General features: G+C 38.5%; 1 protein-coding gene across 3 annotated transcripts; it reads left to right on the top strand.

Annotated features, from left to right (window-relative positions):
- Positions 1 to 29,780: 29,780 nt before the first annotated feature.
- Rab11fip2 (RAB11 family interacting protein 2) lies at positions 29,781 to 69,705 on the top strand. Of its 3 annotated transcripts, XR_011365090.1 has the most exons (6): positions 29,781 to 30,637; positions 35,692 to 36,131; positions 36,827 to 37,295; positions 59,844 to 59,889; positions 62,479 to 62,651; positions 65,568 to 65,652. XR_011365090.1 is itself a non-coding variant. In XM_069988112.1 (5 exons), the coding sequence occupies exons 1-5, from the start codon at positions 30,288 to 30,290 to the stop codon at positions 65,793 to 65,795; spliced, it is 1,533 nt and encodes a 510-aa protein (XP_069844213.1). In that variant the 5' UTR covers positions 29,782 to 30,287; the 3' UTR covers positions 65,796 to 69,705. The 3 variants fall into 3 exon arrangements, 2 of the variants coding, with proteins under 2 accessions (XP_069844213.1, XP_069844214.1); XM_069988112.1 differs by lacking the exon at positions 62,479 to 62,651 and having other exon boundaries at positions 29,782 to 30,637; positions 65,568 to 69,705; XM_069988113.1 differs by lacking the exon at positions 62,479 to 62,651 and having other exon boundaries at positions 29,782 to 30,637; positions 65,593 to 65,690.
- Positions 69,706 to 72,089: the final 2,384 nt, after the last annotated feature.

The raw sequence follows: 72,089 nt of genomic DNA, 5'->3' as shown, positions 1-72,089 counted from the left end.
TGACAATAACAATAGCTAATCCACACAAAGTACTGATTCTGTGTCAGGCTAAGGACTTTATAGCACCTCAAGTAATTCTCACAAGCACAGAGAGAGATATACATATTCTGGTTGCATTTTGCAGATGAGGAACTTGGGAACAGAGATCAATGGTGTACCCATTAGGGGAGAGTCAAGAGTGGAATAAGAATGAAGGCTGTGTGTCCACACTTTTTACCAATCTAGTCTACCACTCTGATCCACTTTCTTACCACTCTAGTCACTGAGACTCACTGGAGAAATAGCTTTAGCTCATATCAGCCCAGTGTTCCCTAACTTACTTGACCATAACGTTCTAACCAATGTCTCCAGCATGTAATTAGTTATAAACAGAAGCACAATGTTGCTTTGATTTCTGATATGTCAAATACATAGCCTGTAAATAGGAAAATGGGCTGTAATTAAAATAATTTGAGGACAGTTAATGTGAGCTAAGCTTGAATTCTCAGCCTCTATGAGCCAGCCAAATGATCTACCACATGAAAGGAGGGGTGGTGGTAATCTTTACCCTCTCTCTCTCTTTGGTTTTTTGTTGTTGTTGTTGTTGGTCGTGGGGCTTGTACTCTGGGCCTGGGCGCTGTCCCTCAACTCTTCAGCTCAAGGCTATCTCAACCACTTGTGCCACAGCGCCACTTCCAGCTTTTTCTGCTTATGTGGTGCTGAAGAATCGAATCCAGGGCCTCATGTATGCAAGGCAAGCACTCTACCACTGAGCCACCTTCCCAGTCCCCCTTTGCCTTTTCTTTACAATGAAACTTTACTTCTTTGGTGGGTAGGTTGTAAGTTACTAACCAAATAATACAATTCCTAAAGTGTGTGCAAAACACTCTACACTATCAAGTTCAGGAGGAACACACAGAGGAATGTTCAGTTCTCTAAGGGATTGAGATGTAGCCCTTGTCATTTACACATGAGCCCCTCTAGCTGACAAAATCCTTCTCACGCCACCTGAAGGACTTAAATTGACCTCAGTAGAACGCTACCCTGTTGAACTTGATTACACATGACATCCAGTAGAAGAGGTAGGACTGCCTAGGTAAGCATGTTATTTTTGGGGGGACTGAAGGAGATAAATTTGTCCCTGAGAGGCACCCCATCCCAGGATACCCCCACAGAACAGGGAGCTTGCACTTGCGCTTACAACTGCACCTGCACCATGATCTTCTGCTTCTACTCACCAAGGCCTAGTTCAACTTCTGAAGAACAAGGCCAACAGGGATCCAAGATTTTCCAAGTCATTCCATTCTCATCTCTGTCTATGTGAACCTCGTCTTTGACAAAAGCAAAGATCTCTTGGAACACACTGCTGGCTTTGGGCTAGCTTTCCTACTAAGAAGGATCATATAGAAGTGGAGTATGGATTCAATCCACACTTGCAAGAAGAGAGATTGGTAATTTGAAGCTGCCTGAAATTTTCCTGGAGCTTTTTAAATTAAAATTCTGATTATTGTTAGGGTACAAATGAGATAGTGACAGAATCCAGAGTCTAGGGCCATGGTTTGTAATGCACAGCATGTGACTGTATTGCAAATCATGCCATTCCAGAGGAGTAAAGCTGGCTTTTAATGATTTCACTACTGTGCTCTGAAGTTTATTTTGCTAAATGTGACCTTTAATGTTATAAATTGACATCACTTTTGAACAAAGGAAATAGCCTGTGTCAATGACTGTAAAGAATCACACGCACATCTATTCTTGTAGTCTTCCTAATGCAGAGGTACTACATGAGATATATCATTCAAATCCATACTGGGATCCTTGAGTGGCTCAATGGATGGCTTGAATTAATAAAAACATAGGGAAATTATTCTTTAAAACCATGAATTCACAACTACAAAGTATATTTTTGCTTTGCTATTATTAATACAATAAGAGGTTTGACTTTGACCCTGGAATCATAAACGTGGAAAACATTAACAGTATTATATTGACATGTCTGAGCCTCTCTTTTTTCTGCATTAAACTGAGGCTTCTGATAAGTTTGGAAGAGTCCCTGTGGCACCAAATAAAGCTAAACAATTCCTATGGGTGAAGATCAAGGAGGTCTAGTGAACAAAAAGATTCCAGTTTCTTGATGAAACGAAGTCTGTTTGAAACCCCTGGCAGTTATTAATGTTTCAAAACTATAACTTAAATAATTCTTTTAAAAAACAAATATTAACCTTTTGTGGGAAATCTGTCTTTTATAATAAGCAACATATCAGGATTCTCAAAAACACTTCAGACTCTTGCTGTTAAAAATATCTATTTTCCTATGATGAGTTTAGCCTTTCTCCTCTAACCATGATATGTTTAAACTATCAAGAATGAGTTTGAAGGCTGATGCCCTCAATGTAATAGCATATCAATAATAATAATAATAATAATAATAATAATAATAATGAAAGATGGCTTTTAGAACATTAAAATTTTCTCTAGAAGTACTTAATATTTACAATTGGATTTGGGCAACACCAAATAAAATTATATATTTTGTTGCCAGTATCAGTTCACTTTCACTTGTAGTTGGTTACAACCTGTGAATTTTTTAGGCTACTGAAATTCAGTGACAAGACACTGAATGTGATGTCACAGATTCTAATGGAGATATGATGCTGGCCTTTTCTCACTTCTCAAAGCATAGCCACCAATTACATTTGGGAAACATCATGTTACAAACAGAGCTTGTAAGATAGAAGAGCAGCCAGGAGGCAATTGTCACTGGCCATTGTGTGGTTGTGGTAGCCTAAGCAAATATCCTCAATTAGATTTTTCTAGCATGGGATAACTGGATTGGTTTGAAACTATCACTCTCTGAAAATAGATGACATGAATTTGAGTGCTGTAAATACTGCCGCTATAAGCAAGCATCAGAATCCAAATTAAATATGGCAAAAAAAATTAGATTTACCAGCATGAGAGTTTAAAACAACTATGAGCTATACATGAAGGACTGTACTCTAGTGAAAGGAGTAGATGGCACACGAAAACAAATGGATAATGTAAGCAAAGAGGTGGGAATTCTAAAAAAGAATTAGAAAGATACTAAACATCAAAACACTGTAACAGAAATGAAATGCCTTTGATGATCATTAGTAGACTGGACACAGCTGAAAAAGAATCTGTCTGCTTGAGTGTGGTGTATATCTATAGGGACATCCAAAATAGAAAACCAAAGGAAAAGAAGACTGAAGAATAGAACAGACCCATGTTCTGAGTTCAAGTCTCATACACGCGCACGCGCATGCGAGCGCGCGCGCGCGCACACACGGAACAAAATATGCAAGGACTCTGGAATAATTTACAAGCGCTGTAAATACATGTAATGAGAATACCAGAGGGAGTAGAAAGAGAGAAATGAACCCTGCTATGAGTTGGGAAGGGATCTTTTGAGCTTTTCTGCCCAAGCTGGCCTCAAAAAGTGATTTTCCTGTTTTCAGCCTCTCAAGTAGCTTGAATTCTAGGCATGAGACACCAGCACCTGGCTCAAATTATACATTTTGATGGTCCTTCTAGCATGTTTTAGAACTATTTCCCCAGTTCCCAAGTCACAAAGTTATTTCAACTTGTTATTTATTCATTTGTTTTATCCATGAGAGGCCAAAATTTAATTTGCAATGTGATGGCTCCTATATTTTCCTAGTTGTTTTGTGTCTTGCTTTATTCAACTTCTTTTTACGTTGTTTAGGGATCTAACCCATTTTAATTTCTTTTGTATACTGAGGAATGATAAATGTATTTCCAATTTTAGGTTCCCTTCGCAATAAGTACGATGACTCCTTCTCTGTATCTCCCTTTGCTTCTGCACATGTGTGCTGTCAAGAGGAGTAATTGCATTTAGGAGTCAGATTCCAGTCAGTCATGGGACTCAACTGTTTTAACAGTTTGTTCAAGTTTTCATCTTCATCTTAATTCAGTTTTAATATTTCTGTACTCCTTTCTTTCTGGCTATGTGCAGTGGACTTATTGGCACATTTCAGTTAGATGTCAAGTTCATATGCATTAAATATTCAAAATAGTGAGCCTTTCTCAAATGCCTAAAATGCATGAAAAATGTTCAATTCTATTGCTTTGGATCGGTGGGCTAATTGGTGAATTAAGAGAAATGCAGAAGGCTGGCTTGAAAATCCGTGCTAACAAAACTTATTGTTGATATATCATATGACTATAGATACAATTACATTTATAATTTGAAATATACAAGATCTATTTTCTCCCCCAAGTCAGAGGATGGTAAAAACCTTAGTAGTCTGTTTTGATTAACCACTAACGCTGCAGAAAACCAAAGCTAAAGGGGGACTGAAATTAAAAAAAAAAAAAAAAGCCTATTCTGAGTTTTGCAGCCATTCAGTGCCTGTGATTACTGATGGTATTAAACAAAGTTAATGGAAACAATTTGAATTTCAGCAAACTGCTCATTCGACAAATTAGTTTTCCAGCAAGTTGCTTTTCTCCCTCTCTCATTTGACATATGCATGCCAAACTATGCACCCCACAGAGAAGTCCATATGAGAGAAGGCTCCTCCCTAGTCAGTAAGTGGTATATTTGCCATCTAAAGGGATGACTTTCAAGTTTGAAAAGGTTTTTTTTTTTTTTTTGTCAGTCATAGGGCTTGAACTCAGAGCTTGGGCGCTGTATTCAAGCTTTTTCTGCTCCAGGCTAGCATTCTACCTTTTTTTTTTTTTTTTCTCAGTTGTGGTGCTTGAATTCTGGGCCTGGGCATTGTCCCTCAGCTCTTCAGCTCAAGGCTAGCGCTCTACCACTTGAGCCACAGTGCCACTTCTGGTTTTCTGATGGTTCATTGAAGATAAGAGTCTCATGGAGACTTTCCTTCCTGGGCTGGCTTTGAACCATGATCCTTAGATCTCAGCCTCCTGAGTAGCTAGGATTATAGTAGTGAGTCTCTGGCACCCAGCTTAAAAATTTTTTAAGCTGGACTAAAGTAACTAGTGACAGAATCTCAATGGAAGCTTTTTTTTTCATTGTATGCTAACTAGTAAGATGGCTTTATTCAACTGGACATTTTAAAGCACTTAGTAAAACAGTCACTTGACATGTAACATTTTCTCCTCTTAAAACGAATTTATCTTTATCAGGATTTGAAGTGATAAATACACTGAATGTAAGCGAATACTTCACGGTGACTTCACACGGTTATCTTTCCTGCACCATTAATGTGTAATAAATAGATGCTTTAAATATTTGCTCTGAGAGGTCTCTTCTTGAACTTAAGCATAAGTTATCTAAACAGTTGAGAAAAGATTTATAGTTATGAAGAGGCCTATATGTCAAGGAAAGTTTTATGATAGGTTCTATAATAGATTAGCAATAAATGGATGCAGGTGACTGTGGAATTTATGGCCTGTAATGCTTTAATACCGCACTAAAGAAAAACTAATTATTAAGGTCCTAGAGGGTAATATAAGAATACCATCTACAAATTGTCAAATTAAGCCATTAGTGCTAGGTATTTGAGGTGTTTTTTTTTTTTTTAATAGAGTTAGCCAGAAAGGCAGATGCGAATAAATACAAGAAAACCTAATGCTATCAATTAGTAGAAAAGTAGTGGTCAGGTTTTTAGCTGAAACTGTTGAATCTATATTGAAATTCTTGGATGTTTTTCCTTTAAAAATAGTAATTCTTAGAAGGGTTATACAGTTAGCCAGAAAGGCAGATGCAAATAAATACAAGAAAACCTACCACCATCAATTAGTAGAAAAGTATTGGTCAGGTTTTTTTTTAGCTGAAACTGCTTGAACTGAAATTGAAATTCTAGGATTTTTTTCCTTGAAAAATAATAATTCTTGGAAGGGGTGACATTAGTCAAGGTAAATTGTATTCATAAATTGTGATGTTGGGTTCAACAACTACTTAAAGATAATAAAATATTTTAGTAAAATAGTAAAAATATAAAGATAAGTCTCCTATCACATTTATGAAATGTGATATATTTTAACGAATGGTTAATTTCATTAGGTTCTGACATATTTTTTGAACTCTCCCCACAAGTGTCCATGAAAATGTTTGACTACAAGAAGACCCTGAGAATTATCAGACTGAAAAATCAAATTTAAGCAACTTGAAGGTTTTAGAATGTTCTTGTCTGCAAGAAATTTCAATTAAAGTATTAGTTGTACTGAAGCATCCTCACTTTCATCTTTAGTTTGTCACAAGAAAAAAAGAGCTCACCCTTTTATTCCTCATTTGAACCCCACCAGGAGGTAGATGGGTTTATTTCCTGTAGGGATGAGTCTTTTGTGAAAGTCTGCCTCTTAAGTGGTCTTCCAGTTTTCTATTCTCTTCACCCTTTTAAAATCCATTTGCCACACTGACACCGGAATGTTCTTTATTTTTAGGGGAGAAATGTGGTTGATGGCACATCTTTGCTCAAATCCTTGGATGGTCTCCAACTGCTTAGCCCTATCTTGGAAGTCTATGCCTCAGCTATCTTTCCAACACTTTCCCTCCTAGAGTTCTGAGCTCGGGTGCAGAAGCCATGGCTATGCTAGCACGGCATGAGCGGGACTCTCAGCCTCCATCCACACTTCATCTTTCAGTCATCATCTCCAATCTCAAAAGTGTAGGAACCAACTTCTTTCTTGAAGCTTCTAGGCCATTGTATCCCTTGCAGGCTGTCTGTGCAAGGATCAGTCTTGTTACTCAGTTGGAAATTGTGGAAGGCAAAGATCTTTTCTCACACCTTTTCATTCCAGGTGCCTAAGTCTACAGTAGTATTATAGTGTCTGCTAAAGGTTTATTGAATAAAAGTCTTGAGGCTGGGCATTGAAGGAGAGTGGGGCTGGCAGGGAAGACTGGGTGGTAAAGCTTTCTGATCTGAGAGCCAAAGCTATGGAGGGGGTCATCCACTGGAAGCAGGCTGCTAGCCTGTTTGTGTGCATCCTCATTGCTAAGAAGCTTCTGAGTCATAGTGGCACAGAAAAGATTTATGATCTGAGACTGGGAGTTATTTGTTCATGGGAAAAATTAATTTAAGAATTTTAATTATCTAGCTTCTCATTGGACTCTATGACTGGAAAAAATATAATTCCATTAAGAAAAATAAAGCCCTGAGATGTCTAAATCTGGGAGACTCGTGTGTCCAGGGAAAAGACAGTAAAACTAGACTTAGAAGACTGAGGTGAATTCTTACCTTTCTCTGTGATCTGACAGAAAATGGTTCTTTTTATCTTCCCTGGTTCCCAGCTTTATAAGACTGAGGATGATGAGGGTTACTTCTGGAACCCTAACTGAGGTGATTGTGTAACCAGGAGTTACCTGTGGTTTCCACATGGCAGGCCCAGTCACTCACCTCTGTAGGCCAAATAAAGAGATGAGTGATGGTGAAAGTCAAGGAAGATTGATGACGTAGCCTGGGCACATCACAGGAAGAGGCAACATAAAGACTTTAGCTCATCTTTAAAGCACAGACATGAGCTTTAGGTTTAAATAGAGGAAGAATCAGGTCAGAGGGTGAGAGGGATGCCTCATCTTAAACAGGCCCAGTTACAAGTGTGGCCTGGCTGTTCATCACCTCCAGATGGTCAGGCAGAGCCTGGTCACCATGAGAAGACATTGTCTCCTCTTGTTGCTAGATGTTATCCATCAGTCTTGTCCTTCCTGAATTCCAGGGAAGGCTGCAAGGTGACGAGAGAGACTGACCCAGAGCAATGACAGATACAAAAATAGAGGCAGGGATTTCAAAGGAGCTCAGTGTGTTTCTTTGTGTTGGTGGAATATTTCTGTACAGGATGGTGAAGGTCGTTGCGTGAATGAATCATGTGATAAAATATATTGTTATACACAAAAAAGAATACATGTGAAAATCACATTGAAATCTGAATAGGACCCGTAGTATACTTGTTTCTAGTATACCAACCAATGTCAGTTTCATAAGTTACTAGGATTTTTGTAAGAGTGTCAGTGAAGAAAGCCAGGTGAAGGATGTGGGAGCTCTACTATTTTTGAAACTTCTTGTGTTTCTTACATTATTTCAGGATAGCAGATAAATACATATATGATAGTGAATCATTTCTAAACTCATCCAAGTTGTCTTTTACAAGTCTGAGGCTTAGCTGGCAATACTGACAGAAATCACCCTCAAGATACCCACTCAGTCCTCGAAAGCTGCTGGCCTCTTCTAAGAATTTAAGATGAGATCCCCAAGAATGGAGGAAATCTCGGGTTTCCACAGCACCTTGTTTTCATAGATGTTCCAAGGCAGCACAGAGAGTCATTTTCTCTTCTATCCATCTGCTTTTCCTTTTTCTTTCTTTTTTTTTTTTTGTGTGTGTGTGAAAATACCGTACAGAAGGGTTACAATTACATCGGCAAGGGTAATGAGTATATTTCTTATCAAGCATTGTTGCCTTCTCCTTTGTTTCCCCTTCCTATCCCTTCCCATCTCCCTCCAACCACCACACGCCCACCCTCCCTCCTCCTTACCCCCCCCACCAAAGTTGTAAAGTTCTTTTTCAACATAGCATCTTGTACATCTCATTGTTGCAATGGGTCCAACTGTATCCCTATTTAAACAATTTGTTTTTTCCCTTCCCCTCCACAAAGTATACCAACATCAAATACAGTGAAAACAGGGGTTATAGCATGGAGGAGGGACATACAAAGCAACAAAGAAATCATCTTATAAATATGTTAGAAACAATGGCATGAAAGGAAAACCATTTGAATCCTTATCTTGGGGTTCATTTCACCTAACATCAACTTATTTGACCTTTTCTGCTTGTCTCAGACATATACTAGTTATTGCAAATAAGGGAAACCATGGGACCTATGTTTCTTTGGGCCTGGCTTACTTCACTTAATATAATTTTTTTCCAAGTCTTTCCATTTCCTAACAAATGGGACAATGTCATTCTTCCTGATGGAGGCATAGAATTCCATTGTGTATATATACCACATTTTTTTGATACATTCATCTACTGAGGGGCATCTGGGTTGGTTCCATATCTTAGCTATGGTAAATAATTCTGCAATAAACATACATGTGCTGGTAGCTTTAGTATGGTCTTGTTTGTGATCATTTGGGTAAATGCCCAAAAGTGGGATTGCTGGGTCATAGGGGAGCTCTATGTGGAGTCTTTTGAGGAACCTCCATACTACTTTCCAAAGTGGTTGAACAAGTTTACACTCCCACCAACAATGCAGTAGGGTTCCCTTCTATCCACTGCAGCATCTGTTATTAGAGTTCTTGATTATAGGCATTCTAACTGGGGTGAGGTGGTATCTCAATGTTGTTTTGATTTACATTTCTTTTATGGCTTAGGAGGTTGAGCATTTCTTCACGTGTCTATTGGCCATCCTTCTTTCCTCTTCAGAGAAGTTTCTCTTTAAGTCTTTCGCCCACTTATTTATTGGGCTATTGTTTCTTTGAGGATTTGTTGTTGGGGGATTTAATTTTTTGAGTTCCAGGTATTTTTTAGATATGAGACCCTTGTCCATTGTATGGTAGTGAAGATCTTCTCCCAATCCATGGGCTTTCTAATGATCTTGCTAGCAAGATCAGTGCAATCTCATTTGTCCAACCTTTCTTTGATTTGTTGTGTTTCTGGGTCTCTATTAAGAAAATTTTGGCCTGTGCCAAGGAGACCTAGGGTTTCTTCTATTCCATCCTGTAATGTTTTCAGAGTGTCTGCTTTGTTCCATTTGGAGTTGATTCTGGTGCAGGGTGATATATAAGGATCTAGCTTAATTTTTTACAAGTGATTAACTAATTTTGCCAGCACCATTTACTGAAGAGGCTGTCTTTTTCCATTCTGTTTTTTTAGCTCTCTTATCGAAGATTAGATGGCTATAGGTCTGTGGGTTCATCTATCTGTACTTTTCTGAATGCAAAGAAAGCAGAAGGTAGACTTTGGGGGAAAATCTATTGCTTTTCTCTTTCCTGCCTTCTTACTAAGCATATTGCATGACTCAGGAAGCTCTTTGAGGACTGGATATACAGCAAGCAGACCTTGTCTAAGGTGGTTGAAAGACAACACTTTTATGGAGTGAAAGGTCATACCAGCTCAGTGATTTCCAAAACACAAAGCTGTGTTAGTTAGTGTAAAATCTGCTGCTAACTGAGACAAGCAAAGAGTAAAACTCATGAGTCACATCAATACCCATCAATCCATTTGGGGAAGGGAGCAATTTTTTATGTTGATATTTATCTTTTGAGTTTTGTTATAAATGTTAAACCTCACTTATAAACCCTATTGTGCCTTTATATGTGTTTTATTATGGTACTTGTAGTGATATATACATAATATAGGCATAATACATGATGATATATATGTGTGTGTGGATGATAAATTGTTTAAACATTTTTTTCATATGTATACTAGTCCTGAGGCTTGAACTCAGGGTCTGGGTGCTGTCCCTGAGCCTATTTGTTCAAGGGTAGCATTCTATCACTTGAGCCACAGCTCCACTTCTGGCCTTTTGGTAGTTAATTGAAGGGAACTATCTCACAGACTTTTCTCCCAAGCTGACTTTAAATAGCAATACCTCTATCTCAGCCTCTTGAGTAGCTAGAATTACAGTCATGAACCACTGGCATCTAGCTAAACAGCAACAAAAAAATGTAAATAGAAATTTAGAATTCACCCTCTGTAGCTTATCCTTCTATTCCATCCCTCTGTGAAATCCCCAATCCACAAACCAACCAGATCAAATGTCTTTAAAGCAATTAAATTCTAACAACTGTTCAGTCACCGAGTCATTTATTCAGGGTCTACTGTTTTCCAAACACAGACCTAGGCATTGAAGATGTTCTCCCTCTAGACATAGATGATAAGACAGGTACAGAAATAAAAATGCGAGGGAAAAGGTGAAAAGTGCTCTGTGAAGGTTGGAAAATGAGCTGGAAATGTATTCTGACACCTATAAACACAGGCAAGGCGGGGGCAGGTGAGAATCGAGCTGTCAAGTGGCATGAGCATTGCTGGCTAGACAGACCTTCCCATAGAAAAGGCGCTGAATGCCAAGACTGACAAGAGGGAAGGTTGGAGAAAGTCAAAACATGCTAAGCTTGAGATAAACAGGCTTTGCTCACCAGTAAGTTTCAAGAGATATAGCCATGTACCCAAATTTTTCTCAAGAACATTCACAGCACAGAGGAAATGAAATCATGTGTCTAACTTTGAACAGGTTAACAGTGAATTTTTTTCCATGTTGAATCTGAAAAAAAAAGAATAGAATCTGGCCAGAATCTCCATTTGTAGATTATGTAGATGATGAGTATAAGACAAAAGGGAAGGAAGAAAGGGAATGAGAATGTAAAAGAATATAAATATTCACTCATACAATTAGAGAGAGAGGACAAAACATTTGTAGTCAGGATCTTTCAACAATGTGAAGAGATGACCATACATGCATTCAAGGAAGAAGAGAACAGGATTTCAAACCTTTAGCATTTTAAAAAATGCTTGCCATTTGACCTGGCAATTTGATTTGTACCAAGCTATCCTGAAGAAATACGTCTACTTTTCCAAAGCATCATAGAAGGATATTTTCACTTCTGTAACAGTGAGACACTAGAAATAATCTAAGTGAACTCAAATGTGATATCACCATGCTGTGAAATTCTACCAGTAAAAGAAATGAAGTTGATTTATGCATATGTGCATAAAAAGAGTTCTGTAGTATATTCAACAGAAAAAGTTGAACAAGAGATAAAATAGACATATGTGCATATATATACATATACATATATATATATATATATATATACATATACATGACTGGGATAATGCACATCTAACTCATTCTTTTGGTAGGTGGAAGAGGAAGAGGAGGAGAAAAAAGAGGAGGAAGAGTTGTTTAGTGAGACTGGTCTGCCTTGCACTGTGTTATTGATTTGTTTAGCTCAAGTGCATAATGGAAATAGAAATGGTTAAAGTGCCATCTCCCTTTTGCTGTCATTTTAAGTGCAAAAAATTCACTTTAATAATTGAAAACCTAGTAATTTTTACCTGGATTTAATTATTCTTCATTAAAAATCGTTTGTGGAGTCAGTTACTTTTCTAGCTTATGATAAATGTAAATAAGATTCAAAATCAACACAAAATTATTTATCCACTCATCCATCCATCCATTTACCCATCATTCATCCTCATCCATCCATCCCTCTATTCACCACCTATGTATCTACCTATTCATTTACCATCCATCTACTGTCTGTCATCCATCCGTATACCTATCCATGCATCCATCCTATCTCTCGGTCCCTGTCTCTCTGTCTCTCTCTCTAATCTATCATTTCATCTACCTATCCTATGGTTCTATTTATATTGTTTAGTTATTCATATTTCTTTTGATTTTAATTTCTTTCTCTCTTTTTTACTTTTTCCTTCTCAGAAGTCCATAGTGAACTAGAAATCAAAGACCTATATTAGGATGCAGCTTGGGATTTGAACACCATCTGGAAAGTCTTCTTTTGCCTGTGTTGAGCTCCCCAGTATGAGAGATTCCAGGGGCTCTTATTCTTTTTTTTCTTAGCAAAAAGATAGCAAGCTGTAAGGAGTTTGTGATACAGTTCTGAGTTATTTTTGTCACACTGAAGGACATTTTAATGTTACCTTATATCATTTCATAATGATAAGAGTGCTGACTAGGGTAGTTAGGGTGTTTTATTATAACAGTTCTGTGAAAAGCAGTTTGTAAAAAAGTTGCTCATGCTTCTTTTACATAAGCAAAAGCAAGCTGAGAAACTTAAAAAATTTAACCAAGAATTTAAAACATATGGCTCTGAGTTTTCACATTTGATTGGGTAAATGTGTATAATAAATTATATTTAGACTGAAAGGTACTGCTTGCTCATTTTTGCTTTATGATTACCTGGAGTGGTTGTAGTTGCTTGTAAAATATACCTATGTAGCACTCAGTCATTCTATAAACTCCATGAAATAAAACACATCCTTCAGACTCAGTGCAGTTCAGAACATCTAGATCTTCCCTCCTATAAATGTATCGTATTGCATTTACTGGCTAATAAAGTCTCAGAGAACAAGATTGCCCTTCTTTTCACAACTTGATCCTTTACAAATTTACAAATGTAATGCTTTAACCTACTTGAACTCCACTCTGGCTCCCTGAGGGAAGATGCTAAGCAAGCTAAGGTGTCTGTTCCTGGTTAGTGGGAGCAGCAGGCAGCAGCTTACATTCTGGGAGGTGGCCCTGTGCCTGGGCGGAGGGTGGAGGGGTGGTTAACAGCTGGCCTCTGCTAGAGGTTTGTGTAGCCCAAGTCAATGGGGTTAATACCTGAAGGTCAAGACAAGAGGACAAAAGGAGAGAATGAGGGCTCTCAGGAGGCATACAAAATAGACCTGCTATGAGAAGGTTAGATCACAGACCAAGGGCAAAGACTCTATCAAGTGGGAAGCCAACGCCCGGAAAACTAGAGATAAAAGCTGAAGGACTGGTGGAATAGGTGACTTTCAGGGTGGAGGTGTCCATTCCTTAGCTATCAAATGGCTTGAGACAAAACTCTGCCCAGCTCCTGTATTTCAACCATGTCAGCCATCTAGCTTGCAAAGGCAGGGGTATGAACTGCATGCAATTGTATAAAACATTTTACAATGAATTCTCCCTCATTCAAAGCCCACTTGGAAAAATATAATTTTAGTTTATTTTTAAGGCTGTCTTGTAGAAGTTTCAGTGGAGATAAATATATAAGAAAGAAACAATAATACAAATTAAAGGCAGTAAGTTGATTGGGATTTTGAAGGAAAATGGAATCTTTTTTTTAATCAAACAATAAAATGTTTTGTCTGTACAACACAGAACATTCAGAAGTGGAGGTAGCAACATATTGTTTATGTAGCAAGGGGTAGACAAGGGAAAGAAAAACAGAAGAAGAGTGAATGGCAGGTATCAGAAGGAGGGGTTGAGATGTCTTCTTTCAGAGGTAGGGGCCAGGGTTCACTTGACATACAATTGAAAAAGTGCCTCTCAGTTACTGCCTCAAATATTTGGAAATTCTTCATGGAAGCCTAGTATTATTTCCAATTCTCATGATAATTGAATATGAGTTCACAAACTAGCACAATGGATCATTAAAAACTGCTGGGTAAATAATTCAAAGACCTGAAAAGTTTTCTACAACAGCCACCCAAAATACAATGCATGTATCATCTAATTAATGTCAAATCAAAGCATTTACCACTAAATAATTAGCCAGCCTTCTCTCCTACTCTGCAGATTGATCTTGACTGGAAGTACAGAACCAATAGAATCTTAAGACATGGAAATGAGGGAACCCCAATCTGCACTGGTGTCTCCATTACTAGTGGTTATCAGATACTTCCACATGCCTTTCTGTCTTGAGAAATCCATAATCACTACCAAAATGGTGACGAAGAGTCTTTGTCTCACTCATTTTCCACAAATCACCAAAACCACTCAGCAACCACCACTTACCTGGTGATCATTTGTAACAATTCAGAATCTTAAGGAAAACAAATAATTTTAATCAAAATGATAGTGGGTAGCCCTAACTGTCTCTAGATGAATGTGTGAGAGAACAGTTGCTAACATTTCCTCTAGGTGAAGAGTCAAGTTGTGTGGCTCTCTGAGGTAGTCCTAAAGGATGGGTGAGGGCAGTCAGCATGGGGTCTCTGGAAGGGAGGAAGGGCTGATAAGAGCATTGAAAGGCCTTAGTTTACAGAGAATGTCTTCTCCTTTTTCCCACCCCACACCATACCCTGTGTTATGATTTTGTAAAAACACCATATAAGGAATATAGGTGCCATCCCATGCTAACACCACTGGACAAGAACTAAAACAGGATCTTTGACTAATGCTTGCTACACAAAATGCATTGTAGGTTTTGGAACTGAAATGCCAATTGGTCTTTGTTTAAAAATTCTTCTAGGGTCTTCCTTTATTTCTGATGCAGTTAAGACTCTGTAAATATTTTCCTTTTTCTTTTCATCTTTCCCTTCCTTTGTTTACTTTTATCCTTGTTTCTTTCCTTCTTTCTCTTTTTCCTTCCTTTCTCTCTTTCTCTGCATCTCTACCGCTTCCTTCTCCTTTGTCTTTTTCTTTTCCTTTTTTGTAACTTCAGTATAAGAAGTTCCAGTAAAAACAATCTATTTTCAGTAGTAATTGCTTGCCTGAACATATTTGGGAATATTTGCTTTTTCCTCAAAGCAAATAATTGACAGGACAGCAAAGCCTTAAATACTAGCTAAAACTCTATCGTGGAAGTATTGTTGCTGAAATCAGAGGTAAGCATTTCGGTTTATTTCAATGTATCACTGAGCTCGTCCTTGGGGCTGGGAGGTAGATCATGGCTTCACATGTCTCCCAAGAGAAGAGATGCAAAATAAAGAACTATGCAAGCAAGTATGCGACAAAGTGCTGACATGTGTCATGCCAAGATGTATCCTTGTTTTATCCCCAAAGTTAAAATTAAATTGCACCTAATCTTTGCTGAGAAGAATGGCTTTATGTCACTTTACCTTCTTTGCAAGCAACATATATAGTGGAGAAAAAACAAACAAGGAAGACTGTGAGGTCAGACAGTACCAATCCTGTAATTAGTAAGGCAGCAAGGGTCTCAGCCATGTCATCTTTCTACAGACCTGGGTTTGAACTCCAGCTCCTCCACTCATTAGTTTGGTGACCTTGGACAAGTTCCTGACCTCTTTGAGCTTCCCATTCCAAATGAGGATAATAACATAATGTAATTTACTTTTTTCAAAGCCTCAGCAAAGCTGGAGTTCAAGCATGAAATGGTTTTGTCCAGTCACTGCTTTTCAGCATTATTGGGAGAAAAAAAATCTACCTTTCTCATTTAAGATCTAAAACCTTTAGAATTTTTGTCCCTGTATGAATCAGTTCTGAGACCAATAAAAACTATTTTCTCTCTCTTGAGTTCAACAATACTGAGACTAGGCATATTAACACTAGCCGTGATCTAGAAAAGATTGTTTGAATTTCTTAGAATCAGAAGTTCAAATAGTTAACAGACTCAGACTAGCAGTTGGCTCAAAGGGTTCACTTTAAGCTTCTAGCCTTGATTTACCCTTACGTGAAGCTACGAGGTGGTGACACATCACCTAATCTCACTAGGGTCTCTTTTTCCTTGCAGTACTCACTGTGACTCTCTTTCGAATATCCCCACTTCAAGACATGGCCAAGGCTCTACCATGAGGTTATTCTCCCTTACTCTTGGCTTGATGGGTGGACCTATGAACCATAGCTTGAGCATGTTCTTTAGTCTGAACACAGCAATTAGAATACCTACATACCTGGTCTGACTTACAGTATTCAGCTCAGACCCACTTCAAAACACTCAACCTTTCCTTACCCTCCATGTGTGGCTCAAGGGTCTTGAAAAGGGGTGGCAGCTTGGTCTTCTGTTTAAACAGAGCTGAGATGGGAAGGGAAAAAGAGTGTGGTGTGAGGAGCTCTTAGCCCCTGTGAAGACCTAATGCCCTCCAGGAGGAGGAAGGACCTTCTTGGGTCACTGGTCAGTAACCAGCAGTGTGAGGGATTGTTAGTCATTTTGCTGCTCTGGCTTGCTTCTACATATGTTTATCTGCAGCAGTACAGAGACTTCTTGTCAAAATGGGGTACGGCTTTCTCTGAGGATAGTCAGTATCTCTGATGCCCAACTCCTAGAGTCTCACCCTCTCCAATAGTTCTTGTCTCCCTGAAACTTTCCTGGGGTAGTATGTCCCTGTGCTGCTACTTCTTATAAGCTCTGTTCCTTTATGGAGAGCCACAGAGGCCCTCTGGACAATGGTTATAAAAAGGAAACACAGTAGTGGCAATGAAATACATTGCTACAATATCACCAAGAAAATAACTGGTCATTTTTCTTCAGTATCTTATTGGAAATATTGCCTTTGCAACTCAGAGTAAAAAGCTGACAATGTCATGTAAGTGTAGTATTTTTAAATATGTACGAAAAGGTCCGCAAACAATATTTGGCCATATGTTTTTTTCTTTTATGGTGCTAGAAATCAAACCCAGGGTCTTACACACGCCAGACAAGACAACCCGGCCTAGATTCTATACCTCAAAACTAAAATCTAACCTACTGTGACTTCACTAAACTACAAACTAGTGTAAATTTATCATTAGGTTCTTTAAAAATTCTAGCCAAGACCAATACGGAATGAAGTGCTGAAAGCAGAGTGATTTTTGTTTTTGTTGTTGTTGCTGTTGCTTCTTCCTAATTTTTAATTTGGTGTCTTAAAAGATGTTCCATTGGTGGTATGGTTAGAATCTATTGAACATGTGAAATTGGCATGCGCCAGCATAACAGAAAGACAGAGGAAAATTTCTCTTAACATTTTCCATGATATATCTTAAAGCCCATTGCTATTTGGGGGAGATCCAAAGAGCCAAGTGAGGAATATTTATAGCAGATGAATGTAATAAAAAAAACTGTAATCATGAACTAACAAATACATTAAACTGGTAGGACATAGTTTACATTAGATCATAGGAATGAATATCAAAAATACAGGCAATATTTTTGAAAAAACAACCAGCAGTGAAAAATTTATTTATAATAGAAACCAGACACTGCAAAATAATTTGTGGTTTATTTAATTCTTACCGTTCATCCTATACTCTTTGAATAAGCTGAAGGAAGGCACCCGAGTAACAACCTCAGCTGGTTTTGATTTTGATGCAGAATTTTCAGGGAGATGAAAACTGTAGTCTATATAACAAAAAGAGATGGCTTGTCATTTTCAGAAATTTAGAATTTCTTTTACCTCAATGCAGATTCATACTAAAAAGAAATACGTTGCGATCAATCACTATGTTTCCAAATTATCTTATATATAGGCAAATAAAACTTGCACATAAATTCTGAATAAAAGAATATCACACTGCATCTTTTTGTGTTTTGCAATATGCACACATAGAAAATCATTACAGTAACAAAACCATCTGCATGTAATAGAAAGCAAATGATTTACAATGTAAGTGGGAGAAACTACTTTATTTCATATTATCATAAAAAGAACAGGGCTGAATATTTGCATGACAAACAGACAAATCCAGAAATTCCTAATATAACTCAGTGTTTTAAAAGTTTAAATAGGTATTAATGCTGGAAGGTGATCTGATAAAAGTCTCTGCCCTAGAGAATATTAGCAATTGTAATTTGCAAAGTTATTATCAATCCAACCATTGAAAGAAGAAAATCTATAAACATGAATAGAATAGAGAACAAAATACTTGGAGTAGTATGTGCATCTTTCATAAACATCTCAAAGAGCTTACAGTCAGTGATTTTGAAAACTTTATTTCTCTTTTAAGCTCAGAAGTAGAATGCATCTTTGTTCATAAATGAAGCTTGACCCTGAAATTTGAATGACACCAAAAGCCTCTGATGCCTGTGCTTTAATATGTTTTATATATTTATCAATCATCACATCTGTCAACCAATAGTACGGTCCAAGGGCACTGGGCCCTGCACATCACTACTCAACTAGGAAATTTCTCTGCTGGCCAGGAGCCCCAGTTCTCTCTCACCATTCCTGCACAGCTTCATGTCCTAGAACCTGAGATACTATGAGACCCGCCTCAAGAAGCATGGAGGTGGGCCCTGAAGTCTCTCAGCCTCTGAAATGAAAGCTTATAGGCAGTGTCACAAGAAGAGGGAGCATTAAGATGAAGAATACAACAGAGGCGATGAGGTAGAGCACCTGGTGACAGTGAGAAGATAGTGACATGGGGAAAAGAACTGGCTGGGAGCATATGGATTGCCTATGCCAGTCATGGCCTCCTGCTGGCAAGACTGGAGCCCCAGCTCTGCTCTCCAACAAGTGTAGCCCAGGATTGGCTTTTAGGTTTAAATAACCATGAAATTCTTTGTCTTTAATTTTGTTTCAAGTAGGTCAACATAATGAAACCATGCTACACAAATGAACTGCTGTGAGTCTCAGGTTTCAGCCAAAGAACCTATAATCATATGCATATGTATAAAATGAAACATTAATTATATATAGTCTATATTGTGTTTTTATGTAATTATATACTTATGAATTACATTTATAATATAGCAACATAATGTAATACTTATATATTTGTAATAACATATGATACAGAATATATACAAATTGCATATATATGTTAAATAGTATACCCTGTTTTCATAAAATTATAGGCTTATTTTATACGTCACTAGATCTGAGAAATATCTTAGGACACAAAGATATATGCCAAGATCCAAGGTCTTATATCCAAGATACAGGTATTGTTCAAGAGTTAAAAAATTAGTGCTCTTTTTAGCACTCAGGATTTTTTAATTAATTTACTTTATTGTTATAGAGGTGATATACATGCATCAGGTAAAAAGTACATTTCCTTTCATCAGTGTCATCTGTTCCCTCATTTTCTCCCATTCCCTCCATTCCCTCTCACCCATCTCCACCCACAAGTTGTACAGTTCACTTTCATCTGGAAACAACCCAGATGCCCCACAACAGATATGTGGATCCAAAAAATGTGGTACCTATATAAAATAGAATTTTACACAGCCATCTAAAAGAATAAAATAATGTCATTTGCAGGGAAATGGACAGAACTAGAACAAATCATGTTAAGCAAGGTAAGCCAAGATCAGAGTCAAATGGCACATGTTCTCTCTGATTTGCGGAAGTCAGATCTAAAACACACTGGGATATGATAAATTACACGGGATTCTAGCACTCAGGATTTTTATAGAAACAAATAATTTAAGTTACCTAATAAATTTTATGGCTGGTACATTGGATGAATATAAAACACATTTTATACATAATTAAAGAATGCACTAGTTGTTAAAAATAGTAAACCAGCCTTTGGTTTTGTCAGATGCTGCCATACTGCAACAGACCAGATATTACAATGGAGTGGGCCATTGCTCAGAATCTGGAAACTGTTCTAAGATATCTTCACTTCATACATTTAACTACGAATGCATGACAAATATCAGCCGGTGCTAAATAGCCAACTAATATGAAGACAAAAAATGGACCCTGGTAATCTATAGGTATAGAATAATGACAAAAATATAATTTGGAATGTGTTCAAGAGAACACGAGAGAGTAACAAGTACAAGTCTTCAAGACATTTTTCTCTGGAAAAAAACAGAGAAGTGGGGGAAAGAGTGAAAGAGGTAGGGGAGGGAAAGGCTAGTGGGAGACAACAAAGGAAGAGGTAACAGTGCTCGACAAGAAATGTACTCAGTACCTCACTCATGTAACTGTAACCCCTCTGTACAGCATTTTTACAATAAAATAAAATTAAAAAAAATAACTACAGGAGTATAATCAAGTATAATATGGTGTAATCAAGTAATTTATTTTTCTTTTCTGATTTTGGTGACTTGGACAGAGGGCCTCTTGCTAGGCAAGTGCTTAACTGCTAAGCCATGCCTCTAGTCCTGTTTTTTCTTTGCTGGTTATATTTGAGATAAGATCTCACTTGCCTGGACTGTGACCTACCTATTTTAGGCTTCCCTTAATGGCTGGGATGACGGGCCCATGCACCACTCTGTCTAGCTTTCCTCTGCTGAGATGGAATCTCAGAGATTTGATCGCCTGACCTGGAAGCATAATTCTTCCAAACTCTGTCTCCCACATAGCTTAGGATGACAGCTGTGCACTATCATGCCTAGCTATGGGCTGAGAAGACAGGAACTTTTCGGCCTGGTCTGGACTCCAACTGTGGTCCTCCCATGCTCAGCCTTCCAAGTACCTAGAATTACAGGTGTGGCATGCCAGTGCTTGGCTTCTTCTTCTGTTTCTTTTCTTTTTAAAAAAGTGAGAAATAATAGAAAATATTTGTATATTGATAAAATTGACCAGCAGAGAATGTTCAGGAGAGAAAGGAGATGATGAAAGACAAAACAGGAAGGGATTCGCTCTATGACCTGTATAGAGAAACTGTTTTCAGTTGCGAACACCGTGAGGTGAGGGAGTGAGGCACCTTCATGAAAGATATATTTTATTGTTGCACTCCAAAGCTGCATTAATTTTGCCAGAATCATTGCCATGACACAATTTCCACCACAGTGACAACCCGCCCTGGGTCTGTTTTCTTTAGGCCATTGGTGCTCAGTCTACAGGTAGTGAATTCTCAAAGTTCACTGGAGACAGCACTTCAGTTTATACCTATGCCCTTATAACATTTAGTGCTCACCCCAAGAAGCTGACAGAAGAGGGACACATCACCATCTCATGACATTATGGAAAACCGCTGAGGTCTGGCCATCATGCGACTTTACTTATAATGTACCCCTTCTGCCTTGTAGCAGGGATAATAACCCAGGCCTCCTGCTCAGATGAGAGATAAGAAAATGGAGTTCATTTCTATAATTATTTTTTAGTGGTACTGGGGTTTGAACTCTGGGCCTTGTCCTTTGCTTTGTCACTTGAGTCACAACCCCATCTTTTTGTTCTTGTTGTTTTCATTACTTTTCTGATGGAGTTTCTTGCTTTTTGATCAGGCTATCCTGGGACTGAGATCCTCCTGCATGCTTCCTGTGTTGCTGAATTACAGAGGTGAACTACTCTAGTTGTTTGTTGATTTGAGGTCTTGCTGTGGTTTTGCTCTGCCTTGAAATGTGATCCTCCTCATCTGCTCTTTCTGACAAACTGACATAACAAGCATGAGCCAGCCCCTAAACTGTAAATATTAATAAAAATGTTTCACGTAAGCATTTCTTCCTCCTCCTTTTCCTTGGAAAACAGAGACTAAGGTTTAAAAACAAGACTGAAGTTGAGGCCTCAGGGGAGAGCCTGGCTGATGTATGACTGTGTGCACCAATTCCCATTACCATCCAGCTGTGGGACATTGCCACAGGTTCAGTCCCTCACCCTTGGACTCATGGATTCTAGACCTAGGAATCCCAACCGAGAGGATCTTTTAGGTCTAGTGTCCCTCTTGTAACCACTTTCATGAAGAGATGAAACTTCAGAGATTCTTTGGGACCTCTTTGATGTCAGGAGGCTCAGGAGGTGGCCTCAGACCCTCTCTGTGTAAAGTCACCTTTGTCCCTATTCTACTGTTTCCATGGCTGCTCTGAGCCAACATGGTGCATGGTCTGGGGAGCTCTGAGACTTTACCTACTTGAGCATCCCTTCTAAGAAGAACTGCTTTCATCCCACAGTCATCTGGAATTTCCCACGTATTGCTCAGCTCTTGGGGCCAATGGGGAGGAGACAGAATGCGGGGGGAAAGGTCTTGGACATTTCACCTGTCCAACCACCTTGACCTTCTGACGACCTTCACAGTGACACTCAGGTCCAACCTGGCTCTTTTATTGGTTACCTTCTTCCCAAATTCTTTTTTTTTTGGGGGGGGGGGTCCAGTCATGGGGCCTGAACTCTGGGCCTGCGCACTGACCCTCAGCTCTTCAGCTCAAGGCTAGTACTCTATCTACCACTTGAGCCACAGTGCCACTTCTGGCTTTTTTCTTTCTTTTTTTTTTTTTTGTTTATGTGGTGCTGAGAAATCGAACTCAGGGCTTCATGCATGCAAGGCAAGCGCTCTACCACTGAGCCACCTTCCCAGCCCCTCTTCCCAAATTCTTTACTTTGTATGTGAATTTTGACTTTTGTTACCTCTTCCCCACCGTGTACAGTAAGTCAGTCTTAAATGCAGATTTATAACATGTAATTTCAGCCAATCAAAAATAAAGAAAATAAAAGAAATACAAACCCCCCAAATTTAAATTCCCACATGCATATCACACAGCTCCATGGACACAGACAAGCTTTCATTTCTGTGTTATTGGACGGATTGATTCCCTGCCCTTAATTTTGTGAAAATCTGATTCCCCAAGGCAAATGATACCCCAAAGCAAGGGAAAAGTGAATGGATTTAATGGAAGTAATAAAGTGAAAATCTGAGATTTGAGGACAGGTGGCATGTCTTTAGCAGAAGTTATAGGGGAAATAAATCAAGCATCTATTGTAGTTAAGAGAAGAAACATGGAATAAGATCTAGTTTTTGGTGAGCAGTGTTAATGTGTACAGCAATAAATTTTCTGACAGTGATATAGCCTTCCCCATGTGATTTCAGGTTGTAGCTGCTCAGTGCTACTCCAAGTATGGTGGAGGTAAATTAACAGTGATTTTAGAGTATTGTGTTCTATGCATCCTGAGTGAGCATCTGTGGCTTTTCCTTAATGATGTTCTTCTTGGAACCAGGTGCCCACAGATGCTGGGGCCTCCTGTACTTTGAAATGGAAAAGCTGAGAATTGACACTTGTATATCTTGGCTTCTCATCCCTAGTTTTAAGTCTGGCTTTCCTAATCCCTGTCTGAAACTAGGAAGAGAGTCACAGGGGAATGTCACTGACTAGCAATGAGAAAGCCCTGCTCAAGATGTTACCAACCTTAGCCAGGCGCTTCTGACTCACGCCTGTAACCTGAGCTCCTCAGAGGCTGAGATGTGAGGATCATTGTTCAAAGCCATCCCAGGCAGTAAAGTCCCTGAGACTCTTACCTCCAATTAACCACCAGAAAATCAGAAGTAGGGCTATGCCTCAAAGTGGTAGAGTGCTAGCCTTGAGCAAAATAATTCATGGACAGTGCCCAGGCTCTGAATTCAAGCCCCACGACCAACCAAGAATAAAAGGGTATTACCATCCTTTCAGACACATGCACTTGTTAGAGCACATTTTCCCAAGAAGGCATTGGTTCTGTACTTCTACAGTAAATTTGCATTTTCTCTGTGTTTATACATTATTTTATAGTTTTGTTTTGGCCAGTTTTGATCTATCACATGTATTTATTTACATAGCTACCTAGTTCCTATTTGTGCTTTTCAAGTGCTATATATATATATATATATGTATATATATATATATATATATACATATATATATATTTTTTTGGTCGGTTGTGGGGCTTGAACTCTAGGCTTGGGCGCAGTTCCTACGCTCTTCAGCTCAAGGCTAGCGCTCTACCACTTGAGCCACAGCTCCACTTCTGGTTTTTGAGTGGTTTATTGGAGATAAGAGTCTCACGGACTTTTCTGCCCAGGCTGGCTTTCAATCGCGATCCTTAGATCTCAGCTTCCTGAGTAGCTAGGATTACAGGCGTGAGCCACTGGCGCCTGGCAGGGTTGGCTTTAATATAGTTTAAGTGATAGTAAACAAAAATTCTCTTGCTTTTTCATCAGTTCAATTGGTATCTCTGTAAGCAAATATTTATACTAGAGGAAAAAATGTGAATGCCAATATGTACACATCTAGTATCATAAGCCTAAAACTATGATAAATGTTCCTATTTGTCAAATTCTTCCTGTTTACATACATTATTGTGCTCTAGTCTTCAGCAGTGTCTAAGCTAGGCTGGGGTGATGTGAGCCTGGTCTCCTCAAGGAAAATCTACTATGTTCCCACCAAGGGGGCAATATTAACATTTGTGTCTTTTCATCATGGAAGCTGAAGAGTTTAATGATGTCCTTGATGACTCTTTCCATGTGTAAGGCTTGGTAAGACATTTCTGTTCCTCTGTCATTTACAGATGCCTAACACCACAGCACAGACTGCTACTTACCTGAGAACAGCAGCAGTTGAAAACTGGATGACTTTTTGTTCGCTTGTCTCTGTGCTTTTCACTATATCTGTTTCAGGCCCCGGCATTAGGTAACGATGCTCTGATAGTCCTTAAAGCCAATTGAAGTAGAAGAGCTGTTCAAAAGATGAGGAGGACCTGCTTTCTACGTGTGATGCAAGCAAGGCCTGCAGAATGTCCTATGCTTCATTTCAGCTGTGCACACAGGCCGTAATTATTCTGATTGCTAGAAAATGAGGGTTACAATGATTCTTCTCTAACTTACAGGTGCTCTGAAGGTGACCTAACCTAGAGCATGGGAAAGATAAAGCACAGAAACCTAGGTCAAAAATACTTTTGTATCAGATATTCAGATAGGTGAAGACATTGCTTAGGTCAGTTGAAAACTATTTCAAAGAAATGATTGGACCTTGGAATTGACCTTGGAAGGAGAAGAGTTTAATCTGTCTGTCAATGTAACATTTTGCTCTCTAGGATTTATATCAAACACATAAAATATAACAAGATAGAATTTAACAAATATACTTTAAAAGCTCTTAATTTTGTTCAGTGCAAGTGAAAATGCAGGAAGGATTCGATCTTAAACAGGGAGACAAATATTATCGTGTGTGTGTGTGTGTGTGTGTGTGTGTGTGTGTGTGTGTGTGTGTGTGTGTGTACTGGGGCTTGAATTCAGTCACTCATGCTTTCATTTAGTGTTTTCACTCAAGGTTGAAGCTCTACCCATTTGAGTCACAGTTCCACTTCTGGCTTTTTCCTTGTTAACTGGAGATAAGATACTCTTAGATTTGTCAGCCCCAAATGGCTTGGAACCATGATCTCCTGAGTAGGTAGGATTACAGGCAGAGGCCACTGTGCCAAGCCCACCATTTGTTTTTGCCAGTAGCCCACCAGTTAAACTCTTTCAAAATGGGCATTTAGTCCAAAATTATATGTATTCCCTGCTATTAAAAAAATCCTACTTTTGACTTTATACATAGAATTAACAAGTGTTTACAATGTTTAAGGATGACAAGTCAGCATAATGCTGATAATCATTTCCTTAGGTAATAACCAAAATTCTCCACTCTTCTTAACTCCCACTTAAGTCCCTATCAGTAGCAATGCTCCAGAAAATTTTGGAAAGACAGACACAATCAAAAATTGAAGACAAATAATTTGAGAGCAATAGAGTTGGAAAGGGGTCACTGTGACCTGGACAATTAAGGTTTTTCCAGGTCTGTAGTTTGTAGAACCAGAATTTGAACTCAGCTCTTTTGACACCTGAAATGATGGATTTTTTCACAACAGCACTAGCAAACTTACAATAACTGGACAACTGTCAAAAGAGATATGGCGATAAAAATAAAATAAAATGAAAAAACCTCTGTACTTGTACCCAAGAGACATAAAATGTACATGTAAGCAGTATTGTGAGAGTTGAAAAAAATTGGGAACAACTTAAACATCCGTGGGGAGGACAAGATATTAAATAGAGCTTATTTATCTCATCCAATACCACATAACAGTTAAGGGAAATATATTCCTGTTCAATGCATTAATATGCATTGTTTGTTGGGGAAGTACAAATTGTACAACATAATAGTATAATATCATAAAGAAGAAAATGAGACATCTTATGTAGCTCTCTGTTCCATAAGTTCTTACTTTTCTCCCACATGTCTTCATAGTTCAAAGAAGCTACAAGTGACATGAATAGAAATTATGTTTATTACTACAAGTGAAAAGCTTAAGGCTTTTCAAAATAACTTCCATTTGCATGTAATTTCTTCTTTCTTGAACTGTTGGTGTTAATTTCCTCATGCAGGGAACATTAAGGAAAGTTATATTTATTTCCTCTGTGCTAATTAATTACTTTCATTTGAGAGAAGGAACACTCAGTATATCTTGAAGAATATATTCTTCTGCCCCACCCCCCATGGAATTAGAGAATCCTTTATTAGTAAGTTACATAAAAAAGAAATCTACTTTATTTTCAAAGAAGAGTTATCATGCATGTTGCTTCTTTACATTGTGGAAGTACTAGTTAGAATTACTAAATGTTAGAGAATGCTTTGGTGGCTGTTGTTATAGACTCTTACAGATGACCCAAATGAAGAAAAATCACTTCCCTAAAGATCTAGCAAACCTGGGCTTGAGGCCCAGGCTGCTGACTGGTCATGTACCTTCCTATCCATCAGGGACCCCACCCTTGGACTGCTCCTGACCAGAAGGCAAATTAATCAGCCCAGTGATGAAACCAAAACTTTTACCCTAAATCCTCTTACCAGTCTATTGCTGTTATAGCTTCAAGTTCATTTCCCAACTACATTTCTATTTTTTGTCAGTTCTGTAGAGATTTATCAATGTAGGTATCTCCAGTGTAATTCTGGTTGGGATTTCGCTGTAAATATATTAACTTCATATACATTTCAGTTGTGAGTGTATGTATCTGAGGTCTGAAGAGTATAATAACTTGGGAAAGCTTCTTGCTGACCTTATGTTTCTGCATCTCCATCTGGAAAATAATACCCATTACATAATGTATATGGGATCATTAACACTCTTGGCCCTGGAGGGCTATTTAAACACAGAACATTATAATTTTCCTACAGGAGATGTGTACTACATGATTTTAGAGATATTCATGTCCAACAGGAAAGTCTTCCACAATGCTTGGAATAAATCCTCTCATGGGGCTTTACTGAGAAGTGTCACACAGTGCAGCTTTTTTTTTTTTTTGTCTGTGAAATCCTCTACTCTTGGGGAAAAATGTTGATCATTTCAACTTTCTGCTTAAGCTATTCGCATTTACTGCATTCAAAACAAGGAGTATTGTACCTATTTAAAATGAGAACTTCCAGCATTTTCTTTTCACAAAAGATGTCACTTTCCCAAGCTCTTGATTTTGGAATGGTACAAAACATTTCCAGATATATCATTAAGTAATAGGATAATGATAATCATTAAAAAAGGGGGGGTTTGTCATGAGTTCTGGCCTGTAGTCCGTATGCACACAATCTTTTCCCTTTTAAATTACTGTCTACATACATCTTAAAATTAATAAAAATTTAAAACTGTCTTGCAAGACAATAAACATTTTTGCAGAACCGCTTTGATCTCAGGTCTTATGTAATGACTGTTATTTTTTTTACTATGGGCCAAACATATCCTTGGCTCAACTAACATGTTTTATCCTCTTAATGTAATAAAAAAGAAATACTTTAGGAAATGACTTCCTTTTACAATGAAATTCCAGATTCTATATAGCTTTTTTTTATTTGCTTCCCCCATGGGCAAAAACACACTATTTTCTTATTCTGGCTTTAACACATTGACTCAGAAACTTCTGATCTTGCCAGTAAGCAAGAGTCAATCATTTGAGCTTTAGCCAGATTTGGGGAAAACCCAAAAGAAATTTAGGTGTGACAGGAAGATGTTAGTAATCCAGTTTTGTTCAGCTTTGGCCTTTAGAGTATTCTTTGGATTGTGTTGGAATCTGTTATTGCATTGTTATGAACAGTTGCTGCCAGCTTCCACCCTAGAGATAGCTTTCTTATGGAGATGAGTGAAATGATACTTGTAAACAAGTTTATAATCATTAATAAAGCTTACCAAACAATTTAAGCTCTGTAGAAACACACATCTACTATTATAACTAATTGCTTATTGTTTATTTAATTACAACATTTAATAGAGATATGAAGCCTTTAAAATGCAATTTAGAAAACTTTTAAACTTAATTAAATTGGATTTCATGATGCCTATTTTTTGTTTCAGGTGTCAAATTTTTCTCCTTAGAAATCCTGGTGACATTCTACTCCCGACGATTCGAATGTACTCTTAAAAAAAAATATCCCTAGGAATATTTTTCTTTCAAGTTGAGTTGACAACTGCCCACTCTGGGATCCAGATGCTACAAGCTCAATAGGAAGATTTTGCCCTGCTTTTCTCACACATGGTCTTTTCCTATGTTGTTTCCCAAGGATGAAAAATTCTGCCTCAACTGGAGACGTTTGAAACCTGGCCTGAAAGCAATAAACATGATACTGTATATGTCGAAGAAAATTGCTTTCACATCTCTCATATTATTTTCCTCTCAAACTTACTCCCGTAAAGGAAGAAGACATTAAATCATCCAATAAATTAGCTAGCGTGCCTACTGAATGCTAAGCTCAAAGAAGGCTTCACATGGTACACACAGATAGTGGACAGGGAAGACGTACAAAAATAAAGGCAAAAGATGCTGCATCTAAATGTGTCTCGTGACAGAAATAGAGAGCTCAGAGTTGCACCCACAGTGTGCGTGGTACATCATCTCCTCGTAGTCCTCTCCCTTCACCTCCCTAAAGTTGGTGCTTGTTGGTGAGCGCGCAGGGGGTGCTTTGCATGCGGGCCCCCCAGCTATGTCCTACACAGCGACACATTATGTCACAAGGAGGGACATGACTTGACCAAGGTCGCACCGTCCACAGGTGGCAAAGGTAAAGCCAGAAGCCAGGCCTGCCTTCTGCCGCCAGCCCAGCCCCTTCCACGATTCTTTATGAATCTCCGTTTCTTCTGGACTCTAATCTGCTTCCTTCTCTCTTTGTCTGGGCAAAGGCTGTCATGTTTAGCCAGTTGACAGGCTCTCATCTCTTCACAACGGATGGGTGGATACGGGCTGGCTATCAATGAAGAGGGCCTATTCATCCACCCTTGGTGGGACATCAACTCTGGCCCAGGCACTGGGCACCCACGGCAGGCAGAACAAGGGCAGAGTCCCCCTCCTAGAAACCAGGTCTCTTCGTCGTCAGGGCGGTCTGCAGGGTCCCAGCCCTCCCTTCGCGGGCTCTCAGGTCCGCCAGGCCCAGGCAGCGGTCGGGGACCCAGGCAGGTGCTCCGGGCTCCAGCATCCTGCGCCGCGCCCCTGTCGCCAAGGCAACCTGGGAGGCGCTGACCTCTGACCCCGCGGCCCCGCCCGGCCCCGCCCCTCGCGTTGCGGAGAGCAACCTAGAGAAGGCCAACCCGGAAGTGCCGCGGCCGCCGCGCTCCGGGTGCTAGGCGCCGCCGACCGGGCCTGGCCGAGCCCCGAGCCCGCGGAGCCTGCGGCTCTGCAGCCCCAGGCCCTCCCCGCGTCCCGCTGGCGCCCGCGCGGGCGGCCCCGGGACGCCGACCCGCTCCGCGCTCGGTGACCCGCCCCCGCCCGAGGGGAGGAGCCGCGGCGCGCCGAGGGGCGGAGGGCCGGGCCGGGAGAGCGCGGGCGAGGCCGCGGGCCGCCGGCGGTTCGTACTAGCGGGGTCGGAGGAGGAGCCGGGCCGAGCCCGCGGGCCCCGGCGGGGCCGCGGAGGCGTGCGGAGGCGTGCGGAGGCGGCGGGCGGTGCGGCCCGGCCGAGGCAAGGCCGGCGGGAGGCCGGGGTAGGCCGCCGGGCGGGGTGGCCGCCCTCCACCGCGGGCCTCGGGCGGGCGGCCGGGCCTCACCTGTCGCTCGCAGCCCGGGTGTTTGTCGCGGCCGGGTGCGGGGCTCCAAGGCGGGTGCCCGCGGGACGGTGGAGGCGCGGGGCGTGCGCGCGGAGGCCTGGACGGCGCGGCCAGGTGATGTGGGCCCCGGTGCTGCTGCAGAGGAAAGGGACCCCCCCACCCCCACCCCGGAGCCGCCGAGCCCCGGCGCCCCCCGCCCCCAGTCAGCCCGTAGGATGCGGTGATTAGAGCCGCGAGCTCTCCCTGCGGGAGGGGCACCGCCTGCGCCGGGAGCCTCGAGTCCTAGGGCCGGAAAGATGCTGTCCGAGCAAGCCCAAAAGTGGTTCCCAACCCACGTGCAGGTCACAGTGCTCCAAGCCAAAGATCTGAAGCCAAAAGGCAGGAGTGGCACCAATGACACATACACTATAATTCAGCTGGGCAAAGAAAAGTACTCCACGTCTGTAGCCGAGAAAACCCTTGAGCCGGTCTGGAAGGAAGAGGCCTCCTTTGAGCTGCCGGGGCTACTCATGCAGGGGAACCCCGAGAAATACATTCTTTTCCTCATAGTTATGCACAGGTCCCTGGTGGGTTTGGATAAATTCTTAGGTCAGGTGGCCATCAATCTCAATGACATCTTTGAGGACAAACAAAGAAGGAAAACAGAGTAAGTTACGTAATTTATCTTGATTTGGGGGGAGCTTATTTATGGATTTGCTGTTTGGGGGAAACTGTTTATAAACTTGTGACATTGGTCTTGCATTTGAAGTATGACCCAGTTTTAAGCACTCTATTTGCATGACTTTGAAGTAAAAATAGCTGTTGTTTGAATGAATTTTTTACCAAGTGGAATGATTAGTGATTATTATTTTCTCACATCTGTTAATTGAATATTTTGCACTACATTTCAAGGCACTATTACTTCTTTTGTAAGAGACCTGGATCACAGTGTTGATCAACGAAAACTAATATAGGTATAAATTGTGATATTTAAACAGTACAATTTTCCGTGAGCTGGAAAATCAGAAAATTAAATTCACCAACTTAATATTTATATGTGAGTTGAACTCTGGCTGTCAAAGATAAATCGCCAAATTTAAGACTTTTATTTTCAGCATTATAAACCCTGTTGGCTTTTATTTTTGTTCAGCCATTTTTGAGGGTCAGTACATCTTCATAGAGTAGAAAGTTGTAACAAGAAAAAAAGTTTTGGAAGTATATGCAAACATCCTCAGTCTTGAACCCACTGACATGTTCATTTTGCAATTTAGTGGCACTATTGTTTTCTTTAGATAGAGTTTAGTAAAGCTGATGTGTTTTGACCATATTAACTGCTGGAAGAGTGGAGTGATTAAAATATTGCACTGATGTTAATAACTTAGTCACTGGAAACATGGTATTTTTACTATCTATTTTCCAGCTTGTTAATAAAAAACAAAATATGAGCACTAGAATGTTAATTGTCTTCAACTGGAAAAGTTATGTTTTCAGAAATAAACTTGCTCCATCCTTAAACTTAGCATTTTCCTCATCTGAGGGAATGTGAAGGTCACTGGAATTTATGGGAGAAAAATGGGTCCATCTTGTAAGAGGACTTCAGATTTCCAAAATAGCTTTGGTGTTTCCTCCAATCATAGCTATAATTAATTTACCCTTAGAAAAACTTTCTACAATGGTAATTTTAAGTTTATATTTCTTGTATTTTAAAACATCTATCTTCTGTTATTTTCCATATACCTTCCAGCAGACTTTTTAAAACTCCAGGGGTTTTATAAAATTTTGTTTTTTGTTTCTAATCAGGCCTTTCATTACCTAAGATTTGATATACATCAGATAAAAGGACAGAGAAATACCAAGAATGCAAAAGAATGAAAGATACTTAAACTGAGGAGACGAAAATATTTTAAAGGGAGGGATGTTTTTAAAAAGTGCTTATTTATCAATGAATATTATAACTGAACTATCTGATACTTTGAAGTGGCATTTGTTACCCTCCTATGGATTCTTTATCAGATTTAAAATGAATACTTACCAAATAATTTGTTTCAAATGGTCATTTTTAGGTGACTTAATACATACTGTGTAAAGTGTTTTGAGTATAAACTTTAAGCATATAGTAGCTTCAGATTTCTTGCTGTACAGTTTTGGTGAATAATATATCACAGGCATCTAAGGCATCAATTTTTCATGTTTAAGTAGGCCCAATTGTGAACCCAAAGATTCTGAGCATAAAATGGCTTTTAAGTCTTTTCTTACTTTATTATTGTCTTTGCCAGCATGGAGGTTACATTAAATTTGGCCATAAGCACTGCTCTAATATTGTGGTCTCTGTATAAAATTGATTAGAACTTTTTTTGGGGAAATGCTTTGAAATGTTATCAACAAGCCTTGTGGTGTTATTGCATTCAAGTGTTTTTCATATGTTATTAAATACTTCACTTTTTTGTGGATAGATGGGGACCTTATATTTGATGAGGTATCTTTATTGGTAATATTTCTAGATTTTTAATATATTTAATAGCTTCCTTTTCCAGCACAGCTGTACATGTGGCACAGTAAGAGAAAGATTCGAGCCACTAGTGTATTGCAAGCAAGATATTTAATATTCTGCACATTGCTAAACCTTGTCAGCATATTCCCCAGTGCTTTTAAGAAAATGAGTCTGAGTGATGAAGGCTACCAGCTGATTTAGAAGTCCCCTGGAACTTCTGGGTGTGACACTTTCCTTTTTGACATTGAAGATGACAAGTATTTACATCTTGTCTTCCACTTATTCCATAAAAGGCAGCAAAGTATGGTGGTTGAAACTATTAGTTTACTTATTTTTTACCTTGAAAATATTTTTTTTCTTTCAAGGAGATGAGGAAAAGGGCCTGAGCCAGAACCCTGTGAGCGGAAAGAGACTTCTGTATTGCTCCCTTTAATGGATGTCTGGGTTGGTTTTGGCAAGAGATTTAAGGAACTAATATAATGTTTAACAATAGAATGGTAAAATCGTTGATGCTATTATGTAATATCCATTGATTTTTTTTTTTTATAACCTAAGTAGGTGATGCTCGGGTTTTTTTTTTTCAATGCTTGTGAAAAATAATAACTGTCAGAGTCCCCAGATTTAGGAATGACTCACACATGCAAATCTAAGGGCTTTTTGGGGGTCTGCAGTGCACCTGCCTCCTGGCCTTCTGGCCTCTGGCACCCTTTCTGCCATTCTTGCTCCATTTCTGACCACACAGTACCAATTGCTTGGGAATTGTTCCCACATGCATGGTGGTTTCTGAACATGGACCTGTGCCCACTGAAAATTGAACAGAGGCCATGTACAGTTTAGATTCAACACTCCAGAGGTGAAAAGAACCAGCATTAATCCAGTAAGCTCCCAAATGCTGTGTCTTCATTTTATCTTTTTGAAGCCCTGGGAAAACAAATGCTATCTCAGGAATGATGCTTGAAGGTCTCATTAAGACTTCTTTCAGATCAATTTAAAAACAAAGCAGTTAAAGTTACTTGCGATGCCTACTTTTTAAATATGTGTTCACATTCTTTGCAGGTGTTTTTGTTTGTGGTGGGATGACGGAAAAACACTGTTTTTACAGGATGTGAATTCAGATGCATAGTTGCTTTATTATTTAAAGCTTGCCTAATTATTTAGAGTTCCCTAGTTTAAAAAAATTACACAAGACACAGTCACTGAGTTTTAGCTTGGTGGTCTTAAAAATTACAGTTTTAGGAACAGGAACGGAACCAACATTTATTTAGCTAAGAACAAAGTGTTTTGAAGAAAGCTTATACTCAGTAGTACAAAATCTATATTGCCTTCCTCTTTGGCTCTTACATCTCCTGATTAAATCCAGTATCCTGGGAATGTGATGTGTGCAGCCACATGGAGAACCTTAACACATGTGGCTCAGCACATAGGAGGGACGTCTATATTCCTGCAGATGTTAGTCCTGACAGCTAGACTTTTTTCCCCTTATTTTAGCTGACATTAGGAAGTTGTGTCATTCTCTACCTTAGTTTCCTTATCAATGAAATAAGAATGTTAAAATAGGTGATTTTATTTGATCTTATTTCTAAACTTTTGTGAATTTTGTCTATCTTACCCCTTTTCCTTTTGGTGGTGGTGGGATATTTTTTCTTTTCAGATTTGCATCATTTGTTGTGTTCATGGAATTGCATATTTGTTTTTGTTTGCTTCTTTAAGGGACATTAACTGAGGTGTATTCACCTGTTTTTGTATAGCCTGAGATGTTGCAGAGTATTTCTGAGATATCAGAAGTGTTTCTCCTGTTGAACTGGCTTTGTTTTTCCAAAACTGTGAGGTGTAATACCTGTGCTTCATTCTGAGACATTTTGAGAACTCAATTTTGTATTATTGTTAAGGTTCTCTATCTTACACCTTATTACTGTCATTTCTTTTGGCCTCTGATCAGATGTTACTATTTTATATAAGGAGTTTTCTCAATGCAATGGTTCAGATTAAAGTTTTCTATTTTAAACTGCTTTTCACCTGACCATTTCTTGGTTGAATTGTTTCAATTTAGTTAATGAAGAGATTATTTCTCTTGCAAGTTACTTTACTGTAGCTGGTATGTGTGTATATATTTTGTGTCAGTTCTCTGGCCCTCCTGGAATGGCCTGTGAGCCAGTCTTCAACTGTATGTATAGTGAATGCAATCTTCTTTTGGCATATCCTATTGGTACAGATGAGAGACATAATGTTCAATTGGTGTTCTACTGTAGCTAAGAAAATCTTACAGTCTTTTAGAGCTATATTTAAATAATAACATGTCTACAGGAATGGATATCAAGCTTCATTGCTAAGTAATGTGAAAACATAGTAGAAACTTGATTTTGGTGGCTCCTTTTTTTTTTTTTTTTTTCAAATTGGCTGTTTGCCCTGTATACTGTCCACTTGTAACACAAGCAACTGAAGAATTTCTCAGTGATAGAACCAGTGTAAACAAGATGAGAGGGAAAACTTCTTACAGCTCATTTTAAAACAGGCAATAGGATACATTGAAGGGACTGAAAGCCTAAGATTTGAATACATTTATAAAACTAAGTTTTGTTCAGTAATGGTACAGTAGCAATAATAAACGAAGCAAACAGTTTCTAATGAATCATTATAACTTTTTCCCCTTTGGAAACTTTACAAGATGTTTGTCACAGTTTACTCATTTCAAGTATCTTACTCTATTTTATGTGAATCTGAATTATAACATTTGCCATTTTAATGACTAGCTAATCGTAGTAAGGATCTCCAGTGTTAATGAATTTTTACTTTCATATAAGCAAGCAGTATTTTCAAGAAGACTAAGTATTATGAAAATGTGATCATTGTTTGTCATTGTGTAGTACTCAGAAATAGTTTGAATAGTCTCTACCTCTTTGCTTTTTAATGTTAAGCAGCTGGTAGCATTCACCCCATATGGAAACATAGTAGCAATTGTTGATAGAATGTTTTAATGATGAATAATTCTCAAATTACAAAAGCTTATCTCAGAAACCTCATACTGCCAAAGACCTTCACATCACAGAGACAATGAATATGTGTGTGTGTGTGTATATTTGTAGGTTAAATTGAGTGAATGACATTCAGTTATTTGGTTGTCTTGATGTATAGCCCCTTTAAAAAAGTTTTTTAAAAAATTATTTGTACAAAAATTTGCTATCTTCGCTACAGTGTATATTGCAATAGATTTTTTTTTCTTCTCTTTAAAGGTGGTTTAGGTTAGAATCCAAACAAGGAAAAAGAATCAAAAACAGGGGTGAGATAAAGGTCAATATTCAATTTATGAGGAACAATATGACAGCAAGTATGTTTGACTTATCAATGAAGGACAAAACAAGATCTCCCTTTGCAAAATTAAAAGACAAGATGAAAGGTAGAAAAAATGATGGGACATTTTCTGATACATCTTCTGCAATCATTCCAAGTACTCACATGCCTGATTCTAATACCGAATTTTCCAGTGGTGAAATACAGATGAAATCCAAGCCAAAAAAGCCTTTTCTTTTGGGTCCTCAGAGACTCTCTTCTGCACACTCGATGTCTGATTTAACTGCATCCCACACATCTGAGAAACTGAAGCCTGGTGCCATAGGTCAAACACATCTTCTTGGTCGCCAGATAGATTCCTTTGGAGTAGTGCCAGAAAGTGGTAAGTGTCGCCTCCTTTCCACTTGTCCCCTCAACAGCCCGCTCAATGTTTATAGTTTAAAATTTTAAGTTAGACAATAAAAACCTCAGTTTCTTGGTAATATTCGCTACATTTAGTCATCTATCCAGTTTGAGTGCTTACAAAACCTCAAATTGCTAAGGTCATTGAGGGCAAAGTTTGTCTGTTTTGTATTTTTGTATTTATGTTATTAGATGATAATAAAATGAGTCCCAGTCTCCTCTCAAGGTCTGGCTTTTTTACTGCTGCTTCTCCTGTCTCAAAAGGCTACAGCATAAATGAACATTCCATTACATCATAAAGACTTCAGGAGAAAAAAAACTTTTATATTCAGAATTAAGAAAGGAAATTTAATACTAATGATGAAACAAGTCTGAGGACTTGCACCGTTTTCATGCCAACAGCTTGGCTGATTTTGACATTATAGTTTGTTTATGTAATGGTTTCTGAGCTCAGTAAATTACTAATTGTTTCAACAATACACTGATTGTTCTTAGCCTAGATATTTCTGACTGCTATACCTTACCATCAAGGTTGTTTTCCATGATTGCTTTAAAGGTGAATACCTTTAAATAGCTAATTGCTATGAGTCTAAAAGCAGTAGGATACATACAGCGTGTGTTAAATATTGATGTAATGTGTCACTGATTATGTACTAACTATAGAATTGTTTGTAGGAAGTCTCAAGTCACCACACCGAAGAACATTAAGCTTTGATACTTCTAAAATGAACCAGCCTGACAGCATTGTGGATGGAGGTGAATCCTCCTTTGGAAGACAGAATGACCCATTTACAAACGTGACTGCTTCATTACCCCAAAAATTTGCAACACTGCCAAGGAAGAAAAATCCATTTGAAGAAAGCAGTGAATCATGGGACAGCAGCTTAAGTTTATTTTCAAAATCAGTTGAAGTAAGGAAAGAAAATAAAAGAGAGAAAAGGGAGAAAGTGAGCTTATTTGAAAGAGTGACGGGGAAAAAAGATAGCAGAAGAGCTGACAGACTTAACAATGGGGGATCTGATAGTCCTTGTGACTTAAAATCGCCCAGTGCATTTACTGAAAACCGGCAGGACTATTTTGATTATGAGTCAACTAATCCGTTTACAACAAAATTCAGGGCTTCAAATATAATGCCATCTTCAAGGTAAGATTCATAATAGGGAAGTTGTGCTGTTTGGGAAAACCTTGTACTTGACAGTATTAACTATGCAGTTTAAATACATGAATATTTTAAATTCCTTTTATTTTTCTTGAAAAATAAAACCAAGCAGTGTTACGCACATCCTTGGAATTAAATTTTTTAATCTTGGAAGGATAGAAGATTCTTACTCTGTCCTAGTCTACTCCCATTTATGCTAGCCAGAGACTCCCTACAACTTTGGGCGGACACAGCATGGCTTTTGCTGGCAATGGGTGAGAGTAAGTCATGGGTGTTAATTGAAACCAGAAATGTGTTTCTAGATATTTCTAGGGATTAATTCCTGGGCTGTTTAGAGATTTAGTAGACCAATAGGAGCCCATGGGCTGGCTATTCTTTAACAAACACTAACTTCTTAAGTACTAATGGTTTCATAATAGATGTTAATTGTCCTTTTTAAATGACTGATTAGAAACAGTTTTAACTTGAGTATGCTTATTGGAATTCACTAACGATTTTGGGTACAATAAATATACTGATCTTCACGATAATATAGTCATAGAAACATGATAAAGGTTATGTTCTTAAGTTAGGTATATACGGTACTTAATTCTAAGTAAAAGTTGAAACTATACACATTTAAGTGCGATGACAGATTTTATAGAAGTGAATGGTGGAAAAGAGCTGATTTTAAAAAGTCTTAAGCAAGGTGCTGGTGGTTTACGTCTGTCATGCTAGCTACTCAGGAGGTTGAGAACTGAGGATTGTAGTTCCAAGCCAGCCTGGGCAGGAAAATTTGTGAGACTCCCATCTCCAGAATAACAAGCAGTTAGAGGTGTGGTTGAGGTGGTAGAGCCTACTGCATAAGCAAGTCAAGCTAGTGTGAGACCCTGAGTTAAAACCTGGGTACAATCCAAGTAAAAAGGAATTCTTAAGCAAAAAATTAAGATGAATTTAATGAAGTCTTAAGTAATTATAGTAGAAGAGCATGGTTGAATGTTTGCCATATAATGGACAGTTTTCTTCCAGTCAGTAAAGTATAGATACAGACCTGTATAAGAATCTAGACTTGACAGTGCTTTGACCTCTGTAAAGGTCAGAATGTTTATCTCTGTAACAAACAAAATAGTATTTAGTCTATAGGATTCAGTGAGGATAAATAGTACATGAAGTACATATTACAAAACCTATCCCCAGATAGAGAATCTGTAAAAGCTAACTGTTGTAAGTTGAAAATCTTTTCACCCAAAAATCTGGAATCTGAAATGTTTTCCTATAAGAAGTACTGGCTAAAGTATTAGTATTTCAGCCATGTGCCAGTGGCTTATGTCTGTAATCCTAGCTACTTGGATAGCTGAGATCTGAAGATTGCGGTTCAAAGCTCACCCTGGCAGAAAAGTCCATGCAATTCTTATCTCCAGTAAATTTCCAAAACCAGAAGTGGAGCTGTGGTTCAAGTGGTAGAGCATCAGCGTGAGTAAAGAAGCTAAGGGACAGACCCTGAGTTCAAGCCCTATCACTGGCACTCAGCGTAAAAAGCTTATGCAACTATTCCAAAATCTAGAAAATCCACATGTGAGGCCTTTACATCGCAAGCATTTTGAGTATGGGATACTTGACCTGGGTTATGTTTTATGTGTTGTCATATCATTTTATGAGCAGAAAATGTAGTGTTAGCAGCCAATCTTTTAGGATTTGTTCATCCATCTCTTATATATCTCCTATGATGTGTTCAAAAGAATTCATTTAAAATTTTTGAAAGGAAGTGTACAATTCTTTAATCAATAAATGTGTATTTGCCACTACTTTAGAAAGAAGCATTCAGAACTATACAGAAAAGAAATAAGTTGTATCATATGGTATCTATTTTATAGAAGAGCTCATAAGTTTTGATACTCTGTTCTAAAATATATTGGTATTTCACAGAGTGTACTTCACATATTTTGTTAAATCCTAAATTATGGGAATAAATAGAAACACATTGCCTACTTTTGTCCTTTACTAAACTTCCTTTGCAGATTGTTGAAAACAAATATCTAAGATAACTCAGAGATTATGTAATTTAGGTAATTTCAAAGTCAACAAAAAAGCAAGAAAAGGAGAAATAGTAGGAAAAAAGTTTTAAAACTGTATCAGTGTGTATATAAAAAAATAAGTGCCCTCAAATCTTTGAATGCCCTCTACTTGAGCTGCATATGTGGCCTGCCCTGGGTTTTAAAAGTGCATATGGCCATTGGTAGATTCAGTCTTTGTCTAGCGTTACTTCAGTACTAATGCCATTTCTATCAAAATTAGAGTGGTTTCTTGATAGATGTACAACGTTATTGCAAATGTGTAAAAATAATTTTGTTTTTAATGTTAAGACTTTCTTTTATTCATATTTATGAGGTGCCAGATATGAGGACAGAACTTGTAAATTCCTGGGAAGTTACTCTTTTTATGTCATAAGCCATTTTTGTTGCAAATATAAAACATCTGCAGTGAAGTTATTCTAATTAATAGTGTAAAAAGACAGAATTGAATACAACTAGGCACATAGAAAAGTACTGCCCAGTTTCAGCATGCAGATTTGTCTGGGTGGGATTTGGGAGGATATTGTCAAGATAAGTGTTGTCTTTATGTACAGGGTCTCTTCTATCTTGTTTATCCTCCCTGTATCTTTGCCAGTTATGTGGGGCATTTTGTATTTTCTCACATTAGCCTCCAAACCAGATACACTTTTGAAGCTATGAACTCAACATTACTCAGACATATGTTGTAAATTATTTTTCCATTAGTGCTAAATAGACGTGCTTACTGAGTCTCCTGGACTCTTGGTGACCAGTGTTTGTGAAAATACTGAGCAAGATGTTGAGGGTAAAATAAGTCACTATGGAACTGAAATTTGTTTTGGTGAATGAACTGGCTCACCTTGATCGCAGGGACACAGCAGCTCTGTTAACTCTTAAGTGCGTGATCTGTGATGAAAACTAGAACTTTCTCTCTTTATGTTCCGAACTTTACGCATTTTAAATGTTCTAAAGCTCTTTTTCCCCCTCTTAGAAGTTGGGTTTTTATTTTTCATGTGTGTAAAATTAATCTAAAGAAATCATGTTGGAAATCAGAAAATCTGCTTTATGTTGCTTCTGTTTTTGGAATAGTTCCGAGAATGTTTTGCAAAACTGATAGAGGAAATTAGGCTTTACGTTGGGTTCCTTCTACAAAGTGTGCTGCTCTTTGAAACACTTCCCAGAATTATTAATTCACAGTGTCCTTTCTCTTAACTTACTCTTGTTTCTTGGAAGCCTTTCCTACTCTAAGGATGAGGAAGTAGTTTCCTGAGCTGTGGTGTTTTCTTCTGAGCATCCCGTTGAAAACTATTAGGTTAAGTCACTGAACATTTAAAAGCTGGGATTTAATTGTGGTAGAGCGTTTGTTCCTCATATACAAGGTCCTGGGTTTCTGAGAAAAACAGAAGTTTTAAAAGAATTAAAAATTTAAACTTAATAATGTAAGTAGCACCTAACTGAAGTCTGTAAAAGCAAGATATTTAGAGTTGGTTATCCAATGTAGTTAACCCCAGATATCAGGGATGTATCACAGTCAAAGTCTTATCATTTCACATAGTGTTTCACAAAGCAGTTCATGGAAATGGGAATGGAAAGAGTGGCTGCTATGCTTTGTGGGGGAGGTGGAGTGGGAGGGTCTCTTAGGAACCAGGCTTCCTTCTTGTGATAAAGGCCCCTGCTTATGCACTGCAGCCCTGGAGATGGTGAAGACTGCAGGTGGGACTTTGTATAGGCTTGGCAGTGGTGTGCAATACTTCTTTACATGTCCTAATGTCCATAGCTCAGTTAAGTTCCAACCACACCTGCAACCAGTTCAGAAGTAAGGTTTAGTAGCATGCCAGAGGAAGCAGAATTGGGTTTAGAGCACAGTGTGTGTGTGTGCTGTAGACACCAGCTAAGCTGTCTGCTAAGTCAGTGGTTTGGCATCTGCAGATCCCCTCTGTACAAGCACATGAAGTATAGGTGGAGTTCTTGTAATTTTGAGGAAAATGACAGTTTATTACTAGAATTGAGTTTGTATTTAAAAATTGCTACTATTGCTTTTTTTTGGGGGGGGGAGGGTTGGTCGTGGGGCTTGAACTCTGGGCTTGGGCGCTGCTGTCCCTGCACTCTTCAGCTCAAGGCGAACGCTCTACTGCTTGAGCCATAGCGCCACTTCCAGTTTTCTATTGGTTTATTGAAGATGAGTCCCTCAGATTTTCCTTCCCGGGCTGGCTTTGAACCACGATCCTCAGATCTCAGCCTCCTGAGTAGCTAGGATGACAGATGTGAGCTACCTATGCCAGGCTTCTATTCTTGCTTTTGATTGAGAAAGATCATAGACTTAGCATCACCAGCCTCAATTTTTATCTTCATCATTTGTTAACCTGTGTAGGGCCTTGGTTATTATATTTTTCCCTCAACTTGGAAAGCATAGTTTTTTTTTAATTAACAAAATATTTTTCTCTAGAAAAAGTTTTTTTAAAGAATCTTTTAACTCCCATTTCCTATGTGAGGAGCATAAAATGTTCCTCTTTTACATTTCTCCTTACTTTATCTTGTTATGATAAAATAAATCTTAACTAAAAGTTAAAAAAAGAATTCTTTTGTAAGTTTAGAAAGCATTGGTTTTAACAAACTCGGCCTGCGTTCTCTAGCAGGGGTTCTACTGCTGAACCACATCTCTAGCCAGTTTTTGCACTTGTTATTTTTGAGATAGGGTCTCTTCCTGTCCAGGAATGCTCTTGGACCATAATCTTCCTAATTTTTTTTACTTTCCACCATCTCTGGGATGACAGGTATGTAACCACCATGCCCAACAGATGATTATTTTCTAAAAACAAATATATGGGGTGTTTGTTATACCACTTTAAGTGCTTAACAAGTTATAAATAAGTTGAAAATTGGAAATGGGAATGTTAGGTGTGTTCACCAAGTCAATTTTGTTATTTTTGCTTTCAAGATAAGGTCTTAACTACATCCTTGTAGCTCAGGATGACATAGAACTTATTATGTAGTCCAGGCTGTACTGAACTCAATGTGCTTTGGCCTCAACCTCCAAAGTGCTGGGATTACAGACATGTACCACCTGCCTGGCTGTTTTGCTTTGAAAACAATGAACACCCTGGGGATATAGTATCTGTATAGCCCAGGGTAGACTCCATTTGGATCCTTCTGCCTCAGCCTCATCAGTGCTAGGATTATAAGTATTAGCAGGCATGTGTCACCACCACATTCTTATTCTTTGGCCTTTTCTAGAGATGTCATGTCACTTCCACCACTAGCTGAATTGAGAGGGTCTTTGAGAAGGGCAGAGCTATAAGATAGGAGCATCCTGAGTCCCTGAATGCACAGGAAGAGCACTGGACTGGGAACAAACAGGTGGACCTTGTGTGCAGCAGAAATGCTCAAACACTAAGTTCCTGAGGGTTTTGCATGTATTCATTATAGCACTTACTGATATTTATCCTACTAAGCAGGTTGCATGAGTCACGGTAGTTCCTGCTCTATTTTTAAAAGCCTAGGTAAAAAAATGTCAAAGAACACCAAATCTAGACGCTTCTTCCTTAATTTTAGGACTTGACAGTTTTAGGTTTCGCTACCTATTTCTTTCACCTTTACTTTTGCTGTTCTCACCACTGTCCTGAGTTAAGTTGATTTCCTTAGTGTACCAGTCTGTTCCTAAGGACCTTATACGCTGTGCCATTTCCCTCCTTGGGCTCATTGAGGGATACGCTCTTAACTTGATTCAGTGTCATGAGTCTGTCTATCTGATGCTAAAACCTGCAATACTTCCTTAGTATTAACTCAGTATTTCTTTTCTTTGGATTTCTGCTGATAGAGAAAATGTACAAGTTACATGGTGTGTGTTGTGTCTGTTTCACGTAGCCATTCCTCTGAGCAGCATTCATTTTGTGACGGTTGTGCCGAGTTTTTATCCTCAGGGCACTTAGCCTAGATCAGTACATCTCTTAGTGCATTATGAGTTCCTGGGGAGTTTTAAAACTAGTTTGTTGGACCTCACCTCACATGAATTAGGATCTTTGGAGAGTAGGCCTTGAAAGGAAAATCACCATTTAAAAAACTCTCCACTGGTGGGTGCGCAGTAAGGCTGGAAACTTGCTGATCTAACTACATCACCTATTTTCTAAGCCCCAGTAGGTTCTTATTGATGATGAAATCAGGAGTTTTCCTGTTAAGCTCTATATGAACAGGCAATTTAGTCTTCAATTAGCTTTTCTTACAGGACCAGGCCTTACATGAGATAGAGGACACACAGTAGGGAAGACAGCTTGGCAGAAGTAGATACAAAAAGGAGAAAGAGGTTGAATTTGGCTGAATAGACAAGACATACCTTGTTGTGAGCACTGAAGAGAAGTAGAAATGTCTGACTGTTTATTATTTATGATATCTGGGGATGTTAGGATTCAGGTAAAAACCTGTTTATTAGTAGTGAAGCATGACACTGAAAAACATTTTTAAAGCCATTTACTCTGGCACATACCTGTAATCCCAGCTACTCAGGAAATGGACGCTAATAGGGAAAAACTTGGTAAGACTGCATCTCAAAATCAAAGTAAAAATAAAATTTAGATTGCCATCAAGGTAAGAGAATTCTCATTAACATAAGGAGAAATTTTCTGTATGTCTTATTCTGAAAAGTTTGAAATGTCAGTAATAAGAGTTTTGTGAAATGAGCTAATGTAGTTAGAGGATTAATCGGTCAAAGAACAAGTATTATTGGGAGATGATACTTTTTACCAGGGAACTTTGGGGACCAGTCTTAGTGGCTTGTGCTGAGAGCATACTCCTCTCCATTACTTTGTGCTTCTTTGCAATTATGAACACTGGGATGGGACATTTTACTTCTAGGGTGGCTTAGTGGTGTTTTTCCTAATGTTGTTCCTGGAATTATTGATTTCATCAGATCCCATACAAGTGCCTGCTGGCCTTATTAAGTTGGTGAAGTTAGGCCAAATGTATGTGTATGCATTTAATTTAGGACAGGACAGAAAGAGTGTCTTAAGATGAAGACCTTGTAGTCATCGCTAATAGTTTATATAATTTTACATAGCTTTCTAGAACAAGTCGACCCCCCTCTTATCCTCCTTCCCATTTTTATTTTCCTCCATAACCGATTATGTGCTATTATTGTGCAATACATGCTACAAAAATAGGTTATCCAGAATGTGTATAAGTGTATTTCTAATTTCCAAAGATCCAATTTCACCCTATACTTACTAGCATGCTAGCCATTTTTAGGAAGTTGTATAACATGTCCAGGAAAATGGACTTCTTAGTGTAAGGTTATATTTTGATTTGGCAAAGCATAGTAAACAAATGATTCACAAAGAAAACTTCAATTCATAATTCTCAAATTTTGATTTTTAAAATGTCCCTTATAAACTTTTTTTTGTGAATTAATGCTCAACCTTTGCTGTTGTCAACCTTTCCATGAACATGGTTTATTTTAATAGCAGTATTTACTTTCTGTCCATGTTTGTTTTAAGATAATTTGCCTGTTATTCATGGTGGGCCAGAAGTCTTTTCAGCCTCATTTAGGAACTGAAGCACAAACTTTTGAGCTGATTTCTAGAGCCTTTAATCCATCAGTGCACAGGGGTTTCAGAATGTTCCCATGTAACAGTGACTGGGTACATGAAACGTGTGATGTGATTAGTTCCCGTAACACCAACTGCAACTTCTGAGTTCTGCTCCCCAGAGTCTCCTGGAAACTTTTTTACCCGTTGTCATCCTAATACTCATTATATAGATCTCATTAATTGGGGCATTTCCCAATGGGTTAATTTGCAGATACCAACCATGCTATCCTTTTCCTAACACACTAAACGCAAATTGATATTTTTAGACCTGGAAATTGAAAACATCGCATGCGCACGTGCACTCACACACACAAACACTCATGCTTGTAACAAAAAAGACGAAATTCGCTGTTTTTTTTTTTTTTCCCTGAGCCTAGAGATTGAGATTCAGAGAAATTATGTGAGATAGAAGAAAACAAGTCAAAAACCCACAAAAACTACTGTAGGCTAATAAACTGATGTGAAAATTTCTCAATTTACAGCACTTGACAGGTGCTAAAAGAAAAGCATCTTTAATTTTAATGTGTTGTTAGGACCTCTTTAGAGAGACTGTACAAGTTATTAACAAGGTCCTCTGAGACAGGAGACGGGTAATTAACAAGACCTATGGAGATATAGTTTAGGTAATTAACGAGCTCTTAGGCACTGGACACTGGATAACACATAGCAAGTCCAATAGTTAAAGAGGATAGATTGTTATGATACGAGCAGATAGGAGATAGAGTGCGTAAGTCCACTGGAGGTTTCTGATAGAAAGTATTAAGATTATATTCCAGTGACCCCAGTGTGCCAATTTTTATAAATCATTATGCATGCTTTTTTGGTTTAAGGCTTAAGGTATAGTTTGAGGGAGCTATTTCTTTGTAAAACTAAGGAGCAAGTGTGCTTATTAATGAAGATTAACAATCTTTGTTAATTGCCATTAATGAGCTATTTTGAGGAAAATACATTGAAAACACAAATTGATTCCCAAATTGTTTAAGACACTTACTGTTCAATGTGGCTGGTTAGCTAAAATTGCCTATTCTAGATGAACCAGGCCTGAGAACAGCTCTCCCTGATCCAGTTGGGTGTGAACCTGAAGGCTGGTTCCTTTAGTCAGGAGCCAATGGTTTATTCAGATCTTGAGAGTTGATACTCCCATTTGAAAATACTAGGTCTAGTTATTTCTTGGTAGTTTTGATATGGCTTTAATTTTGGTTCAGTAGGTTCCCACATTCAGGAAGGATGTTAAAACTCTACAGGTCAGGAGTAAATGTTATTCTCTAAAGGTCAAGAAGGCCCCTGGGAGTCTTACTCCTCTAGTGTCTCAGGATGATTTTTTTTCTCAATTTCAACTCTGACAAATGATATTTCATTTTTAAAAATATATGCAAAGGAATCAGATTACTAAGATTAATCATTTTATTTGAGCTAATAGAAAAAGGTGTATAAATAATAGAGAGCACTGACAAATTGGATTGTGCTCTGATTAATATCTTAGCCAGGCCCTCAGCCAACATGGTGGGGGAGGATCAGGACTTAGGCAAGGAAACTTGTGTGGAAGTTATTGCGATTGTTAAGGTGAGTTGCTAGCTGTCATTTGGCAGTGATTTGAGAGCTATTTCTTGGCTGAAATAGGTAGACCTTGCCCACTATTCTGTTTTGAGGTGAGTGGAAAGATGGAGGAGGAGAAACAACTTAGAATATTCTAATGATACATCTTAAATTTGGTGAAATATGTTGCCTTAAAAATACTGTATTTAGTACAATGTCAGACTATTGTATTTGAATCAGATTTGAAATTTCAGTATTGATGGAGAGGTTTGGATTTTTTAATTTTGTTTTCCTTTATGAGGTACTGTTTATTTTAGATTGTTTTTAGAAAATTGGAATGATGTGTTTTGATTTGAGACTAGCATATTAGTGTGAAAACGATATAGTACTTGAAAGTTTATTTTTCAACACTAATGAACTTTGGCTTCTTTGAATACAAGAATGCACAATTCAGTAACTGCTTATGAGCTTGTGCATTTAAGGTGTCTTCCTCTTAGCATTGTAATTACCTCACATGTTTCTCGTCAGTAAGGTGAGCCTTCTAACCTTGCCCCTCTTGAACTCTTTCAGTTTCTCACTTTACTGTATTTTTTGGGTTTTGGCTTCCCTAGGCCTCATGAAGTTCCCAAGCTTAGAACATTGCTAGTTGGGCCACTGACCAGATCACCTGTGAGCATTTGTCTTTCATCTTAATAAAGCATTATGCTTTGAGGTACAGGTAGTGTTTCTGTCTATGTAGTTTATGGCCATAGTTAGTTACCTTGTAGCCAGGGTGTGTAAAATAGCTTATAGATACATAAAGTAGTTAATTCAATAATGAAACAATTTTCCTTACATGCATTTAATTAATCTCTCAAGAATATTAGGATCCAGACATTTAGTATTTGTGTTCTTGAACCGTAAGGATGAATTATTTCTCTTTGATTTGTTGTAGTGACTGTAATGTTACTGTACAATTATAAATAAAATTTAAAATTTTTATATATTAAACAAAATGTTTTTATGTACGTACTTATTTTAACCTTAGTGATCTTTCTGATAAAAAGTACTGATACCATTTAAATAGCAATTACTTGACTTGGTTTGGCTCTCTTAGAGCAAAACAATTTGAACTACCACTTTTTCTTTTTGACTGACAAACATGTTTTAAGCTCCACTAGGGCTGAGAGTAAAGTTTGGAGGTATGACTTAGAGATTGCTGAGGTTCCGTAGCCATCTTGGCTATGGAAAGGGATAGGTAAGAAATGATCTACAGTGAACATGGAATAATGCATGTTGAACATGGAGTCTGATGTGAGTAGGTAGAGAAGGGAGCAGTTCATTCTATTGGAAATTGGGGGACTGCTTCTAAAGAAGAGATCTTTGAGTTGATTTGACTGTTCAATATGATTTTATAAGTGGGGAAATGAACTATAAACGCATCAGTTTTATTAATGAGCAAGGCTCATTTAAAATGTTATGTAGTGACATACATCTATAATCACTGGTAATCCCAGTACTCAGGAAGTTTCAAATTTGTAATCCTACACTGAGGAGTTTGAGGCAGGAGGACCAAGAGTTCAAGGCAGCCTGGGTACCTTAGTGAGATCCTGTTTCAAAAAAAACAAGAACAGAACCCACAACAAAAGCTATTAGGTAGATTTTGAAGGACTATTTTTTATAAATAGTATACATACTATTTTATCATTAGCTCTTTACTGACAACTGAGTAATTCTACTTTTCTAGTTCGAGATAGGACACTAAAGTCTGTTATTCCCTGCCTGGAAGGTTCCTGAAGAGGTAGATTTGCTGCTGTACTGTAGGTTACTGAAGAGCCAATTAACGGGTGCCCTGCAGCAGCTCGGTGTTGAGTATAATGAACTCTTTGTTGTGGAGCCTGGTGTGGGAATGGGTGTTCAAGTTAATCACATATTTTGTTTATCAGAGGCATACAGTGTGTTTCATACAGATTTTTCATCTTCATAGAAATTAATTGCCTGAAATGATTAAAAATGGAAATCATACAGAACATAATAACTTTGAATTCAGAGATCTATTTGATTTACTTCTTCAATGAGGGATATCACAGTATAACATGAAACTATAAATACACATGTAGAATATTCTGAAGGCAGTTGAGATTTAGGAGTCAGGTCTGGATTTGAGTGTTGAGTAGTAATAAGGTTGTGTTAACCTTTCAAAGCCTCAATTTTCAGCTGTAAAATGGGGATAAGCCTTGGGTAGAGACTAAATAATGCAGTGCCCAGTGTGCTGTGGAGTGTTTAGCACATGGTGTGTCTGGATCTGAGCTCTTGGTGTGATCATACTGTACAGCTGCTATGTAACGTGGGACAATTGCTTGAAGTAGGTCAGATGGAATTCTTCTCAACTTAAAAACATCTTAAGTGAGAATTTGTTCAAGAAAGCAGTTCAAACATTCATAGGAAGAAAGATAGAGGAGGGTTGGTGAACAGGACACTTATGAGTCTCCTTTCGGAAAAGCTCACTTGCCTTAGGAAATTCAAGGCTGCATCTGGTGGATCCCTTCTACCAGGAGCTGAGTACGGGCTCTCTTCTTTTTACCATGAATATCAGACTTGGTCATGTAGTTTCTGGACTCTGGTTTCTTTAATAGGCCTGAAGTGATAGTAACTATATCACTTTTTATCATTTTGTCTTTGTTAAAAAGCAGATATTTCTCACTTAATAGAAAAACATGTAACTAAAATTTGAATGTTAAATATGTTTGTATTGTCATGAAGTTATTTTATGGAGTTATATCCTAGGATCTTTCTATGTCATCTCATGGGCCTGCTGTCTTTGGACCACTGTCTTTGAACACTATATAGAAGAAGGATTTAAAGGTAAAAATGGTTGTTTTCAACTTGATACTAATGGGTGGACATTTTACCTTTACATGTTGCTTTTCTTTACTGCATAACAGTTGTTGCTACTGTGACACAAAGGCTGCATGAGGCAGCCTCTGTCTTTATGACCACAGGCAAGTAGGTACAAAATACATAGTAATTGTCCCAATGGGTCATAAAGTTGGTAAGTGCTACTGGAATGAAATATTACAGGTGATTAGTCTGCATGTGGTGGCACATGCCTGGAATCCTAGCACCCAGGAGGCTGAAGCAGGAGGATGAGTTTGAAGCCACATAACCACATGCTGTCTCAAATGATAGGAATTTAGGTAGATAAAGTTGGACAGTGTCGACATAATGGAAAAGGTGGAATTACCAGAATCTTAAAGGATAGGTATGAAAAGAGAGGGGAATAATAGTTGTAAAGGAAGATGGCTCTCAGGAACAACCTGTCTAAAACTGCTGAAGGTTAGAAGAGACAGGACCACATTCCTAGGAACTTGGAATATTTGAATAGTGAACCTGCATGAGTGATGTGATGAATTGCTGTTTTAGGGAACTTAGAAAGCAATGAGAATACTATGGTCTGAGTAGGGAGAGTTCCATGAGTAATGTGATGAATTGCTGTTTTAGGAACTTAGAAAGCAATGAGAATACTATGGTCTGAGTAGGGAGAGTTCCATGAGTAATGTGATGAATTGCTGTTTTAGGAACTTAGAAAGCAATGAGAATACTATGGTCTGAGTAGGGAGAGTTCCATGAGTAATGTGATGAATTGCTGTTTTAGGGAACTTAGAAAGCAAGGAGAATACTATGGTCTGAGTAGGGAGAGTTCCATGGCTTCAAAGGTGTAGCTCAGGCAGAATTTCTTTTTTTTATATATTTTTTTTTATTTTATTTTTGTTAGTCCTGGGGCTTGAACTCAGGGCGTGGGCACTGCCCCTCAGCTTGTCAGCTCAAGGCTAGTGCTCTACCACTTGAGCCACAGTGACACTTCTGGTTTTCTGGTGGTTAATTAGAGATAAGACTTTCCTGCCTAGGCTGGCTTTGCACTGCAATCCTCAGATCTCAGCCTCCTGGGTAGCTAGTATTACAGGCATGAGCCACCGGCACCCAGCTATGAGGTGGAATTTCTAAATGAGATTTTAGACAAGCAGGACTCAAATGAATTTTACCTACCAAACCTATAGGGTCAGGACAGTGGGACATTTATTGCACAAAAGAAATTGTAGATTAATTAGAGTGTATTAAAATTGCAATCTTTAAATTAGAGGCCTGTGTTTTACATAAAGAAACATTCAAGAAAAGCTGCGAGATTCAGCATCTATTGAATGGTCACCAAGATTTTACTTATCTGTGCTTGGAGAGGCCTGTAAAGTTTATTTTTATACAAAACAGTATTCTAGCAGAAATATATTTTTATATCTTCACCCACCTCACTGAGACAAACACATGATTGCTAAATGTATTTCAAGGCTAGACTTCTTACCCAGCCATCCTAGCAGCTTTGCTTCCACAAAGAAGTAGGTGTAGGAGCCTGCAACTTATGTCACAAGGGAGGGCCCCAAGAAACATGAATGCTGTGGATTCTTCTTCTTGTCTTTTAGGCCTTGCAGAGATTATGGCCTGAGGACCTTAACAACAAGTGGTTCTTGAACAGCTGAGGCCTTCCTGAAGATCAGAAAGTACCATGGCTTCTCCTCTAGGCTTGGCTTTGTTTCAGACACAGCTAGACAGCTTGGGGTGCTTTGGCCAAAGGTGGTGTGGGCCCTGTGGCCCAGGATCCACAAGGATGCCTTGAGTTACCTCTGCCCAGGTTGTTTTCACCACTCACAGGAACAGGCAGGTCAAAGCTGGTGGGATAGGTCTTGATCTCAGAGGCAAATGGGACCGTGCTGGTTCTTGTTCCCATCACTCCTCCCACTGTCACTGTTTTGTTTATTTCCTCCAAGATAACTGCTAGTTGAGTGTGTGGCAGTGGAAAGCCAAGTGTCTCCACAGAACAATAGAACTAACCAAGCATCCTTTCTCCAAGTTGCAAACAAAACAATGCTTTTAAATCAAATCTCATTGCACTGTGGTGTGAATTGCAAAACTTCAAAGAAGTTCGTGGATTTCTTCTCATCACTGAGAGGTACTACAAAGAGAAAAAAGCTTGGAAAGCGTTGCTCTAAATGAATGAAGTTTAGGATCTCTCTGGATCTCAAATATTCCATTGACATCCATTTAGAGTTTGAGCTTACATTTGAAAATCGGTCAATTGTATTTGAAATAATTACCATTTCTTTAATAGGAGAAAATAATATTGAATAGTCTCTCTCTCTCTCTCTCTGTCTCTCTCTCCTCTCTCTCTCTCTCTCTCTCTCTCTCTCCTTCTCTCTTCCAGTAATGGGGTTTGAACTGAGAGCCTTAGCTTGCTCCACTTCCTTGTTTAGCTAGTGCTTGGCCACTTGAGCCACACCTCCAATCATGCTTTATGATGGTTAATTTGGAGATAGAGTCTTTATGTTTGGGTTGGTCTTTATTTGTACCTTATATCTCAGTCTCCTCAGTAGCTAGGATTCCAAGCATGAGCCATTAGTGCCTGACAACTCAGTTAAATATTCTTGTTGACACAAACCTTCATTTCCTAGCTGCTCTTAAGTCCTTGAGTTTTTGGTCCTTTCCAGCAACTTGCTACCATTCGTTACAGAAAAGTTGCAAGGGTCTGAATTAGCTGTCCATGATCTTCAATGTCACTGACCACAGTTTTTAATTGCCTTGCCTCTGAGATCTCATAAAGCTATCCTGTGAGAATAATAATAAGTCAATTACTCTTAATCCCAAGAGACACTTGTGTGTTCTGTTTTGTCATCTGAGTGTTTAGTGTATGTGCCCAGTCCCAGGAGAAAGAATGTAGCATTTCACTCTGGGCTGTCACTACTTCAACTTGGTCCTGAATTCCTGAATTTTTTTCTGAAAAGAAAAAAAAAATGCTTTCACTTTTTATAGTCAACCCTACTTGCCTGTAAATATATAAATATATAAATATAATAAACACATTTATTGGTGAAGTCTCTTTAAATACATTGTTTCAGGGCTTTAGAAAGAGGATTTTATTATTTATTTACTATATTAGATTATTATTAGGCATTAGCAGATGTTTAAAAAACTTTAACATGTAGCCTGCATGGGTAATAAATATAAAAAGAACTGTTTTTAGGATTTACCACAAGAATCTCAGGTTGATCTGGATTGTGCTATTAACCTGGTAGTCCTGCTAGGTGCTGAATCTGTTGGCTAGTTGAGTTGACAGCTTGAAAACTTATGTCCGTTTTCATTGGCAATTGAAAATATTGGAATAATTCTCCCCATCTTAGAACTGCAGTATATTCCTTTGACATATCTCCCATTTAAATATATAAATTATCTTTGCTAATGAGGAAAATGGTTTATTCTCCTAGGGCATTTTCTCTGGTCGGTGGAACAACTATTAGCCTACCATTGATTTACCTGTTACCTGGTTTTTATGAATTTTTATTAGCTCCTGGGTATTAATTTACTCAGTGTCCATTTCTCAGCCATCTGCCATGGGGTAGTGCCAGGGGCAAGGACTGAAGGATTAAGGAGCTGTGGCTCCTGCCTTCAAGGGCTCCCAGTCACAGATGAAAAGCTCTCTTGTGAAGATGTCCTTCAAAACAATTTCATTATTGTTTCTTTTAACCATTTTCTAATCTTAATTCTCTGAAATTAAAATATTATAGGTAGACCATCGGTCTGAAGAGATAGATTGGGTAAAGTGCGTGGGCTTTGAAGTCTAGGTTAAAGGGGGTAATTCAGAAGGAAGTCAGAGACCAGGAGGTTTTTGACAGTTGAGTAGCAAGGCTTGATTTGAGCTTGAGAATGCCAGTCAACCATACCCAGGCTAGATTGGGCAAGGAAGAAGTGGGCTAAGTGTTATCAGGTGTAGTGTCCTCAAGGCAGCAGGTATTTGGCTTTGTGATTAGAAAGCCAGCAGTGTGCAGATGAGCATCAAGGAGCTAGTGAGGCAGGCACACTGTAGGCCAGGGTGCAGGGAGCTTCCATTTTCCCTGGGAGTGCTCAGGAGACTAGTGTGCTAAGGAAGTAGAATAAGCAGACAGAGGCAATTTACTAGACCACACAGTGATTGGTTTGAGGTATGTAAAATTCTTCTGAGGCTATTGCCAGGCATGGTGCTTGAAAAGATCTTGTCATCCATCCATGTAGTGGGAGCAATTGAACTAGTGGGAGAATAGGAAGACACCAATGTGGAGCACAGAAAGGTGGGAAAACCCAATCAAGTAAGGAAGAAGGTGGCAAGGGAAAGGAAGAATTGATAAAGCTGGGGGAAAGTGCTGCCAGAAAGAGTCTTGAAAAGAAGAAACGGTCATTGGGTGAAATGGAGCTGAGAAGTTGAGGAAAGAGAAATGATTGCCCTAAAGTAGTTAATGGGGGCCCTCATCTAAGCACAGTGAGTGTTGGTGTTGGGGGATAGGTATATGGGAAATCCACTGAGACAGGGTACCTGTCTGGAGTGCACCAGAGGAAATGGACTGTACAGATACTCTGTGGGAGGGGAGGTAAAATCGAGCGTCCTTGGGAGACACTGGCAGTGAGAAAGGTCACATCGGAAGAGAGAGCCCAAGCAGTGTTCCGGGGGATTTTGATTGTGGGTGAGACTGTGCAGGAAGTTTTCCAGCCTTCCTTACTGACTGCTGCTCCTTCAGAGGCAATGCTCACAAACTATGAAAATACGTTTTCAGGTGTGAAACAGTGGAAATCTGATGTGGTATTATCAAAACTCAGGTCACTTAAGCTATACTACTTTCAAGCTATCGAAACAGTGAATCTTTAAAATATCCTACATTGAAAAATGTGGCCTTGAGAGTGTGAAAAATGTTGAGAAGGCTAGGCTAATGGTAAATTGTTACAAAAGGGGAGGCTATATATTTTGAGAAGAAAAAGTATTGTTTAAATAAATAAATATAGAACATAAGTCAGAAATTGAAGGGGAAAATGCAGGATAATGCACACGTGAGTAATTGTATCACATTATTTTTCTCTCCTTCCCATCCATCCACACTACTGTTCTTTCTTATAAAAAGAGCACACATTTATCCTTTAGTCAACTTGATTTATTAAGTGAGTAGTTAATGGCATTTTTTTGTTTATTCCTGTGTCAGTTGAGTCATAGCAGGAGACAGCCAACACACTCAATATAGTTGAAGAAAGTTTAGTGTGGATCAAAAGATGTCGAGGCAAGGACAGTGTACTACCAGGGCCAGCAGTTTTAGAAGGCACTACCAGGGCTGGGAAGGTGGCTGAGTAGTAGAGTGCTTGCCTAGCATGCATGAAGCCCTGGGTTTAATTCTTCAGTACCACATAAACAGAAGAAGCCAGAAGTGGCTCTATGGCTCAGGTGGTAGAGTGCTAGGCTTGAGCAAAAGAAGCTCAGGGACAGTGGTGCCTAGGCCCTGAGTTCAAGCCCCAGGACTGGCAAAAACAAAAACAAAAACGCTGCTACCACCCGCGGTGAGGGAACAGTTGCTGTGGCAGCCTAGACTGTAAATAGAGGTGTGGCCCAGCAAGGAGGGACTGAGAAGGTAGTGAGTGGTGCTCAGGTCAGGTATTTCACCTAGGGTCCCTCCACCCAGTGGTAGGCCCTGAGGAGGCCTGTGGGCTATGGAACCCAGGGAGGGGCAGACAGGAATAACATGGGAAGGACAAACAAAAGAGTATGCAGTTATAGTCATGGCTACTTAAGTCATGCTCATCAGCCATCGTCCTTTTCTTTAGGATGAAGCATCAGACTTCTAAACCATGTCTGGTTGGAAGAATCCAGAAATAGCACTAGACTCCTTAAAGCCAGCCAGGGAGTTTACTGTAGGAGTGCACAGTTGAGGGCCTCTTTGGGAGTGAAAATAGTTGCTGAAGAGCCTGGAATTGTGCTACCTTTCTCTGTGCTACCTTGACTCTGCTACTTTGATAACTGTGTTACCATGTGTAGGCGGCTTAACTTCTCTGTGCCCATTTCACCTAGGAATGGGAATTAAACACCACTCACTTCATAGGGTTCTTACAGGGATTGAGTTAAAAGTCTCAATTCCTGGGACTGCTGTTAAGTCATAGTGTCATTATTCTGTGTCGTTATTCTGTATGTCACTGTAGATGAAGTATTGGTGAGCTGTAAATGGAGTATTTTTCTTTTTCTCTTTTCATATCATATTGGTATGTACCTCCTCTCACTGATCTTTGCTACTGAAGGAAAGCCATAGGCTTCTAGAGCCCAAGATCAGTAGAATGCTGTCCTTCGAAAATAATTACTGTCTGAAATTCTCCTTACTTCCTATACAAAGTAAAGAATTGACCAGTTAAAGTTACTCCTCTACACCCCTCCTTCCCCCCTTTTCTCTTTCCTTCCCTTCCTTCCTCCTTTCTGTCAGGGGGCAAACCTCTAGTTTGCAATTAATTTGAATTCATATAGTTACAAACTTGGTTAAGCTGTAGGTCGAAATGGACTTTGTTTTATTTTCTGCAGTAGTTGTTTGGGAAGAGATGTGGGGATGCACTGATGCTCTACTCATCCTCCTGTTCAAGGGCTTATAAGGAGATTGACGTGTAGCCAGAGACCTCCTTGGAGAGCTAATGTCCTGGAGGCCGGAGGTGGCACAGTTCCCGCTGAACCCTAGAAGCAGTGTCAGCGAGCCGTAAGATAGACCTTCATTCTTAGGGGTTATTATTATTTTTTGTACTTTTCATCCTGAATAGTCTCCTTTCCTTCTAAAGATTTCTTCTTCTGAAAGCATGTATACTTGTTTAAAAAAAGAAGAAAGATCACTTTAACCACTGCTACTTGCCCTTGTGATGCTGTGACAGTCACAATACTCTCTTTATAGCCTTGGTTTGTTTTTCTGACTTATGTATGGAAGGTTAGCTCATACTACAGACAGAAGGACAATTTAAATTCCTCATTCATTTGTTCTAACTCCAAGATAAATTAATGTGATACTATACAAGAGATACTAATAATATTTTTTAAGTTAGTAGCTTAATATTTCAAATATTCAAATTTACATGGAAAATTGTTTTAAAATTCACAAACATCAGCAAATTAAAAATACTGAAGCTTTTCCTTATTGACTTCAGAATATTAGGATTAGTGCATTTTATAAGTTTAAAGTAGTTTTCAACATTTTTTTTCAAGTTTAAAAGTTACTTTAAAATTCTGTCTCTTCCAAACTGCTCTACTTTTTTTAAAAAAAAAATTCTTAAATTCTGGAGTTTCAGTTTCTGTAGCTTTTTTTTTTCAGTGTGAGCACATCCAAGTTTGTTTTGTAGCTGATTAAAAACACCATTTTCTTTAACCTGTCAGCAGCTCAGTTGAGCAGTCAGACTGTATTATTCGATATCTTGTCTGACATGAGGACAGCAGTCCAAAGAGAAAGATATCACAAATTGGTGCCACACTTCAATAAATAGAGACATTTTATTTTTTCACCAGGCTAATTCAATCCAGTTCAGTTAACTCTTTTTTTCTCCTGTAAGACAGATGAAGAAAGGCAGCCATGAATGACTGAGTTGGTCATGTGTTTGACACGTCAGTGTGTGCACATAAAGCAGACCACGAGGGAGGGCTAAGCCTTTGCATTTCAGACAATACATGATGTGAGAGTCTTGCTTAGAGTGCACTGGGAGGGGCTGGGCTTGCTGCCTTGCATGCCCTTCCCCAACTCCAAGTGTGGCCTTGCAGACATGATAGTTCTTAAAAGAGTCTTCAGACATTTTTAGTGCTCGTTAAGTTTTGTTAGATACTATGAAACACACTACAGAAATTAAGCTTAGTTTTGTGATGTTGATACAATCTTTGTTCTAGATCCTATTCCCTAGAAGCTTTTAGTAAGGTTATAGAACACATATGTCTATATAATAGCATAAATTTTCTTTAATGATTTCTTGTTTAATGATTTCTTGAGATACTGAATAGATGCTAGTATTCATTCTCAAGGATGAAATGGGTGGATATGTCTCACTTGAACCACTTGTCATATTAAACCTGAGAGAAAGCCATATCAAAGAACTTGCCTGTTGCTCCATGGATCAGGTATGTGGTCCTTGTGTTGGGCCTCAGTACCTGTCAGTTCCTTGCCCCTTGTGGCTGGCATTCCAGTCTCCAATGGCCAGGTGCCACTGTCTGTAGAGCCCTCATCTAGCCTCCCAGACCTAACCTTCTAAACCCTGCCTTTTCCATGAAATAGGCCTCCCCTGCTTTAATTGCCATGAGAGAATATTGCTTTTCTTGGTTTGTATTTGAAGAATTGCATTGTCAAGACTGCATGGAGTAAGTGCCACTCTACCTCAGGATGTGGAGACACATGGGCTGATAATTCTTGTGGCCCATCAGATTTGTCTGTGGTTGGCAGGGGTAGGGCTGGGTGTCACTGTGAGGAGGAGAGGACAGATTCCAGAGCCAGTCAGCTCCACTAGTTACCAGGGGAGGTACCAAGGACAAGTTGCCTAACCTCTCTGTAACTTTGCTCCCTCATTTTTAAAATGGTGGAAAAGATATGACGATATGAGACCATAGTAGTGTCCCCTAAAAGAGTTATGAAGTTGAGTTGATTTTGGTTAAGTGTTTTAAATGGTCTCTAACTTAAAACAGATTAAGTGTTACATAATGTTTATGAAACCAGATAATTGACCATGTTCTATTCGCTTGTCACGGTTCTGTGTGTTTTTCACATTAACTCATTTAATCTTCATAGTAGTCTCATGTAGTAGATCCTTTTGCCATTTTTACAGATACAAAGTAAAGTAACTCACTCAAGGTTCTGCAGCAAGTTCAGAACCAGAATTGGAATTAGCAGCACCTGCTGCTGAACCCGGCAGCGCACCTAAGTACCTAGTGTCCTGTCAGGTCGCAGTGCAAAACCCTTGCCCTTCAGAACACCTCAGACAGATGAGAGGGATGAGGAATGTAACAAATGTATTTTTTGGCTCAACAGAAAACATGCTGTGAGATAAAGGGGTCTGGAGAGATTAGTTTCACTGAACCCTTTATTCCACTACCCAGGATTGAAAAGTAGAGAGACCACTGGAGTCATGTGTCAGCAGGGCCACCAGCGCACTGAAGCCTAAGGGAACTACTCATGTCCTTTTGGAATTATTTCAGCCACTCTTTTATCAGATTCTTTAGGTCTTGCCAGCCTAGGCCTGACAGTAGTCCAGGACTGTGCAGATAAGGATGGTAAGATACAGAAACAGAAATGTGGCAGCCATATCTTCCTGTCTGTGTTGTCTTGTATGCATCTAATATATATTTCACTCATTTATGGGGTTCCCCAGCCATATAGAATTGCTGCCTTCCACAGAAGCTCTAGCTGGAAACGGCCAGTGGCCAGTTCTTGGGAGTCAGTACTACAAATCTGAGAACTTCCCACGGGGGAAGTTCTCATAATGTGATTGTATGTGCACATATACCATGTAGATTTTGCAGCTCAGGATATGATGTGTGCTTGTGATTATAAATACTCAGTATCTGTATGTTTTGTCACACAATTATAAGATTTTTAAAAATGAATTTCTAAAATCTTTAGTTATTTTGCTGATAGTATGCAGAAAATAAGAAATATGTATCTTACAGTTAAGTGTGTGTGTGTGTGTGTGTGTGTGTGTGTGTGTGTGTGTGTGTGTGTGTGTGTGTGTGTGTGTGTGTAATAAAAAGGATCCTAAGACAGTAATGCTTTGTAGCAGTTCTAAGGCTAATATTCTTAAGTGCTGGGTAAAGATTCAACTTGAAGAGCACCGATGAAATATTTACTCATCAGATTGCTTTGAAGTTGAGCTTCTCTTGGGTAGTAGTCCCCTTCCTAATGGACATGTTTCAAAGAAGAGAATGGTTTAGGCATTAAGCTGTGATGTTTTCTTCTTCTCCACATGGAAGAAATCTGTTTTGTTTTGGTCTGCTTCGACATTTAAATTTTGAAAGCGTATATACTTAGAAATCATATAATGACAGAAATGGTTGATAGGGTAATGTTTGAAAGTCAGGGTTGTTTTTTTTTTTCTGTACTGCTAGCATGTAAAGCAAATAGTATTAACTCTTTTCATTCTGTCATCTTTTCAAATCTAAAGTTACTTACTTTTCCATTTTCATGTTTAAAGGCCTGAAGTGGGTGTATAGATATATAAAATGAATCATACATTATTTTTTTTTAAAAAACACCCTATTATAAGGTCTCTTGCTGAGTTAAATCCCTGTTTAAAGATGTTTGGAAGCTACATATTTAGTTGTATGATTCTTCAGTTCTAATTATAACTGAAGGGTTTTCCTTCAGAGTTTAAAATTATAAATGGTTTTAAAATCTTGTGTAAATACTGTTTTATTTTCCTTTACATCTTGGATTAAACTTCACTTACTGAGTAAGGTTGTTGGGCTTTAGAAGTTTTTATTGCAATGTTAAGATTAAAAATTTTCTGTTTTGTGCTTCCTCCCATATGGTCTAGACACACTTTAACGTTTGTTTATGTATGTGTTTTCTTAGTTTTCATATGAATCCGACAAGCAATGAAGATCTCAGGAAAATCCCGGTAAGTCTTCGAGGGGTTAAGAATTACCAGAGAACAAGCTGAGTTTCTCTATGGCACACATTCCTAAAAAATACCTCCGTCCCTGAATGCCTCAGGCACAGAAGTGTGGAAGCTCAGCCTGCTAAGCTGAGAGGAAGGAGGGAAGTGAAATCAGACTTTGCCTTTAAGGTATTAGAGGATATGTTTCTGTATGTGATAGGTATAAATTCAAGCAAACATAGCTATAATTGAAGCCAATCTAGAATATGCATAGTTTATTTGCAAACTTCTGAAATTAATGTGAACGCTGCTGCATGTCAAAGTCAGCGTTACAGTTATGAAATAGAGAAGGGCATATGGAGAAGACCATTGTGTTTTGTTGTTGGGATGAGGATGTAAGAAAGAATAGAGATTCTTGTTAGCCTTCATCAATAGCAAAAGCACCTAGCAGGAGAGCCACTTACCTTGTAAAGTATTTGTAAAAACTTTAGGACACTTAACCTTCCAAATCCTAGTAAAACCAAATAGATTAACAGGAGTGGCCCCAAGCCAACGCATTTTGTCAGGATTGTTCAGAGATCGCAAGTTCATTTTATTGTTGCCTGAAGTCTCAGATTTCCATTGTATTTGTAGTCAATTCTGGGTATGTTAAACCTTTACAGAAATGCAGGCAAATATTCTTGGTAGAGAACAAAGTTCTTACTGAGCAGAAATAGGGCCTTTATTTCTAGAGGCTGGAGGTTGCTCTTTCAACCATCTGCCTTTAATGTGTGTGTGACCCAGGTGTGTATTATACGAATTTTTTAGGCAAACTCCTTTTCCAACTTTCTAGGACGGCTATCCCTTGAGAAGTGGAAGTGGACTTAGAGCTGATTTTATGAACCATTTAAATGCAGTTGTCTGTTTTTACAATTGAAGAAAACAGTGTAGAAGCACAGTACTTTGTACTGTGTTTCTGCTGTTTTATGTAAATGATTTGTAAGTTTTGATGTTTTATAAATATTCAAGTCTTTATAATATAGCAGTCTGGCAAGAAATGTCAGAATATATGAAGTCTGCCTTTGATCAGATAGTAGAATGAATTCTATCAGGCAGTTTCTTAATCTCAAACAAAATGCAACATCAAAAAATCGATTTAACATGTAGCTATTGTTTATTAAGTAACCTTAATTACAATTTCTATTGCTTGTGTATGTACTTTTCCAAATCTTGTAATTTATTGCTGTAAAAGCATCCTTACAATTCTTTAAAGAAATAAAATGTGAAAATTGTTTTAGTTAAAGGATTTAAAGGTGATAAAAGAATCCTTGATGTGTGATTATTTTGCTCTGGAATACTAACTATTCTAAACGACAGTTAAAGGATTACTAGGTGTTGTTAATTTACTGTAAGATACAATTGAGAGGAGAAAGCTCATCCTCACACTGATTATTGAGGAAAGGTATTTGAACAGTTTTCATGTTGAAGATTATAAGATGTTTGAAGTAATTTACATGAAGTTCTCCAGCCATAGCCATACGCCAAGGTATTTCCTCCCCTTCTGCACGCAGTATTTTGTAATTAAGTTTGTATGTCGTCTGTGCTGGTGCCAACACCTGTCGGTAAAGGCACAGTGTTTTAAGCAGGAGCAGTAGCCAGTTGAAAGGGCAGCATGAGCTCTTTAAGGCCTAATTAAGAACTGAAAGGGAGCTGAAGGGAGGAGGACAAAAGATGTGAAAGTAGCTGAGATGATATTCCCAGAGCAAAGTTCCTCATTAGAACAATAATGAGATGATCAGGGAATGCCAAGCCTTCATCTTCTCGCTCTCTTCCACTTGCTGTGGATGTCAGCTAGTACCCTACCAATATTTGGTTACCAGGACAACCTTTCTTTAAATCTTCAGTTATTTTGAGTCCTAATAATTTTCTTTTGTGCAAATTTAAATATTGTAAAAAATGTATATTTCCTAGTTTAAAGGGCTAGATTATGAATAAGTTAAAATGGATCACTAGTAATTCTCCATCTTTTGCACAAGTGTATTACTGAAGATTCTGATTAAAAACATTAAATTTAGTAATTAATTTCAGTACATTATTAAATGTCAGAATTCCATTATTCTCTGACTGCCCCTTTATTTGATATCTGTAAATGGGCTTTTTTTTTGGTAACAGAGATAGAGTAGGAATGAGAAAGAATGGGTTGTGAACGAACCTGCATTCGATCTGAAAATAGGAAGACATCTTAAAAACATGTGTGTCTAGTGGGTTGCTCAGGGAGAACCCCGAGCACTGAGGGTTTCCACTGTGGGCCTCATTTGCCCATCACTGGTTTGTAGAGCACTTCATTTCCACTTTCTCCAAGAATTGTTTGTTTTCTTAAAGAGTTTTCCTCTTTAAACAGACTAGTTTTTGTAGCTCCAAAATTTTTTATTTTTCTATTGTTTATATTAGTTAATATTAATCTTATTGTTTTCTTTGAAATTATAAACAGAAGGACATATATACTTATTTATTGAGCAATCTGTCAAATTAAGAATTATATACCTAAAATTAGGCTTACATGGTTTTTAATATATTAAAACCTGGAGTTAAGTCTGAAACTGCTTTTAACTATTTTATATTCTTTTCCAGAATATAATTTATAGTCCATGTGTTTCTAAGATGTTCTCCTGCCCAGAAACTTGATGCTGCAATATGGGGTCAATTTTTCACCTAAAAGGACAAAGGGACAGCTCACTGAAAGAAAGAAATGCATTTCCAGGAAGTCTTTTACATATTAGCATCAGGCCTTTGTGAGGGGAAAAGTAAGACAAAATACATTTGCCTATTCTCAACTAGAGATATAAATGTTGAACAGCATTCTGAAATACTTCATTATGTTGAAAGATGAGGTGGATTTAGATCATGGCATTAATTTAGAATGTCAAAATAGGAAATAGGAATTTTTTATGTCTTCTCAGTTTCTTCAGTGAAAAAAGTCATTTTAACTACATTAACTAATACTAGTTTAAATAGTTTAAATGTAAGAGCACAAATGATATTTTAGCTTGTCATCACTTAATTAGTTTGAAGAAATCAGTTCATTTATATATAATTTCATTACAATTAGAGTGGAGCAGATGCTGTTATTAAATAAATATTAATGTTTAAAATATTAATATATTAAATAAAGGAAAAAACAAAGCAATCACCCAATCAGTAGCATCCTATTTAGTTCAAATTCATTAATACCTTCAGTTCTCATAAAGCTTTTCAGTAGATGTTTTCCTAGAAAAATGGAAGCACATAAATTGGACTATGTTATTTTAAAAATGCAGTCCAGAAAAATCATTCTGTAGACCACAGAATTTTTGAGTTGAAAGAGACTAAGGGAGGAAAGAAAGTGAGACGTACATTGATTTCTGCCTAGCAAACATGAGGCCCTGAGTTTAAACCCCAGTACTTAAAAAATAAAATAGTGTTTTAGGGACAAAGGTAATATTAATTGGTAGTTACTTTTCTTTCTCAGTTTCTAATGCCTGTGTTGTTTTAAAGGTATCTTAGAAAATTTGAATTTAATTCCCTTTCATAAGCTCTGTAATCACTCATCAAAACTCATCTTTAGCATTTCAGTAGCCCTCAAACTAATCTCTGCTTCTCCAGTGTTACATGCTATAGCCATTTTAATTGCTTGAACAGAGCTTATTCCTATCCTTTCTGTTTGGAACCCACAGCGGTGTCTTTCCCACAGGAAAAAGTCTTAAAACTTGTTAATGACAGCCTTCAACATCCTTGTGGGGTAGTTGACCCACCACTTCATTTCCAGCATGCTTGGCTGCTGGTTTGGGCCATGGCCATGGGGCCACTGGGCCTCAGCCCTGCTTCCTAGTTGAGCAGGGAGATCATCCCCCCAGCCCTCCTCCCCAACCTCGAAATTCTAAATTCTCATTGTGTTTTGCCTGCAGTCTCAGCCTCAGGGGGCCTAGCTCATGCTCTCCTCCACAAAGTCCAAGGTCTTAGGCAGTGAGGGAAGTTTCTGTTTATCCTGGGGAAAAGGGTGTGTGCTTCAGTGACCCAAACATCAAACTGATAAGGTTTTTTCTGGTGGTGCCAGAGGTGGGGGTGCCTTGAAGGGAGGGACTAGTGGGAGCACGATGAGCTGTTCAACTTAGCTTCACTGATGAAAAGTTCTAGTGTGATCTGAGTGGACACTGCAGATGGGGAAGACTTCATTCCTGTGGAGAGAAGACCTTTCTCTCTTGTTGCCAGTCCCGGGTCACATTACCACATCCTCCTTTGAACATGTCAGTCTTTCTGTCCTTTGGAACAAGAAAACCAGCTTCCGCAGTTTTCTGTAGGTTTTCCTTAAAACAAAATGGAAATGTTTTGAACAAAAGTGATGAATTATTTTTTAAGTTGTTGAACCATGTTTTAAAAGGCATAATGGTTGCTACTTTTTATTTGGCACTTTACATAATAAAAAAATAATCCCAGTGCTACAGAGAGTATCAGTAAAGGACTGTAACTGTACCTTACTTGATTTCTGAGTATTTTTCTTCCACTTTTGTTATCACATTAATATTAAGAATCCTTTGTAACAAAAATGAATTAACTCAGTATCCTTTTTACTTTTTGGTTATATTTATGCTTTTGTTTCAGAAGAATTTTTATAGAATGAAGTTAAGAAAATGAATGAAATGAGAGAGAATGCTGATAGACCAAACATTATTATAGTTGAAGTTGAACTCAGTTTCCTGATGAGAAGGGTAAAAAGGGAAAGAAGATAAATTGGTTAGGTATTTTTGTAGGAGGAGGAAACAGACCAGATACTCAGAGGAAAAAAGGCTCTGCCTATCTCTAAATTAAAACAAGTTATTCCCATGAAGCTTTTTATAAGGATATTCATTGATTTAATTCCAAGTGTCTTCTTTAGCATTTCATAGCAAATTGGAGAAGCACATTTGATATTCCTGCTTCTTACAGCTGTCTTCAATAAAAAGCCAAGGCATAATAATATTAAATCACAACTTTGTGGTAGCAATCCCATGAAGTGTAAAGTTCAATCAAATGTGTAGTTTTTAATAGCTTCTTACAGTTCCTCTGAGCTCATTCTTAGATATCTTCAGTTTTAACCTTAGTGGCTAACTTGTCCTAAATTATGGTTTATTTCCTCCCTTACAACCTCTTTTTCTGTTTCTCTTGGAGCCTTAAGAGAGAGAGACAGAAAGAAGCACTCTTCCTCTGAGCTCTACACCCTTGGCCCTCACACTAATTTTATCGCAAATTATGTGGTCAGTTTCTGGCACTTGGATATTTTTCACACCATGAAAAAGATTTTTTGAATGTGGAGTTGAAAACAAGCCTTTGGTGCATCTGTCTTTGTTGATGCCCAAAACTGACAGGCTAGTCTGAGAACTATCACCTTAATTCTTTAGCTAAGGTTTGAGGAGAACCATAAGTTGGCTTTCTGAGCAATTTTTTTTTTTTTTGTCGGTCATGGGGCTTGAACTCTGGGCTTGAGCTCTGTCCTTCAGCTCTTCAGCTCAAGGTGAGTTCTACCACTTGAGTCACAGGGCCACTTCCAGTTTTCTGAGTGGTTTACTGACCATGATCCTCAGATCTCAGCCTCCTGAGTAGCTAGGATTACAGGTATGAGCCACCTTCACCCAGCTCTGAGCAATTTTTTATGTCTGTTCTTGATATCCTGTCCATTGAATTAACCCTCTAGTGTCCTGTTCTAGGACAGTAATCCTTTTGACGCTGCAGCAGGATTCCGGAGCCTGACCTATGAAGAGGTGCTGCAGGAGCTGGTGAAACACAAAGAGCTGCTTCGGAGGAAGGACACCCACATCCGGGAGTTGGAGGACTACATTGACAACCTCTTGGTCCGAGTGATGGAGGAGACGCCCAGCATCCTCAGAGTGCCGTATGAACCGTCCCGGAAAGCTGGCAAGTTCTCCAATAGTTAATAAATCCAGCGCATTGCATTTCCAATTGGAAAGAGTGTGAGAGGCAAGAGAGGAGGAAGGACAGACTTGTCACGGGAAGGGACCACACTTGACCGGTTTCATTACAAGCACTCCCTCATGGTACAAAGCTGGTTCACCTGTAAATATCAGCAGGGACTCTGAAGAGTGACCTTGGAAGTGAACAAAATACTCTAAACTTCTAAGGTGAAAACGGGCCAGGGTCTTGTTGAACAGCCATTTTCTAGGATTCACGTGGGTGTTGGTGCTGACCCACCAATCTGCCATAGGCCCACAATGTCTTTCAAGTTCATGAGTTATCCCTCAGGAATAGTTTTCCTAAAGCAGAAGTGATATTGTGGCAAGGTTCTCACAAGTCAGTTGTAGACAAACTTAGCTTCAGGAATACAGCTCATTATAGACACTACTAAAACATCCCTATTTTATATACATGTATATGTACATGAATATATATTCATGTATCTTTGTGTATAAAATACATGCATATACCTCATATATACATGTGTTTTTAGAATATTTGAAAACGTTGGTTGCCTCTTAGGTTGAGATACCAGTTCCTTTAAGAATGTGTGCTCACTCTGTGAATGCAAAACAGGACATCACCACTACTATTCTGGCTCAGCACGCAGAAGCTGCTTCGAATCACTCTTGACTGTGAATGTCAGTTTCAGAGTGATTCCATCATCACAGCTTTGTTCCTTTTCCCAAAGTGATAATCTATGGATTTTTTCTTATTTATTTTTATTTTTTGCGGTGAGCCCATTCTACCATGAAAGATATCCCAGCCCTTCTAAAGTCTTTTTGACAAAAATGATAAATTCATTTTACAGCAGCATGAATGTCTTTTGGTTAATTTTTACCTAACATTTGACTCTTATTTAAGGTACTAGCAGAAGATAAGCTAATGCAGTTCGTTTTGTTGAAATTCTGCATGCCTTTAAATCATTAGCAAAGAAAATATTACAAAGTCATATCTGAAAATAATTTAGGAATAAAAAGAGGAAGGTATCTGTCTGGTACCCAAAGCCAAACTAGGAATGAGGAATTAGGCTTGGTTTCAAGTTTCATAAATAATTGAACAGATGGCTGCCTTTGGTTCTTCTTCACAGCAGAAGTGAGTTTTTAGAGCAGTTCCTTGCTAGTTTCCACCCTCCAAGACCTGAGCAAGTTAGCACTGTATGAGAGACTCCTCCTTAAAGTCCACGCCCTCAAAATGTGGATTGGATCCATGGATTAGCAAAATGGATTTTTATAAAACAATTTTGAAATTTAAGTTGAACACAATAATTAAAAAACGCTAGTAATCTGCTTATTTTTCACCCTTAAAAACCCTAGTATACTTCTTGTGAACACAGTGTATCTGTCTTTCTAAATTTGAAGGAAAAGGTTCATCTCCACACTAGGCCTGCAGTGAGTTTTATACCCTAGAGTCTCTCTCTAGAAAGATTTCACTAATTTAAATCAGAAGCAGGTAGTTTTATTTATTGACCAAGTTTACATTCATAAACTGCAGATTCTTGTTACCTGTATTTTCTGTGTTACTCTAGTTTTCCTGTGAGAACATGCATTTTGAAACTCTGAAATGTTATCCCCAGTACAGTAAATTAAATATTCTAAAATTAAATGGAGAAGGAAAATGCCTTTGTCAGTTTTTCTCTCCATGTGAAATTCAAGTTCTGTAATAAAGCTGAAACTCTAGTGCAGGATTTTATTTTCCATTTGTGGTCTTATTAATGACTTTTTTAACCTGGTACCATTTTCAATTAACATTCTTAGTATTTATTATTATTAAAACTATTCTTAAACTTCAAAACACCACAGTGCACATGTTTTCTGTATTAGGCAAGATAGCATAATGAGCTTCATTCAGCCAGACTCATTCTTCTAGAGTGAGTGATATGTCAGTTTCATACGGAATATGTTTGCCTTAATGCTCAATAAAAAGTATGCTGTTCTTTTTTATGAGAGAATATATTTTTAAGGAGCATTTCTTTTGCCTCTGTAAAAAAAATGTTCTGGAGTAGACTAACTCATCCATGAGTGACTGGCTGAAACTCAACCAGTATTTTTAACTTTAAAATATGAGACAAGTGTTGTATTTAGAACTAAAACTCCACTTAACAGCTGCCTGAAAGTACTCTGTTCCAGTGTTGAATTTTTACTCTTGACCCAGATTAAACCTGCTACATATTTTCACGATCAGTCTATGTAAAAGTGAAAAACAAGAACAGATTTCCAAGTAAACATACCAGTGTTCCAGTGTTTAAGCAGAAGTGCAAACAGTATTCATTTCTGGTATTTTAGAGAAAAGGCCAAAAGGATCACCTTAATTATTTTTCCAAAATGTAAGTCTAATGATTTATTGTTTCAGCTAAGAAATGAAAATGATATATATGTGTGTGCTCATAAATAATGCACAATATAATATTCAGAGTTTACTTCTGTCTTTATTCCTAAAAATGTTTGTTCAATACCATTTCTACAAACAAGATTGTGAACTATTATAAGATTGATACTTAAGACTATCTTAAACTAATGTACTTCTGTTACATAATTAAACTATTTCTGCTTTACTTTAAAACCAGTATTGCTTTAAAACCAGTTCTCCTCTCAGTTCTAAAGTTCAGCTTTGAAAGCTTGACAATACCATTCCACTACATAAGCCTCACATTTCACTATGGAGGACGTGGGTCATATAGTTCATATTGTATATAAAATATTGTATAACCCAGTCATGACAAGTGTTTTTATGTATTGCTTTTTGCTACTATATTCTGCATTGAACCTAGTTTTGCCCTTCATCCGTGAATGTCGTGTATTATTCATAGATTATACATAACTACAACTTTTGCTTTTGGCAGTAAGTCAAGATTTAGTTATAATTTTTCAACTGTGAAAACGTTGCCTTGTATTTAAAAGGGTTTCATGAATGAAAACCTAAGTAAACTAAGCTCATTAGTGACAGACCTGCTTTTTCAAGTCCTTCCCTTTACCATCTCCCACCCTCACATTCCCCTGTCTACCCATCCCCATAAGGGTGCTTATCTTTCAGCAAGGAGAATCTTTTAAAAAACAAAAAGAACTGACAACTGCTGTCTTTAATGTGTGTATAGTGATTGTTCCACTAGAGCTTTTCTTTTCCTCTATAGGTTTTTAGGAAAAGCTGCTTGCCTTAGATTTGTACAGCTAGCTGAAACTTCCTTGTGTCCATGGACTTGTATGTCCTGTATACAGTAGGTATCACTTGTGTGTGAATTGGAAGCATGCCCATTCACTAGATCTCTGTGAAGTAGGAGGGAAAGGATCACGCTGCTGGCTCACTGGGGTAGATGTGTGGGTCTGTCAGCACACATCGCAAGCCCCCATTTTCACAGATTTATAACATTAATAATCCAGATGCAATCATTGGAAGTATTTAATATGCAATATGTAGCACCTTAACTAATTAATCTGAGTATGAAGGATTTTCTGATGTATTTAATAAGAAGTGTAGGAGTTCTTCAAGCATTAAACTCAAGTTGACATTTTATTTCATTTACTTTCTCTGTCAAAAATCCTCTTACAATGGAATTGAAGTCCGTTAACTAATGATACATTTGGTTCTATTCATCTCTGAAGCTTATAGATGATACAAAAAAATGCTACAGATCTACAAATGGGTGTACTTAGAAGGTATTTGGATGGTAAAAGCATTATTTATAACGGTGGAATATTACATTGACCTTAAGTAAGTGCTCTAGTAACTCATGTTTTTGCAGGTACGAAATCAAAAGCATATAAACATTTGTATATTGTGGCAGTTGTATGTATAACTTACGTAATTGATGCATGAATCAATTTTTATATGATTATATGATTATTTATTATAGTTGATTAAAGTGTTTAAATGTAATCCAGTTGTCAGAATTTCTTATTACTGAAATAATTTTACCTTCGCGTGTTTGTACGTGAGTCCTAGTTTTCTCTTTAATACATCCTGGAATGCCCCTTCTGGGCATCTATATCACAGTATTCTGTAAGAGCCACAGCCTGATTCACAGTATAACTGGTTTTGAGAAGTCATCTAGAAGAACGTTGGAATGAACATTTTTCAGCAGATGTTAGAAGGGCATGCTCTGAGGGATGGAGTTCATGATTTGGTAGAAAATGACATTTGAATCTCTACTCAGGTGATGGCCTATGCCAAGTGCCTTCTGTATCTGCATTATTTCATTTATTCTGCATCATAGCCCCGAAGTAAGGAGCATATGTGGTTTCGGGGGAAATTTAACTTTTAAAAACTGTTGGTGATACTCAAGGGTAGAGTGGGGTTGGTGCCCCTCTTACGTTCCTCAGCACTTATCCCACAGCGTGAGGTAGAGGTTGGCCACACTTCCAGCCCCCATCATGGATGTCCAAATGCACACCTGTCATCTGAGGTGCTATGTATGGGAAGGAGGTCTCACAGGTCTATTTGTGTGTGCAGGCCTGTATGAATGTGTAGATGACAGTCATATTACTAGATTGTGAGATGTGACTGGTATGCAGTCATAATATCAATTTATGGCTTTGGAACAGGTTGTTTCTCTGCAGGCCAGAGAACCTTCCTGCTCTCTAACTGCTGTCAGTGTTGGAGGATCCATCTCACCTTCCTTTCCACAGTCACTAGTACATTTTTCTAGATGGCTCCCCCTTCCACTTTCCCCAGCTTGTAGTACACTTTTTTTTTCTTTGTTTTTGAATGCTCATACAGGGGCTTGAACTGAGGGCCTCTAGCTGTTCTCAGCTTTTTTTGCTCATTCCTGGTGCTCAACCACTTGAACCACTCCTCCAGTCTCAACATTTTGCTGTTTAATTGGAGAACAAAATCTTAAATTTGTCTGTATAGGTTGTCTCCAAACCATGATCCTCAGATCTCAGCCTTCTGAGTAGCTCAGATTACAGGTGTGAACCACTGGTGCCTCACACAGTGTGCATATTACTTCCTCTTTAGTCTGCCAAGGCAAAGCTATTTGGGGAAATTGGGGAGAAGCCTGCTATTCTTATTCTATTGCAGTGGCCATTTTTCAAGTAGATCTTAAAATGCCTATCTTTGAAAATTTTCTGTTGAAATGGGCTTGTGGTCTCAACCCCAACATTTTACAATTTTCTTAAAATAATTAAATATTATCCTATGTAGTTAACATGTATAAGCAAAGCTGGATGCTGGTGGTTCATACCTGTAGTCCTTGCTATTCTGGAGGCTGAGATCTGAGGATTGTGTTCAAAGCCATCATGGGCAGAAAACTCAATGAGTCTCTTACCTCTAATTAACCACCAGATGCCTGGAAATGGCACTGTGGCTCCAAATGGTAGAGCACTAGCTTTGAGCGAAAGAGGTCAGGGACAGCACCCACTCCCTGAGTTCAAGCCACACAACCGACCAAAAAAAAAGTAAAAAGCAATATTTTAATATACAGTTACAAGAGCTAGAAGTTATTTTTCTTAGATTTCTCACATCCTAAAATTTGATGTTCAATGGTTTTATCATTCATTAGTCCTAATAAAAGACCAGAACTTCTGTGAAACAAGATAGCAGATTTCTTCAGCAGAAGTTTTCAATTCATGTGTGTTGACAAATATAAGGTAAGATATGGTTTGTTACTACATACCAAAGTTTTAGAAATGATTTCTTAATAAAATAGGATTACTCTTATAATGTCTGCACAGCTGAAAAATTATAGATTATTGTGACTATGATAGTACTCTCACTCAGCTACGTTCTGGTGACTGACAGAAAAGCATGCAACTGCCTGCCGGGTGCTTACCTGGAGGCATTCTCCTGAGGGCTGTACCTGAGTGCAGGATCACACATGCACATTATGGCCAGGCAGGCATGATAGACCACGTCAGGCATAAAAGAATTAGGGTAGAAGAGTGCCAGTCTAGGACTCTGTGTTCCTACCACAGGGAACAGCAGCCATTCAGCTCCAGCTCATCCTGGTCATTTGGAAATTAACCAGGCCACGTTGCTAAATCCAATCTCCCTACAGGAACTGAAATTACAGATTCTCTTTTTTTTGGGGGGGGGAGGGGAAGAAGGTGCAGTATTGAGGTTTGAATCTTGAACTTGCTGCAATGGCCCTCTACCACTTGAGCCATATCTCCAGCCTGGCTTGTTACTAGTTATTTTGGAAATGGAATCTTGCAAGCTTTTCTACCTAATATGGCCTTGAACCATGAACCTCTAGAGTTCAGCCTCCCGAGTAGCTAGAATCATGCACTTAAACCACTCACACTCCACTGAAGAGATGGATT

Source organism: Dipodomys merriami, unplaced genomic scaffold, assembly GCF_024711535.1.
Source record: "Dipodomys merriami isolate MVZ:Mamm:240054 unplaced genomic scaffold, mDipMer1.0.p SCAF_35, whole genome shotgun sequence".
NCBI lineage: Eukaryota > Metazoa > Chordata > Mammalia > Rodentia > Heteromyidae > Dipodomys > Dipodomys merriami.
The sequence above is the reverse complement of the archived record's forward strand: the minus strand, read 5'-3'. Positions and strand labels throughout refer to the sequence as shown.

Excerpts from the sequence above, each read along its gene's own strand:
- Rab11fip2 (XM_069988112.1), top strand. The coding sequence starts at position 30,288 with ATGCTGTCCGAGCAAGCCCAAAAGTGGTTCCCAACCCACGTGCAGGTC. Across the intron at positions 30,638-35,691 it reads AAACAAAGAAGGAAAACAGA|GTGGTTTAGGTTAGAATCCA; the intron begins GTAAGTTACGTA and ends TTCTCTTTAAAG. Across the intron at positions 37,296-59,843 it reads AATATAATGCCATCTTCAAG|TTTTCATATGAATCCGACAA; the intron begins GTAAGATTCATA and ends GTGTTTTCTTAG.